Consider the following 72,089-nt stretch of genomic DNA (forward strand, 5'->3'; position numbering starts at 1 on the left):
GCTGTACTGCTGTGTCAACACACCACTTCTCTGTGCCTCTGTAAATTGATATAACTTCTCTTGCCTCTGTAAATTGATATAACAACAGCAACAACAAAACTGACTGCCAGGTCAGTATGTGATTTACAAATATGTCCAGAGACCATTCAGTATCAGTATCAGCCAGCAGATAAAGCACAGGGCTTAGAGTCAGAGAGCCTGGGGTCTTATTCCAGCTCTACCACTTTTATCAGTTGTGTGATCTTAGGCAAGTGACTTAAACCTTCTGTGTCTCAATTTCCCTATCTGTGAAAAATGGGTCTAAAGTTAGTACTTACTGCAGAGATTGATGGGGAGATTAAATGATGTGCAAAATGCCTGGAACAGTGCATGGTCCATGGCACACCCTGGATTCACATTGGCTTTTATGTTACGTTAGTTCCAGACTCTGCTAAAGCAGGCACTTCTAAAACCAGCCAGTTCTGCTGCTGCTGCTCATGGCCAGACTTCAGGATCCTTAGGAACAACCTCTGCTACTTAGCAGTCCTCCACGTCCACCACTCCATGGAAGTAGCTGTCATCAGAGCTGCCAATGACTTCCCTGTGACCATCTCCAAGAGGTTCTTAGCACTCTAATCCTTTCTGAGTCATCTGCCACTTTGGATATCACTCCTTGGCATCTTTTTCTCACTTTGACTCTTAAAGAAATATCCTGTACCTACTGAACTTCTTTCCCTATGTTTTTATTTTATGTGTTTGCTCTCTGCCTCCCACATCCCCAACTCCCTACTCCACACTGGAACTGTCAGTACTTGGCACATCGTAGATGCTCAGTAAATGTTTGTGAACTGACTTGAACTGTGTTGTTGAAGTAGTTCCTCAACTCTGTCCCTTTGTATCATTTTCTTGATATTTGAGCTCTTGCTGCTCTGCCTGGAATCTCTGCTATGATGAAGCAAACCTTCAACATCTTCTCACTTATAGTTCATCTTTTTCTCCTTTTGAGCCTTGAAATTCATTTTATTTTATTTTATATATTTTTTGAGGCAGGATCCCACTCTGTTGCCCAGGCTGGAGTGCAGTGGTGCAGTCATGGCTCCCTGCAGCTTCGACCTCCCAGGCTCAGGTGATCCTCCTGCCTCGGCCTCCCCGAGTAGCTGGGACTACAGGTGTGCACCAACACACCTAGCTGATTTTATGTATGTTTTGTAGAGACAGGAATTTGTCATGTTGCCCAGGCTGGTCTTGAACTCCTGGGCTCAAGCGATCCACCCACCTCAGCCTTCCAAAGTTTTGGGATTATAGGCACGAGCCACCACATCCAGCCTGAAATGCTTTGTAATTAAATTAACCTGTTCCAAGTTTCCAATTTGGGGAGGGAGGTATATTTTTAAGGTCTAAATTTCACTTTATTCAGGAAACAGGAATTAGGCCCCACCGCACATCAAAACTACATACTATTATCCTAAAAATAACTCCTCTTGAGGCATATAAGATGCATGTTAACAAGGGAATCATATTCTCTGAGTGGCAGAACCCAACATTTTAATATGCATTTTATGGGTGTGGCGGCACATGCCTGTAGTCCCAGCTACTCAGGAGGCCGAGGTAGGAGGATCACTTGAGCCCAAGAGTTCAAGGCTGCAGTGAACTGTGATGGCACCTCTGCACTCTAGCCTGGGCAACAGAACAAGATGCTGTCTCTTAAAAAATAAAAAATAAAATTGATTTCTTTTTTTTTTCTTTTTTGAGATGGAGTCTCGCTCTTTTGCCCAGGCTGGAGTGCAATGCTACAATCTTGGTTCACTGCAACCTCCACCTCCCGAGTTCAAGCAATTCTCCTGCCTCAGCCTCCTGAGTAGCTGGGATTACAGGCATGTGTCACCACACCTGGCTAATTTTTGTATTTTTAGTAGAGACAAGGTTTCACCATGTTGGTCAGGCTGGTCTTGAACTCCTGACCTTGTGATCCACCCACCTCAGCCTCCCAAAGTGCTGGGATTACAGGCGTGAGCCATCGCGCCCGGCCAACAATGGATTTCTTAAAGACAGTGAAATATGATAACTGTTGGTTTGATCTTGCACTGAAGCCGAATAAAGGTTTGACCTATGAGAATCAAGGACAATTAAAATATTAGCTTATAGCATAAAAAGAGAAGCAGACTTCCCCTTACATGCACACACATACACACACCCTCTGAAGTCAACTATACATAATTTTTAAGACATTACACATTGGATTGTTCCCACTATCACGCGATCTTGTAATGATCAGGACTGTCTTCTCTGTTACGTGTAGTAGGGACCAAGATACTTTTAGGGCCTCATGAAAATGTTTGATTTCAATTTATTTCAAAATCAGGGCCGGGTGCAGTGGCACACACCTGTAATCCCAGCACTTTGGGAGGCCAAGGTGGGAGGATTGCCTGAGTCCAGGAGTTCAAGACCAGTTTGTGCAACATGGCAAAACTTCGTCTCTACAAAAAAAAAAAAAAAAAAATTCGCATAGTGGTTGTTATTATCCTCTGTTTTTTACAGATGAGGAAAGTGAGGCTCAGAGAGGCTAAGTGACTTCTCCAGTTTTACATAGTTTTGAAGTGGCTTAATGAGAATTTGAATATAGGTCTGACATAATTCAAATATTGTGCTCTTGACCACTTAATTAACTCTACTTTCTGATTGATTCACATATGTTGAAATCTACTAATTCTCCTCCTAGTGTCATTATGTTTGTTTTTTCTCTCCTTTATATTTTTAAGGCCTGCCGGTCTATCCTTTCAAGGCTCTACACTTATGCTGGACCCACGAAGCTGTCCTAGAACATCATAGTAAATGTCCACCAGATATTAATTATTTGAGTGAGAATGGTTGTGAGCATTGGGTACTCCCCCAGCCAGTACCCTTCTCTTGCAGTAGTATATTTTGTAGATTAAATAAAACTCAAGATAAAAAAACAAATTAGTAAATAATCAATGGAAACCGAAATTTGGAACATAAAAGTAGTATTTCAAAATGAACACATTATATGTAAAAGCTCACAACCAGGAATTTCTTCAGTTGGGTTTCCAGCAATGTTATGTCACTAATACTGTGTTTCTCTCTATATGGCCAAACCTGTAAAGCCTTAATATCTGATTATGGAACACTTCTAGACTATTAAAGAGCTTTCTAGAATATTAATAAAATGAAATAATAAATAAAAATTAAATTGACTAATCATAGCAATTTCATTTTGAGAATGTTTTGTAGGCTGAAAGCAAATCCTTGAGATATTTGTGCAGACGCGTCATTGCAAAACAGAACCTGCAGTAGAACTATGTCATCTTTTGGTTCTAAGCGTGCCCCTCATTGCTGGCAGATGGCAAATATTTATTTGCTTGCTAACTCTTTAGTGGAACTGGTCTTCTGTTTCCACTGTTGCCTCCTGTGACACAAACTGCCACCTATCTCCCAAGGTTCTTTCTTTGTAACAGAACCCTAGTTTTTGGCTGGACTCATTTCCCCAGTGGTAGAGGCTGCTGGCTGGTCATGTCATGAGCCAGGTCTTCTTGTGCACAACCAGATGCCATTTCTCAGCCTCCCTTGCAGTTATATGCAGCTGTGTGTTTGAGTTCTGGCCATTAGTGAGTGGAAGTGATGTGTCCCTTCTACTCACACATCTGTAGTCCTGGCCTACGGAAACCCACGATGGTTCTCTATACTCTTTATCTTTCCACAGCTTAATGCAGATAAGTAACAAGATCTTGGAAGACAAGTGTTGAAGATGAAAGAGGCACAAGGTAGAAGAAACCTGGGTCCTTAGATCCTTGCTTGGAGGAAAACCACCTGCCAATCCAGAATATCATTTTGGATTTCATGTGAGTGAGAAGTAATCCTGTATCATGTTTGAGCCATTAAGCGTATTTTGGTTGCTTGTTCTGATAGCTGTAAGTATCTTACTGACGTAGACATCATAAGTGAAAGACCGTGTTTCCTCACCTCCCCTGCTAAGTGTAACCATGTAACTAAATTCTGGCCAATGAGATGTAAGCAGAAGTGTTTTGTGTGACTTTGAAACAGGATGCTTCAAGGAAGCTGATTTGGATGGGATAGGAAAACTTCTGTCATCTTTTGTTCCTTCTCTTTTATACTTCAGAACTCTTTTATAGTTCAGACAAAATGTCAGGAATTGCTCTGGCCATCTTGCACTTCTGGGAATGGAAACCATTTTCTAAGACAATGGGGTAGGGTGATAGAGAAGACTAGGTTTTTTGATGGATGTGGAGCTGTTGGGCCCATCTGGGACCCTTAACCCCGTCCACAATGCTTTTATATTACAGGAATCTCTTGTTTAAGCTTCTATTTTATTTCTCATAGAGACACACATTCTTCCTATAGGAGCAAAAGTGACCATTTTAAGATTTGAATCAAGTTATGCCACTTCTTGGCTATGAATCCCTTCGTGACTTCCAGTTTACCTTAGAATTGAATTTATATTTCTACCATGGTTTATGAAGCCCTGCTTGATTTGTCTCCTGCCTACCCCACTGACCCCACCCCAATTACACTGGCCTGCCTTCTGTTCTGCCGTATTGACTGATCATTCACCTCCATGAGGCCCTACTGAAGATGTTACCTTTTCAGAGAGGTTCTCTGACCTCCCACCTACAATGGACTCTCCCAGCTTTCGTCTATCTCACCACCCTGTTTATTTCCTACATGGCTCTGATCACAGTCTTTAATCATTTGGTTGATGTATTTATTCATTGGTTCGTCACTATCTCCCCAACTAAAATGTAAGCTCCGTGAGGCAAAGATGGTCTCCCGTACAACACAGTGCCTGCTGCATAGGAAGCACTCGTTATATTATGAAAAATACAGCAAACGTGTATGTACATTTGAATATGTATAAACACTAGACGTATGTGCATGTGTACACATATACAGTTGACCTGTGACTAACGCAGGGGTCGGGGCGCTGACCCTCCATGCAGTCGAAAATACGACTTTTAATGCAACTTGGTTTTTGAATTTATAGTGTGTGGATTTCTTTTTAAAAACCTAGCCCTGATTATAATGAGAGAAAAAGTGGAATTAAATTTAGCCGTTATTAAGAATCCAACAAATCAAATATAAGTCACAGCAAATACTAAAATTTTGAGGTGAAAAAGAAAATTAGAACTGGAGATAGACATTATAGTGCTGTCCCAGAAAATGGCAGTATCTAGCCCATGAGAGAGTTTCTTTCATATTTTTTTCATTGCATATACTAAACATAGTGATTGCTTTTTATCTTTTTAAAAAAATCTAGGCTGGGCGTGGTGGCTCACGCCTGTAATCCCAGCACTTTGGGAGGCCAAGGTGGGCAGATCACGAGGTCAGGAGATCGAGACCACCCTGGCTAACACAGCGAAACCCCATCTCTACTTAAAATACAAGTAGAGGTGGCGGGCACCTGTAGTCCCAGCTGCTGAGGAGGCTGAGGCAGGAGAACAGCGTGAACCCGGGAGGTGGAGCTTGCATTGAGCCGAGATCACGCCACTGCACTCCAGCCTGGGCAGTAGAGCAAGACTCTGTCTCAAAAAAAAGAAAAAAAGAAAAAAAAGAAAAAAAATCTAAATCATTATTTGCTCTCTGTTCAAACATCACTCAGCCAAGTAGAATTTCCTGCTGAAGAAAATTATTACATAAAAATTTTAAAATTACCCCACCACTTTTTTTGTTTGTTTTTTAATCTCTGTCAGTTTGTTACCTTTATTCCTGAAAGAAGGACTCAAGACTCGTGTAATTCTCTAAAACAGGTGTTAACAGAAAATGTTCCTAGACAATGTGGGTTTGCAAGAGAAACAAAGAATTTATTGTTGACTTGATTACTACCTCAAAGTAATCAGAAATTCCATGAAAGACACTGCAAGTTGACCTCTTTTAAAATTACTTTAAAAAGCGGAGGTTGATTTGTATTTCTTAATCAGCATCTCAGAACAATGTACATTCTTTTTGTATAGTGTCATGGGCATCTGGGGCTTTGGCTTGATCAACATCCACTTCCTCCTGTGATACCAAGAGCCTAGTTTTCTTTGAAAGAACCACCCCTCCCTGACTCTCAGTCTCTGTTTTCTGGTGGGGTTGACTCTTACCCCTAACCCCAGGGGTGGGGCATGCGGTCCAAGTCTGGCCAATGAGAATTTTAACCATGCTGGTGGTTCAAGAATGAGTATGTGTTACATGCTGAGCTTATCAGAACCAACACTGTCAGCCCCAGGGGTTATGCTAGAAGTATTGGAAAGGATAAATTCTCTTTTGGGGTGGTTAAACCTATAGAAAATTAGCCTGGAGCTTCTGGTGAACATCTTGTCAAAAAATAGTGATTGCCTGCTTGAGAATGAAATCAAGAGAGAAGAAGGCAAAGCTAAAGCCTGGAGAATATTCCTGAAGATATTTTTCAAGGATCTGGAACAACCCTGGAACTTTTTTTTTCTTTCTTTTAGAGACAGGTTCTTGTTCTGTTGCCTAAACTAGAGTGCAGTGGTGCAATCATGGCTCACTGCAGCCTCAACTCCTAGGCTCAAACGATTCTCCTGCCTCAGCCTCCCAAGTAGCTGGGACTACAGGCATGCGCCACTGTGCCCAGCGATTTTTTTTTTTTTTTTTTTTGTAGAGATGAGGTCATGTTATGTTGCCCAGGCTGGTCTTGAACTCCTGGCCTCAAGTGATCTTCCCACTTTGGTCTCCCAAAGTAACTGAATTACATGCATGAGCCACTGTGTTTAGCCTGAGCATTTTCAGGTACATAAACAAATATATTGCCCTTATTTGAATTTCATTTCTCTCACTTAGTTTCAAATAAGAATCTTGACTATACACTGAATTTGTTACTAAATGAATTAGGATATAAAGATTTTTTTAAATTAGTTCACTACAAAATTTTCTGTAATTGGAAGAAAGATGGCCATTCCTCCCCAAAGGAACTCTTACAACTTGTATTCATTTATCAGAAAATGCAGTTTCCTTTTGCCTATACACAATCTAAAGATTTTTTAGTATACTTGTTTAGTTGCCTAAATATTCTTTATATGTTTGTCTTGTCCTTGCAGTTCATATGAGGTATTATGTTACCAGTGAGCAGGGTCTATGATGAATGTGTCTTTAGAACACCCAATGAAGTGCCACTTGCCACAAGAAGCTAAATCACAATCTGATGGCAAGGAAAGGCAACCATTCTTCCTGCAGTTTTGTGCATAAACCTTCCTGCCTCTCTGCTGGGGACCACCTATGGGGAAAGGTAAACTTCTCTCTCATGGCTCTCCTTTCCCAGGAAAACTTTAGCTCCTGTTGAGACCAACACTTCCCTGGAGAATGTGGAGTGAAGGGGTTAGGCCCATCACAATTTTCCATTCATGATGTTGAAGGCATTCAAAGCAAGGCATCACATAGAATCAATAGAAACAGAAACAGCCCCACATGTGAAGAAGGAGCCGTGCTGGAATGAACAAGGGCTGCGGTATGGGTGAGTTACACGGTACAGAGCACAGGGGCTGACTGCTTTGTGCTCTTCCAGGTGGGATCATTACTTGCCAGCCTTCCAGCTGATGCCAGTGGCAACAGCACGACAGGCTGAACTGGATTCTTTATGACTATGTACTCATTAGGGGGAAAAAGCACTTCCAATGCAAATGATTGAAATGGAAACAAGATGTGCACTCTGCTGCCTAAATGAAAGCTTTACCAGGTAGGCCATTCAAACTCAATTAAGAGTAGCAAAACAGGATCTATCAGGACAGTGGCTGCAACCTCTGTCACAGAGAATGGACAGTGAGCGGTCCAAATGGATTGGGGAGCATGAATGGCACCTGACTTACAGCAGGAGCTCAGCACTTTTGCTCTCTCTGCCGCTTCACTGGAACAAGGAGAAAAAGACATTAGGATGAAGGATAATGTGTGATACACACATAAAGATGAAAGCGAGAGGGACACATGCAATGTCACTTATTGGAAGGACCACTTTAGGCTGCTCTGTCCTCTCTCCCCTGAAAACATGTTCCACATTGTTTTAACCATCTGTGGCCCACTCTGAAGCTCAAGGAACCCTGGCCTTTCTGCTTAATTGTGAGCACAGCCATATGAAACTGCAATCTGGCAGCTGAAGGGGAAAGTATTTTTACTGTCTCTGCTGAGAAAGGGTTTGGATGAATCGAATCCCCTGTTATGCGTGGAATTGTACCCTCTAGAAAGCTCTGTTGAAGACCCAAACCACGGTACCTGTGAATGTGACCTTATTTGAAAATATGGTCTTGTAGATGTAATCAAGCAAAGATGAGGTGATACTGAATTAGGGTGGGCCTCCACCAACATGACTGGTGTCCTTATGAGAAGCAAGGAAGAGACATAAGGAGAACATGGTGTGACAATTGAGACAGAGGTTGGAGTGATGCATCTACAAGCCAAAAAATGTCAAGGGCCGTGAGCCGCACCAGAAGCAAAGAGAAGGGCATGGGACTGACCCTCCCCTAGACCCATCAGAAAGAGTCTGACCCTGGCGACACCTTGATTTTGTACTTCTAGACTCCAGAATTATGAGAATAAATTTATGTTGCTTTAAGCCACTCAGTTTGTGGTAATTCGTTATGACAGTTCTAAGAAACTAATCCACCCTGCTAAAGAGTAAATGTCTGATGCAAAACTCACTACATGGATGAAAAGGCTGAGATATTCCAAAGAGTCATAATGAACTGTGCCGTCATCTACAAAGGAAGTGCAGCACTGCAACAGCTCAAGATAGATCCTGGAGATGTAGCAGGACAGATGTGCCCACCAGACTAGGAGCACTTTCAGGACAGCGTCATGCCTTGTTCTCCTCCACATCCCTCCCTCTGTGCCTGAAAACCAGAAATGCTCAATTAAATGTTGAAAATAAATTCATAGGAAAACTATCTCAGATAAGTCATTAACGTTATTATTATTTTTTTTTTTTGAGATGGAGTCTTGCTCTGTCACCCAGGCTGGAGTGTGGTGGCACGATCTTGGCTCATTGCAACCTCCGCCTCCCAGGTTCAAGCGATTCTCCTGCCTCAGCCCCCTGAGTAGCTGGGATTATAGGCATGCACCACCACGTCTGGCTAATTTTTGTATTTTTAGTGGAGACGGAGCTTCATCATGTTGGTCAGGCTGTTCTCGAACTCCTGACCTCGTGATCCACCCACCTCGGCTTCCCAAATTGCTGGGATTACAGGCGTGAGCCACCCGGCTGCAATTAACCTTATTTTATGATGTCATATAAGTCCTTGCTATCACCTTCCATGAAGATGTAACTGACAAAGACATCTGATTTGATGCTTTCATTGGAGAAACCCACCCTTGGCCATTGAAGGGCACAACTTTGGGTTTCTTTGAGATTTAATCTGGTCCTTGGATTCCCAAATGGCAGATGTGACCAGTAACAGCTTTTTACAAATCTTCAAATCCCACTGACACTGGGATTCTGCCCCTCAGATGTGGCTGTGGTTTTTTCACTGGCAGGGCAGGATATATTACTCTCCATTTAACGTCGGCCCACCCAAAGTGTTAGTTAGCCTGCTGTTTCATACATGAATCCATCTTAAATGCCTCCGAGTCTCCAGGTGAAGGGTGCTGCCATCAGCAGCAGCCAATAAATGAAATAATAACAAATATAAAATCAGCCATATTGGTCTCCTGGAGGTAAATAGAGCACAGGGGCGTTTCATTTACTGAAAGGCAAGAATTGCGATACCTGTAAATGTTGAATGTGAATGTGTTTTATAAAGTGTAAAGGGCTGTAAAGAAGTCAGTTATTATGTTTATTATTGCTCCTGCCCTGTACACTTGATCAAATGACAAACCCAAAGACTCACCTCTCTGGGCTCCGGTTTCCTTACTCAGATGAGGGAATTATGTTTAATATCCCAAGGTCCCAGCTAAATCTTTTTTTTTCTTTGACTCTATGAATCTATCAGCAGGAAATTCCATCCAAATTCCTGAAATGTGGGAATATATTTGATGATGCTGTTTACATATAATATTAAATTATTTTGCATAAATTTTTCAGAATATGTTTTGTATAACATAGAGGACGAAGGGGAAAAAAGTTAAGTAAGATGGGAAAGTAGGCCATAAGAAAGGATATGGAGAAAATCCACCTATTATAATAATTAAAATTCAGCTTACCTGGAAAGGGGAGGAGAGTATTTATGATTAACATGAATATAGTCTGTGCTCATTGCAAAGTAAATTTTCAGAAAAAAAGGGCAAAATCTGATTATTTTAATCGTTAGATTAAATGCAATTAGAAATCCTGCCTACCTTTTAAAGTAAACAGCAAACTTAGTATTTTACTACATAAAAGAAACAATTGAAATAATCCTAACTTCAGGTTATCGTTGCATATAACAGAACACTATATTTGAAAATGATCCTCATTGAGTTTTTTGGATTCAACAACTTTTTCTGTGGCTAAAAATGTCCCTTGAGTTTCTGAAATCTGCTAGAATGCTGGGAAGAGCTGTGCAGAAATACCTCCAAAGGGTCAGGAAGTAATTTAGGATTTTTAATTCAATGGAATCAATCTTTCTTGTGTATGTTTACTTACTTTTTTGGACAATAGGCCAATGATTGTAGAGTTTCTTCTAGCCTTGAAACCAACTCTCTGCAGAGCAATTCCTGATTCCACAAAGGGTGCATCAGGATGCACGGGATCCCCGGATCGCAGGCCCCACATGTGAATGAAGCAACACAAACCATCGATAAGAGACCTCTCTAGGGTGAGTTCTCTTGAGATGCAGGGCACGATCAACAGGACGAACAACCCTAAAGACGACAAATGGGTATACTGGCCTGGGCTGGACGAAAGGAGGCAATAGGGCTAAAAACACAGAACCAAACGTGCCATTTCTCTCCGTAACTTCCTTTTGATCTCAAATACCGTGTGTTCTCACTTTTAAGTGGGAACTAAACAATGGGTACACTTGGGCATGAAGATGGAAATCATAGACACTGTGGATTCCAAAGCGGGGGAGAATGGGAGAGGGGCAAGGGTTCAAAAATTACCTGTTAGGTACTATGTTCACTATCTTTTTTTTTTTTTTCTTTTTTGAGATGGAGTCTCGCTTTGTCACCCAGCCTGGAGTGCAATGGCGTGATCCCGGCTCACTGCAACCTCCATCCACCAGGTTCAAGTGATTCTCCTGCCTCAGCCTCCTCAGTAGCTGGGACTACAGGCATGCGCCACCACCCCTGGCTACTTTTTGTATTTTTAGTAGAGACAGGGTTTCGCCATGTTGAGCAGGCCGATCTCAAACTCCTGACCTCAAGTGATCAGCCCACCTCGGCCTCCCAAAGTGCTGGGATTACACATGACAGCCACCGCACCTGGCCTATGTTCACTGTCTGGGTAGCAGGTACACTGGAAGCCCAATCCCACTGTTATGCAATATGCCCATGCCTATGTACATGTACCACCTGAAAACATGCATGTGTACCCCCTGAATCTAAAATAAAATAAAATAGACATGCAGAAAAGAATAATTTAAAAATATTTTGAGAAATGTATAACAAGAGCCATAAAAGTGTTTATATTCCCTTGTCCTAGTAATTCTGCTTGTGTATATTTATCTTAACAAAATAATCAGAAATATGTAGAATGATTTATGGATAAGCATGTTCACTGAAGCACTCCTTAGACTATAGGAAAATTTGGGAAAAACCCCAATATACAAAAATGAGGAAACACTTAAATTAATCATAGTCCATTCGGATGATGGAATGCTGTGTAGATATGTAAAAATCATATTTTCAGAGATGGCTGTTGATCAATGAAAATGCCCAATCTATAACATTCCGTGAAAAAGACAGATATACAGCCATATATTCCATATAATTATAATTTTAAATATGTATGAATGTGTGTGTATATATAATATATGTGAAAAAATTGGAAAGAAATACACTAAAATGTTAACTCATCTCTAAGTGGCAGGATTATGAGATTACAGGTGATTGTTTCTGGTTCTTTATATGTTTCAGTTTTTTGTTTTTTGTTTTTTGTTTTTGAGATAGAGTCTCACTCTGTTGCCCAGGCTGGAGTGCAGTGGCACGATCTCAGCTCACTGCAACCTCCACCTCCCAGGTTTGAGCGATTCTCCTGCCTCAACCTCCTGAGTAGCTGGGACTACAGGTGTGCACCACACCACTGTGCCCAGCTAATTTTTGTATTTTTAGTGGAGACAGGGTTTCATCATGTTGGCCAGGATGGTCTCGATCTCTTGACCTCATGATCCGCCCTCCTTGGCCTCCCAAACTGTTGGGATTACAGGCATGAGCCACTGCGCCTGGCCTATTTTTTAGTATTTTAAGATTTTTCTACAATGACTCTGTATTGCTTTTAATGTCAAAAATCTCAATAATGTTGAAGGTTATGGTATTTGTATGCTTTTTTTTAAAAATGACGAATGTTCTCCCTAAATCAGAAATGTGGACACACCGTGTTTTGGATTTAGTGTAGGGAGGTGGAGTATTATGATTAAATACTGTGTTTTCAAGCATTAATGACTCAAAGAGCAGGTACTTACAGAGCACCTATTATTTCCATCAACCAGTGTTATTGAGCACTCACTCAATAAGTGTTGGCCTCTGACTTTATGCCTAAGAGTCAGGAGACCACAAAAAAGCAACAGTGCCAGGTCTGCAAGGTGAAGGCAAGAAGCTCATGTTCTAGGTACTTGTGACTGTCCTGCAATGCTAAAGAATGAACCATTCCCAAAGATTGGCAAACTCGCCCAAGCTTACTCCCAAGGAGTCTAACCTTTGCCCAAGTATCTAGGACTCAGGTGCACCGGCTTAGCCTGGTCTCACTGAAGTGTGGAGGCAAAGCATTTGCAGCTTCATCATCTTCCATTTTGTCTCATAAGGAAATTGTATTAGTCCAAGAGGCTTGGTGTGTTATATGGTTGTACAGCTTAGTGCTTTCTTAGCATTCTGTTTAAGTGCTGACAACTTGATATTTTCATCAATGGTTGCTATATTTCTCCATATGTTAGGTTGACAGGCTAATAATTTCAAAAGTCAATTTCTCCCTCTCTCTCTCTTCTCCCAGTTTACATATTTCTATTTTCCAATTCCTTTATCTGCATTTTGTAAATATCTCAAAATAGTGGAAGGCAAGGCCTCTAGGATCACTTGGCCCAATCCTCGTATAATTGGATCCTTAGGGCTTGCTATATCTTTAAAGAAATTGAGGTCACCTTTTGTTACCAAGAATTAAGCACCTGTTGCGTGACTGATGGAGATCTGTATACAGAGCACATTGCCCAGGGCAGGTGTGATTTGGTTACAGACAGCCTCTCGATGTATGATAAAAGTTTGGATCAGGTTGTAAACATTTTGCTCACTGTAGCAGAGAGCTCTCCGTGAACGGAGAACTGTCTAAACAGGGTGGCTGGCCACAGAAACTGCCCAGGGATGCACCTCCTTTCCACATTAGCCCATGGCCTTTTCAGCCCTGAAATCTGAGTTGCATGTGAGTCACTTAGACAGGCTATCCGTCAATTATTAAGCAACATCAGTGGGCCCAGCAATTCCATTCTGCGTAGTGCAAAGGTCCTCCACACATTCCAGGTCTATACCATCAAAGTGGCTATTTTTCTCAACCTATCCCTGCCCTTTAAGAAAATGGGGGTCATCGCTTCTCGGCCTTTTGGCTAAGATCAAGTGTAGAAAATGGGGGTCATTTATTTCCGGGGATCACTATTTACACCCCATTGGCAGATAGTAGAGCCCAGTGGTTAATAAACAACCTTGTTTTAAATCCCATCTCCGTTGTTTGCAAGCTCTGTGTCTTTCAGAAACTTTACTTAAATTTCTTGAGCATCAGTTTCCTTACAAGGGTGTGGTCAAGTGATAATTAAGTATTTGTACTTTAACCCTGTACCTGGCTGACAGCAAGCCCTCAGAGAAGAATTAACTTAGAGTTTTTATACATTCCCTCCAGTACAATGTTCCTAACATACAAGGGGCGTATGTGTGTATTATGAGTGGAAAGAAGGAAGGAAGGATGCAATTGATAAGGCTTGCATTCAGCATTGCTATAGTCAAGCTCTCCTTAGGAAGATCTGGATGTGCCAACATTTCTTATATATCATATGTAGAGGTGACTTAGGTTTTTCTTTCAGTACTTCGTCACTTGAAAGAGCATTTGGTGATAATGAGCAGGTTTTGAAGTCTGTGAACTAAACTAAAAGTAAAAATAAAAGGGACGGTGAAATTTTGTTTGTGCCTTAAGGGAACTCCCTTTTACCCTCCCACTATGTTGATGTTGTAATGTTTGTTCTAACATATCATCTAACAATTCCCTCCATTTTTTTCTCCTTATTTCTTCTCCTTTCAAGTAACAGTATCTTCAACAATCGTTCAGCTGTTCAGAAACTTAAAAATCATGAGACGATTCTTAAAGGATAGGAACTAACATTGATCACACAACGTGTAATCCCACATCTATATACTGGCAAATGGTGGCACAAACACCATAAAATCTCAGCTTGCTTTGTAGCCATTCTGGATTGCTGAGTTCTAGGCAAGTAAGAGCTGGTCCTTCAAAGCACCAAAAGAAAGAAAGAAAGAAAGGAAGGAAAGAAGGGAGGTGGGCAGAGATGGAGGGAAGAAGGAAGGGGAGGGAGGGAGAGAGAGAGAGAAAGAAAAAGAAAGAAAGAAAGAAGGAAAGAAAGAAAGAAAGAAAGGAGGGAGGGAGAGAGGGAGGGAAAGAAAGAAAGAAAGAAAGAAAGAAAGAAAGAAAGAAAGAAAGAAAGGAAGGAGGGAGGGAGAGAGGGAGGGAAAGAAAGTAAGAGAAAGAAAGAAAAAGGAAGGAAGGAAGGCAGAAAGAAAGAAAGAAAGAAAGAAGAAATGGAGGGAGGAAGGGAGGAAGGAAGGGAAGAAAGAAGGAAAAAAAGAAAAGATTTTGGCAGAAAACTTTCTAAAATGTAATTCAACCGCCCCTGTTTTCTTAAAGAGTGGAGGAACTTTATTTAACTTTTTTTTCTTTTTTTGATCTTAACATCATCACAAAAAGAACTGATTTCACTGCTATCGGATGGAAAAATAATGGGTTTAGGCCATGGTGGTGGGGGGAGAGAGAGAGAAGTGAGAGAGAAAGACACACACACACACACACAGAGAGAGAGAGACAGAGAGAGAAACGTTTGCCTGCACACCTGAGGTCCCAAATTACTGTGCCTTTTGGAATTCTTGTGCCTGTCTGTTTTTTACATTTTTTTTCTGTTGCTCTCTTCTTTGGGCCATCAGCAGTTACTTCTTGTTAGTGTGCAAGACTATGCAAAGCCTTCTCCCTAATGCTGATTTTCTATTTCTAAATTGCTATGGGCATAGAGAAACTCACACTGGTTAGGGATATGTGTGCAATAAACATAAATGCTTTTCAAGTCAGGAACTGAGGGCTGGTTCTTCTCTGAGAAAAGCATAAGAAAAGCGTTTCTCAAGTGTTGTTTTATTTAAAAAAAATCATTGTTTCTAAGCTATTTTCTAGATATGTGAGGTTAGCAATGGCTCAGTTCTATGTAAATAAAAATATATATTAAGTATTGTCAACCTACCTGCCCCACCCCTGGCAGAGATTGGTTACTCAAATGCTTACATTCAGATGATATATATCTTTCTTGCCCTGAAGTTTTGAAAATTTTAATAGCTCCATGGACTGAACTGACATGAGAGAAAAATATTTCAAGTCTCTTTTAGTAATTTTTATGCTCATAAAAATGTTCCCAGTGTATCAAAGGCAAGTTTGATCTCAGAGAAGTAATATCCTCCAAAATCTATCTCAGGTGCTATCTCCCTATTGATGACACTTTCCTCTTTTCCCAATTGGTTTAGAAAAATCATTTTCCAAGTGGGCAAAGGACATGAATAGACACATCTCAAAAGAATACATGCAAGTGGCCAACAAACATATGAGAAAATACTCAATATCACTAATCATCAGAGAAATGCCGGTTAAAACCACAATGAGATACCATCTCACACCAGTGAGAATGGCTATTAAAAAGTCAATAGGCTGGGCATGGTGGCTCAAGCCTGTAATCCCAGCACTTCGGGAGGCTGAGGTGGGCAGATCATGAGGTCAGGAGTTCAAGACCAGCCTGACCAATATGATGAAACCCCGTCTCTACTAAAAATACAAAAATTAGCCAGGCACGGTGGCATGTGCCTGTAGTCCCAACCACTCGGGAGTCTGAGGCAGAAGAATCACTTGAACCTGGGAGGCAAAGGTTGCAGTGAGCTGAGATCACACCACTGCACTCCAGCCTGGGAAACAGAGCGAGACTCCATCTCAAAAAAAAAAAAAAAAATCAATAAATTACAGCTGCTGGCAAGGATGTGGAGAAAAAGGAATGCTTATACACTGTTATTGGGAATGTAAATTAGTTCAACCCCTATGGAAAACAGCAGGGAGATTTCTCAAAGAACTAAAAATAGAACTACCATTTGACCCAGCAACCCCACTACTGGGTAACTACCCAAAGGAACAGAAATCATTATGTCAAAAAGACACCTGCACTCAGATGTTTATTGTTGCACTAGTCACAATAGCAAAGAGGATGGAATCAACCTAAGTGCCCATTCCTGGTGGGCTGGATAAAGAAAATGTGGTACCATGGGGGGCCACCGGACCAGAGCAGGTTGCAGCCAGGCTGGCCTTCCTGAAAGGTACACACACTGGTCCCTGGACCCTGGGACGCCCCTGCTCCCCTGTTTATGTTTGCCGTCACACACTGAACAATCATGCGGTACACTTCACAGTCAGCAAGTTTATCTTGAGTTAAAGTTTGACCAGTAGAAACCAAGTTGTGTTTACACCCGTTCTACAGCAAGTCATGTGCAAATAGCACCTGTGAACATTTTTCAGCACACATTCTGTACCCCGTCCATGGTTCTCATGGCAATGAATGTTGCGGGGAAAGCCAGCAACTGTCAAAGCTTAGGCAAATGTTAAAATCCTCTCCGGAAATAATTCACAATTACTGCCATCAGGGTGCACGGGTCACGACCATCTTCATCATTAGAGCACATTCCCTCTTCCCGAAAATGCAAACTCAACCCAATAACCCTTCTACTAAACAGACTGGAAACTCTGAATGCTGTGACAAGTATTTTCTCACTGTATTAAGAATACTCTACACTTATTTTTTTTAAATTGTTAGAATTTAAAAGGATTTTATAGACTGGATTTCACAATACTTTCCAACTACTGTATTTCATGTTTATGCATTGGTCACAATGTGTTAAGCACTATTTTAAGTGCTTTCAAATATTGTTAATTCATTTGTTCCTCCTAAAAACTTTGTGAGATAAGTACTATTACCCCATTTTACAGATCTGCAAACTGAGGCACAAAGAGATTCAGTAATTTGTCCAAGGTTACATACATTGCTAGTAAGTGGTAGAGCCAGTGAGTTGAACCCAGGCCCAGACAAAAGCAAGTATATACCCATTTTCCATGCTGCCTTACTATGTAAATGAAGCATTGGTAATACTGTCTCTTTTTTTCCAAATAAATTGAAGAGAAGCTGATTTTTTAAATATTTACTATATTAGTTTGCTAGGGCTACTATCACAAAGTAACCTAGACTGAGTGGCTTAAACAATCGAAATTTATTTTCTCACAATTCTGGCGGCTAGATGTCTGAGATCAAGGTGCCATCACGGTTGGTTTCCCTTGAGGCCTTTCTCTTTGCCTTTTAGATGGCCGTCTTCACCAGTTCACCTTACACGGTTTTCACCCTGAGTGCATCTGTATCCTAATTTCTTCTTCTTAAAACGCACCAGTCATATAGGATTAGGGCTCACAGTAATGACCTCATTTGAACTTAATTACCTCTTTAAGACCCCGTCTCCAAATAGAGTCCCATTCTGAGGTTAGTGGGGTTAGGGGTTCAACATATGAATTTAGGGGGACACAATTCACTATAACATCTACTACATGGTCATAATGTGCTAGCTATTATATGAAATGTCAAAACGTTGAGCTGCAAGTTCTTTAAGAAGGCACAGTATTCATCGTGGACATTTATTTGAATGACAGAGTTGACACGGCTCTTGTTTCTTTCCTAGAAGGTTGACTTGACCATGCTTTCCAATTGAAGTGGGTACTATGACCGAGGCACAGTGCTTGCCATTGTTTTACCTTGACTTCCTCACTTCGTACACCAAGGGTGATAAACTATTCATCTCCCTCTATCGTCTATGTTTCATCTCTCTCTCTCTTTATCATCTGTCTTTCATCCATGTAGCTATCTATGTATCTACTGATCTATCTATCTATATGTCAATCAGTCATCTCAATGGACCACAAATTAAGGAATGAAGTAGTCATCTTGTTAGCATGTGTGTCTTGGGCATGTCTTTAAAAAGACTCCATTTTAGCTTTCTCATTATAAAATGTGTCTCTTCAGCCAACTGTAGAAAGTATGACTTAGTATAAAGGGAAGGTGCTGTATGGCAGGAAATCTAAGTTAAGCCATCTTTTATGACTAGAAGTAAATCCCTGGGTACAGGGAAAAATCAGAGATGTGGAAATAATAGGCGTGTGTATATGTAAGTATGAGATATTCATCTCACAGCGCCTGTCATGTAGGAGGTGATTTAAAAATATTAAAGGAAGGAAAACAGTATCCTGTCCCAGTTTTTTCCAACAAATGGCATAAACAGATACCTGCAGTGATTTAGGTCCCTACCATGATTAAGCACATGTAACACTATAATTTTACTTCTCATATAAAAGCAAATATCATCCTACGTCTCCTATTTCTAATTCTAATTCCCCAAGGAGAGCATGTCCTTCTTAACTGTGTTCATCACTTCTGCAATTACTGTGAATGTGGAAGTGCTATTTAAATAAATTTTAGAGCATTATACGAGTGTTAGCATGAATGTTAGCCACTCCTTACCCTTCTTTTGGTTTTGAATCCCAGGAAACTAAAAACAAAATAGGACACTAGTGAAATGAAGTTGCCAGGATAATGCTGCATAAACTATGGCAATCCTTTGTTAACCCTAGTGTTGTAATAATGAGGTTCAGCATTTGTTTTTTAAAATTTCAAAATCTGTGATCTTTTAGCAGATGTTGGGCTCAGTTCAATATCCTTCACAGTGATGACTTTCTTTTCCTGTAGGTAATGCATGCCATGATTGAGGAACTGCCTGTGTTCTACCCTTCAATGAATGGATAGAAATGTAGATCCAGAAAAAAAATGTGCCCTTAAGTTCCTCAATAATTTGGGAAATTGCCAAGTGGTTACTGTAGTAGATTATGATATTGTTTGTAATTATTTGTCCTTTCTCCTTTAAAAGGATTACACATCTCTGCCTTAGACTCCTTATAGGTAAGTGTACTTCCCTGTCCCTATCAGGCTTGCTCATGTGATTTTCACTGGCCAATGACATGTGAGTAGACAAGGTATATGCCACTTAGGAGCAGAAGCTTTAAATGTGATCATGTGGTTCCACTTGGTCTGTTGCTCTTCTGCCCTCTTCCAAGAGAAAAGCATTTTCCAGATAGGAGCTGCTCCTTCAGCTGCATCCTGGGATGAGAAAACACGTGGGACAGAGCTATAGCAGACTCATAGCCCACATGTGTCATGAGCAAGAAATACATTGATGAGGTAACTACTGAGATTCTGGGGGATTGTTTGTTATGCAGTGAAGCTGACTAATACAGTTACACAAGATTTTGCTGAGATTTGCACAAATAAAACAAAGGAGGATGTGAGTGCAAGAAGATGTTACACTTCACAGTAAGGGCTAGTTTCTAAACGCGAAAGAACACACAGCTTATGTAACATGACATTTGTTGGAGAATATGCCCTAGAAAATCATGCTATCACAGATATATACTAAATATCTGAAGGAGATTAAGGAGAAAACATTAGTTCTTTAATATCGACAGAGCTTGTTTCAGAATTGGTGTCTTCCTGAATATTTGGTTTGTGTATATATTTTTACATATATATATGTGTAATTACTCAAACATAGTATCATTTTAAATTTTTATTCTCTAAACCCCATTTTTAATGAGTTCTTGTTCTTGCCAACTAAGGTTCTGTTAATATTTTTCAGAAGTGTACGATAGGTTACAGATTATAGCTCTGCATGCCAGTGGGTTTAGTGATAAGTGTTTGTTGAATGTAAATACTACAAGGAGAAAACTGGAGCACCATGATAAAACTTGAGCTAGAATAGTACCTGGTATAGAGTAGATGCTAAAAAATACTTATTGATTGACTGAGTAAATTATAATACTGTAGAGTTTAGGTAAGATAAGGGGTAACTTTGTCCTGAGGTTTGTTTGCTGTTTATTTAATTATGAATTCTCTCCCTTCTCATTCCATAAAGACTCTGGGTCAACTCACTCTGGAGGATGTGCTTCATAGAAGTCATTTTCTTATTCTTTGTTTTCCTACACAGAAAGTGGGAATCGTAAGAGTGAGAAGAAAATATTTAAAATGTTTGGAGAACTCTTGCGCTTTATAACTGTATTCCCTTGCCCCTTTCCCCCACTTGTTGAGTATTTGTGGCTTATTGCTGTTGTCTCTGTGATTGATTCAATGTCCACTCTGATGGCTCCTGTTCTGCTCTCTACCTTATGCTGTGCTGGGCATGCCTATGAGTGGAAGACCCCAATTCACAGTCTTGAAAGCTGTGTTGGAGGACAATGAATGGAGAGAATGCAGTCTTGGAAATTTGGAAATAGGTGGGATCCAAAGAGTACCCCAATATAGCATTCGCTTGTTGTTCATAAAGTAGTTGTTGAATGCATGAATATATACTTTTTGAGACTGCAGAGATGCTTGTATGAAGAGCAGCTGAACACCTGGTGAGGATAGCGATTATTTGCATGTGTCCAGCTGTGTGCCTGTGCCAGAGCTAAGTCTCCTAGGAAACCAGAGTATCACCACATTGTGAACCTGATCTCATGACAGTGGCAAGCAGTTTAGTTTCCTGCCTCCACCAGAGTGAGGGCATACTTGGTGTTAGTAAATTTCATAAATATAACATTTTAGGTATTAGATTTTAATTAAATTAATTATGTGTTTCTTAAATTAAATACTTAACAATAATAAACTTCCTTATTTACCCTCAAATATTGAGGTAGTAAGAGAAGAGTAATCATTTAGGTTTATGCCTTTCTGGGTATCAGTATTTAAGAGCACCCAGGAATAGCTGAAGTTGTCTTTTCTCTGTCTGAACCCCCTCCAGTAACTTGCATGCCCCGTAAAGGCAGAAATTACATATGCCTGGTTCACTGCTGGGTCCCCAGTTACTACCTGGGTTCCCTTCTTGTTATAGGCACTAATACAGACTCGATGACTGCTCGATGAGCTGTACTGAGAGGCCCCAAAGCCATGACAGGCCCAGCCCACATCACTGCTTGGCAGGAGCCACTCCTAAGTCAGTGTTGCCCTGGGGAATCTGAGAAAACACCTAGGTGGATAAATTAGTACATTTCTGGCCAAAAGGCCCCTCTGAAATTTCACTATAAATTAGTTGCAGAAAAAGAGCACTTAAGGTGACTCACGCCTGTAATCCCAATACCTTGGGAGGCCGAGCCAGGTGGATCTCTTGAGGTCAGGAGTTCAAGACCAGCCTGGCCAACATGGCAAAACCCTGTCTCTACTAAAAATACAAAAATTAGCCAGGCGTGGTGGCGTGCGCCTGTAGTCCCAGCTACTCGGGAGGCTGAGACAGGAGAATCACTTGAGCCAAGGAGGTGGAGGTTGCAGTGAGCAGAGATCACACCACTGCACTCTAGCCTGGGTGACAGAGCAAGACTCTGTCTCAAAAAAAAAAAAAACATTTGATATTTAATGTTAAACATGCACAGATATCTATAATATTAATAAGACCTTCCATCTGTTGAGTGATAGTATGTTTTAAACACTGACATTAATTCATTTAATGCTCACAACCACTCTATGAGGTCTTGTGGTAGGCTGCCTCTGCGGTGGCCCCTGTTGATCCTCACCTCTTGGCATTCACTTCCTTGTATAATCTCTTCGCTCTTTGAGTGTGGACTGGATTCATATATTTGCCTTGAATGAATAGAGTATGTTGAAGTAATAGGATGTCCCCTTCAAGATCAGATTGTAAAACGTCTGTGGTTTCTGTCTTTGGTGCTCCAGCTGCCATGCCATGAGCCACTCTGTAGAGAGGTCTATGTGACAAAGCACTGAGGGAGACCCCCAGCCAACAGCCAGTGAGGAAGTGGAACCCTCAGTCCAACAGACTCCATTGGATGGAATCCTGTTGGCAACTATGTGCATGGACTTGGAAGAGGATCCTGCCCCAGTCACACCTTCAGATGGGACTGCAGCCTCAGACAGTAGTTGGACTGCAACCTCATGAGATACTTTGAGCCAGAAGCTCCTGGCTGAGTCATGCCTGGCTTCATAACCCACAGAAGTTGTAGCTCATACATGTTTATTGGTTCAAGCTAGTAAGTTTTGGGGTAATTTATCATACAGTAATAGATAACTAATATAGGTAGGTACTGGTATTATTTGCATTTTACAGAAGAGGAAACTGAGGTTTAGAGAGGATGGAAATGATGGAGCTTCAAATATGAAGCTCCAGCTTCATATTTGAAGGTCCAGGATGTGAACCTTCAAATGTGACTCCAAGGACTGCACAATTGATAACTGGAATCAGTTTTGGATAATGTTAAGCACATTACTGTTGTTCAGTCCAGGTTGGTACTGTGCAGAAACTACGTGCTTTCAGACTCTAAAAAAGCTAATATGAGCAGAAAAAAGGATGGTTTCCTCCCAAGCCAGTTAAAGATTTTAAAAGATACACAAGAAAAAAGTTATAGATCATGCAGGCAAGAACAGAGCATCAACATTCCATTTCTAACAAAGATGATCTTAATATTAGAGTTCTCCAGAGAGACAAAACCAATAGGAGATAGATGGATGAATAGATTAGATAGATAGATAGATAGATGATAGATAGATAGATAGATAGATAGATAGATAGATAGATAGATAGATAGATAAAGGGAGGATTATTAGGGGAATTGGCTCATATGATTATGGAGGCAGAGAAGTCCCATGACAAGCCGCCCACAAACTGCATGCCTGTAGCGTGGCTCAGTCCAAAAGCCTCCGAACCAGAGAAGCCAATGGTGCAATTCTCAGTCTGAGGCCAAAGGCCCGAGAACCCAGGGTGTCCTGGAGTCTAAAGGCTGAAAAGCCTGGAGTTCTGATATCCAAGGGCAACAGAAGCAGGGTGTCCCAGGTCCAGGAGAAAGAAAGAATTCTCCTTTCCTCTGCCTTGTTCTATGTGGGCCCCCAGCTGATTGGATGGTGCCTGACTACATTGAGGGCAGATCTTTCCCACTCGGTCCACTGACTCGCATGCCAGTCTCCTCTGGAAACACCCTCACAGACACACCCAGATTTGAGGCTTTACCAGCTCTCTAGGTATTCCTTAATCCAGTTAAGACCTAAAATTAACTATCACAGCTTCCCTGCCTTCCAGTCCATCACTCAAAAATAACCATTCTCAGCAGTTCCTTCTGTTCTCTATTGCCTCAAAATTATGCAAAACACAGCAAATGTGGATGTACATTTGCATATATAAAAATATTGTGTGTGTGTGTGTGTGTGTGTACGCATATACATATACAATTGACTGTAGAGCAACATGAGGGTTAGGGGCACCGATCTCCCAACACAGTTGAAAATCTGCATATAACTCTTGAGTCCCCTAAAACATAACTACCAAAAGCCTATTGTTGATCAGAAGCCTTACCAATAACACAGTCAAGCAACACCTATTTTATATGTTATATGTATTAGATACTGTATTCTTAGAAAAAAGTAAGCTAGAGAAAAGAAAATGTTATTAAGAAAATCATAAGGAAGAGAAAATATACTTACTATGTGTCAAGTGGAAGTGGATCATCCTAAAGGTCCTCATCCTCATTGTGTTCATGCTGAGTAGGCTGAGCAATGGGGAGGAAGAGGAGGGACTGGTCTTGCTGTCTCAGGGGTAGCAGAGGTAGAAGAAAATCTGTGTATAGTGGACCTGCACAGTTCAAGCCCATGTTGTTCAAGGGCCAATTGTGTACACAACACCACACATACACACACGAGTGTGCACAAAAATTTGGGATCATGGTTATTTCTATTATTTATTGCTACATAACAAATCACCCCCAAACATAGTGGTCTAAAACAGTAGCAAGTGTTTCCCAGCTAATTTTTTGTATTTTTAGTAGAGACGGGGTTTTACCGTGTTAGCCAGGATGGTCTCCATCTCCTGACCTCGTGATCCGCCCGCCTCTGCCCCCCAAAGTGCTGGGATGTGTTTTGGTATAATTTTGTCAAGGTAGTAGTAGTCGAAATTCAAGCAGCGGAATTCCTGGATCAAAGGGAACATACATTGAAAATTACAATTGCTATTGTTAAATTGCTCTCAGATGAATCTATTAATATTAGCAACATGACCACCAGTTAACAGTCCCCATAACAATATTTGTGAGTTCCTTTCTCCACATATCTGCACAGGCACTAATTATTTTAAAAACTTAATAATTTTTGCCAGTTAGGTGAACAATGGTATCCTGTTATGATTTGGATATGCATTCTTAATTTCAAGTAAATGTGCTTATCACACATTTGTGTGACTTTTCTTATAAGCTGCCCATTCATATTCTTTGCCCAATTTTTAATTTATTGATTCGTGCCAGGTTTTCTTTATTGGTTTGTACCAGCTTTTTATAATTTAAGCAAATTAACCCTGTGTTTCTCATATATGTTGCAAGTATTTGCCCTGATTGTCACATTTTTAAAGGTAATTTTGTCATACAAAAGTATGTATACTTTTATGGTATTAAATTTATAATTTTTTAAATCTGTGGCTTCTACACTAGAAAGGACTTCGCTATACAGAGATGATCAATAAACACACCCATGATTTTTTAAATCTTATGGTTTCAAATTTTACCTTTAAATTTTTTATCCCCATGGAATTTATTGGGGGAAAGAGTATGGTAAGAACGAGCTTAATTTATTTTTTTAAGTGGCTAGCCACTGGTTCCAACACCGTTTGTTGAATAGCTCTTCTTTTCACCTCTTATAAGCAGCCCTTACTACTTTCACCTGATCCACACTCATCAAGTGTCTAATGCTTACCCCTTTGGGTAGATGATGACAATGACCTAGAATTAGGGCAAAAGCTACTGTTCCTATAAAGAGAAGGCCCTTCATATAACTTCTTACTACAAGCATATACATGCCCTACCTTAGAGGCTAAGCTGATCTGTCCACTCACCCCCATCCCCAGCCTCTCTGAGATAATTCTCCTCATGCATATTTGGCAATTCTTGCCCACTTGATTTTTTTTTTTTTTTTTTTTTTTTGAGACAGAGTCTCGCTCTGTTGCCCAGGCTGGAGTACAATTGCGATGGCACGATCTCGACTCACTGCAACCTCTGGCTCCCGGGTTCAAGCAATTCTCCTGCCTCAGCCTCCCAAGTTGCTGGGATTACAGGTGCCCGCCACCACGCCCATCTAATTTTTTTGTATTTTTAGTAGAGACAGAGTTTTGCCATCTTAGCCAGGCTGGTCTCAAACTCCTGACCTTAGGTGATCTGCCTGCCTCGGCCTCTCAAAGTGCTAGAATTACAGGCATGAGCCACAGCACCCGGCCAGCACTTGATCATTTTTTGGGTCAGTGCTCTAGGCACAATCACTCTGTAAGTCACTTTCACAAAGCGCTCCTCAAGATTATTCATGTTCTCCTCAATAGATGCAGAAAAAGCATTTGACAATGTTCAACATTCTTTCTTGATTAAAAAGTCTCAACACTTTAGGTATAGAAGGAAATTTCCTCAACATAATAAAGGCTGTTTATGAAAATCCCAGAGATAGCAACATAAGCTATGGGAAAAATGGAAAGCTTTTCCTCTAAGATCCAGTACAAGGCAAGGATGCCCATTCTTGCCACTTTTATTCAACATAGTATTGAAAGTACTAGCCAGAGCAGTCAGATAAGAAAAAAATACGAAGGGCATCTAAGTCAGAAAAGAAGTAAAATTATCCCTGTTTATCAGTGACATGATCCTATATGTAGGAAACCCTAACAACTTCACACACACACACACAAACCTGTTTAAACTAATAAATGAATTCAGTAAAGTTGGAGAATACAAAATCAACATACAAAAATCGGTACATTTCTTCACAACAACAATGACTTATCCAAAAAATAAAAAATAAAACAATTTCACTAATAACATTAAAAAGAATAATATAATTAGGAATAAATTTAACCAAGTAGCTGAAAGACCTGTACACTGAAAATTATAAAACATTGATAAAAGAAATTTAAGATGACACAAATAATGGAAAGAGATCCCATATTCATGGACTGAGAGAATTAATATTGTTAAAATGTTCATAGTACACAAAGCAGTATAAAGATTCAAAGCCATCCTTGTCAATATTCCAACGACATTTTTTACAGAACTAGAGAAATCAGTTCTAAAATCTGTATGGAATCACAGAAGACCCCAATAGCCAAAGTTATTAAGAAAGAAAAACAAAGTTGAAGGCATCATACTTGGTGGTTTTTAAATTTTACTACAAATCTATAGTAATCAAAACAGTATGGTATTGACATAAAAACAGACACATAAACCAATGGAACAGAATAGACAGTCCAGAAATAAACCCAAACATATACAGTCAACTAATTTTTGACAAGAGCACCAAGAAGGTCCAATGAAGAAATCAGTCTCTTTAGTAGATGGTGTTGGGAATGCAAGATATCCACATGAAAATGAATGAAATTAGACCCTATCTTACAACAGACACAAAAATCAACTTAAAATAGATTAAAGATCTAAGTTAAGACCTGAAACCATGAAACTCCTAGAAGAAAACAGGGGAAAGCTCCTTGGCATTAGCCTTGGCAATGATTTTTTTGAATATTACATCAAAACCTCAGGCAACAAAAGCAAAAATAAATAAGCGGGACTATATCAAATTAAAAATTTTCCACACAGCAAGGAAAACAATCAACAAAATGAAAAGAATAGAGCCTGTGGATTGTGAGAAAATATTTGTGTACCATATATTAGTAATTGCGGGTTTTGCCATTACTTTTAATGGCATTTATGGCAGTTTCTGCCATTATTTTTAATGGCAAAAGCCACAATTCCTTTTGCACCAACATGATATTTGATACAGGGTTAATATACAAAATATATAAGCAACTCACACAACTCAAAAGCAACAACAAGAACAAATAACCCAGTTAAAACATGGTTTATGTGTCTGTTTTTATGTCAATACCATACTGTTTTGATTACTATAGATTTGTAGTAAAATTTAAAAACCACCAAGTATGATGCCTTCAACTTTGTTTTTCTTTCTTAATAACTTTGGCTATTGGGGTCTTCTGTGATTCCATACAGATTTTAGAACTGATTTCTCTAGTTCTGTAAAAAATGTCATTGGAATATTGACAAGGATGGCTTTGAATCTTTATACTGCTTTGTGTACTGAACAGACATTTCTCCAAAGAAGACATAAAAATGGCCAACAGGTGTACGAAAAGGTGCTCAGCATCGCTAATTATCAGAGTAATGAAATCAAAACCGCAATGTGATATCAACTGACATCCATCAAGATGACTATTACCAAAAAGAAGAGATAAAAATATTCGGAGAGGGTGTGGAGAAAAGGGAACCCTTATACATTGTTAGTAGGAATATAAATCCTGACAGTCGTTATGGAAAAAATTGCAGGGGTTTCTCAAAAAAAAAAAACTAAAAATAGAGCTACCTATCATATGACTCAGCAATCTCTCTACTGGATATATGCCCAAAGGAAATTAAATCAGTACCTTACAGAGATACCTGCTTTCCCATGTTCATTGCAGTATTATTCACAATAGCCAAGATATTGAAGCAACCTAAGTGTCCATCAACTGACGAATGGATAAAGAAATTGTTCATCACAGGGATTTGGTAAAAGCAGCTTCCCTGTGTTAGCACAACTTATTGAGGGATTGTAAAGGTCAGCCAAAGGAAAGGATACAATCATGATCTAACTCAGACCGCAGACCAGTATGGCTTAAACATTTTCCTTAATCAGTATGCTTTTATGCACATGCACACACACACACACACACACATGCACATATATATATATATATATATACACACACACACACACACACACACACACACATATAGTGGAATATTATACAGCCTTTAAAAAGGAGATACTGCCATTTTTGGCAACATGGATGAACCTGGAGGACATTTTGTTAAGTGAAATAAGTCAGCCACAGAAAGAAAAATACTGTGATTCATCTTATATGTGGAATCTAAAAGAGAAGTTAAATAAGTAGAAAAGAGACAGTAGAATGGCTGTTACCGGGGATGGGAGAGGGAGAAATGGGGAGAGGTCAAAGGGTGCAAATGTAGGATAAATAAATCTAAAGGTATGGTGTACAGCATAGTTAATAATATTATATTATATACTGGAAATTTGTGAAGAGAGTAGATTTTAGGTGTTCTTATCATACACACAAAAAAAATAACTATGCAAGATGATGAATCTGTTAATTTGCTTGACTGTAGTAACAATTTCACTCTGTATATGTATGTCAAAACATCATGTTGTATGCCTTAAATATAGACAATTTTGTTAAAAAGGGAAAAACTACCAAAGAATAAAATGGAATTTTTAAAACACCATTTGTCTCTGTAGAGTTGAATCACTGTAGGAGTTGATATTGACGTGACCCTTCTCTTTGTGAAGGCACATGGCACTTCGCACTGTGTCATGAATCCTTTTGGTTTGGTGGGGTGGTTACCCCCAACCTCTGTTTATGTGATAAAAGCTAGGATTATGCTGAAGGTCCCTTTACCTCACGGTTGTTTTTGTTTTTTTCCATTGCCTAATCTAGGCTGCTTGGAAAAAGTTATGTTGGTGCTGGGATTCAGCCCTTGCCTGGACAGAGGTGGCCACTAGAGTCATTAGCATGGACATTGGCACCAGTGACTACATAGGTCCCAGGATCATAGCCAGCGACCTGGGGTGCCTCCAGAGACCACTTGAGAGGTGCAGAGACTGTGGGCCAGCCCCTCATTCTTGTCTGAGACAGTGATGCCCTCCCCACTCAGTAATTATGCACAGCTAGCAGAGGTGGGAGCTGGGTTCTCCCACACCCTGCAGCAAATCGGAAATCCCAGGGTGAGGACAGGAGGATGGAGTTGCTGTGCCAGCTCAGCACCCACTCCTCCTGTGTGCCCAGGTAGGCTGCTCCTGTGTGCCCAGGTGGGCTGCTGAGATCCCCCAGCACTCTGGGCGGGGCAAGAACTCAGATTTCCACCTGAGGTTGGAGAAGCTTCAGAGTTCAACCCCTGGCCAGCAGACTCCTGGGAGAGAGGGCAGTGCTTGCAGATAAAATCTCAGCCAATGGGGCTGTGCCGGTGGCCCCAAGGCCTCTGGCTCCACAGATAAGAATCAGAAGCACAGCCACCTCAATTAGAAAACAATTTGAGTTATCATGCTAATTAAAGGGGTCTGCAGGCACAAGACCTGCCTAGATCTAGATCCCTAACGTTAACAAAAATCAGATGGTTGAGAATAAGAATTTCACATAAATAGAAATATGAAAGTACGATGTGCAACTGAGAAGTTGCCATGATTTTTTCTTTTCAGGCTGTGGATAATTTCCATCATCAGATACATTATTTCTGATGGGGGAGGGGTGGGGGGTGTGAATAGGGCCGCTGACTTTTTTGTTCATTTAAAATCACTATAATTTGCTGAAGAAGGTTGAATGACTCCTACATTTTTTTTAAGGCAGCTCTGAAATGAATGGCTTCATTTAATCACAAAAGAAGGAACACCAGCAAGACCACCCAGGCCCCAGCTCCAGTTTTTCCTAAAGAATTTGGCCGCATCTCCCTCTTTGAAGGCAGAGTTTCATCTTGTAATTATAAGATTCCTTTGTTTCTTTAATGATCCTAAAGCACTGGTGTCATCTGAGGGAAATGACCTTTTAGGTAACAACAGCAATCATCACTGGAGGCTTTCAGTGTAAGAGGACCACACTGAAGTCACAGGCTATGAAGCTGTCCTATAAGAGGCAGGTGAGGCTCCCCGGGCAGGTAACAGGTGGGGAAGAGGCATCCAGACACATATTGTTCTGTGGTTCACAAAAGGTGCGACCACCGCTGTCTACAAGAGGCCGATAAAAACTATTTTCCAAAAAGAGAACCATGATTGTTTGGATCTTGAAAAGTTTAAGGGTCCTCCTCCCCTTCCCAGGCGGCCATGAGCATCTGAGGCCGGCGCCTGTGGCAAGACGTAGCAATGAGCCACCAGGTCCCTAAGGTACTATGTTGCATTTCTCAATCTGACTTTGTTTAGTTTGGGGAAAACATTATTTTTTTGGTCCTGAAAAAAAAAATCACTGTGGTTTCACTCTTACTCCCGCCCTCTGTAATCGCCACTTGCAAGAGTTTCACCATTTTCCCAGAAAACCAAAAAAATGAGGATGCTGGGCAGACATTCTTTGTTTCTTTTCTTCCATCTCCCTCTGCCCCAGGCTGTCTCGTCTGCCCACTGTCCCTACACCTCCTTCCTTCACGCTGGGCTCGCCTCCTTCTCCTTACTAGATTTCCTTTTCAGAATCCAGCTCAACCCTCACCTTGGTAAATAAGGCCTCAGTAGACTTAGAGGTAGCTCGAGTCCTTCCGCCCATAGGGTGCCAGCACACCCTTGGCCCCATCACAGGCTCAGGCTCGGCCAGCTGCGGGCAGTTCACTGCTTCCTCTCTGCAGCACCCCCTGGTCATCCTGCTTGATGTTTTCCTTCTCCCTGTGGGCACTTGTAGCTTATCAACTCACTCATCAACCAACAGCTCCTGAGCTCCCACTAAGGATCGATTGCACTGTGCAATATTATTTTGCACCTGCCCTTTGGAAGCCTTCTACCGTCATTTCACATGCATAGGCACGCAGGCTTCTCTCCTCCACCACATGTTGTCAACTGACCTATTCCTGTCCTTTCTACTCCCTTTACCAGGGTGGTGTCAGGAGTGAGTAGCACATTAGTCAAAGCCCCTGGATTCTCTTAAACGGTTCTGCTACTGACTCACTATGTGAGTGTAGACAAGTCACTTCCCTTTCTCAGCCCTAACTTCTCCAGCCATAACATGCTCTCTGTAGTCTGGAAAGAACACAGCTAGAATGAATGGGATGTCCTCTATACACAGGGCAACTCCATAACTCATTGTCCAGCTTTCAATTTTGAGAACAACAGGGGGTGTTTTCATGTGTGTAACAGGACAGGCTTAAACAGGTTTGTCCCTGGCAAACCCAGGGTGTATGGGGCATGCCAGTTTCTGGGATCTCAGGTAAAAATGGGGATAGGAGCAGGCATTCCTCAGCTTATCACCTCCTAGTTCACAGAGATAGAACATCAGTAGCTTGCTGCAGTCTGAGCTATTAGGTTTGCTCTAGGGAAGGAGGCAAGAAATTCAGCCTATCTTTCATACATTTCCGACCTGTGTGCAAAAACAATCAGACATAACTCTCCAACATCCACAGGGTGATCTGACACATGGTGGGTAAAGATGAGCAAAACTGTTAGAGCGACAAAGAAGGCTCTTATCTGTGCATTATAAGTCCCAGCCTCAAACATGCCATGCCATGCCATGCCATGCCCCTCTGAAATTTAAACCACCCTGATACCAAGCACTTGCCAATTTCAGGTGTCTAAAATAACGCCTGGCCAAGTCAATTAAGTCGGGCCCAGAAGAAGAGCTAACAGGACCCCAGCGTGGCTCTAAGGGGTCTTAGTAACTTCTGAAAATTCAGAAGTGGAAGTGTTTGCATATAAGAGCTACATCTGGGCCCGCAGCTCTCAGGGCCCTTGAGTTAATTCCTTCTGGGGAGGAATATCCAGGCAGGAATAGAGAACCAGGATGTAGCATGCAACTACGATGAGGAATCAGCAGAAACAGAGCCACCCATGCTTGGCTCAGAAACCAATACCAGGCGCTAGGCAGGAATTCGCCCCTGGGAAGCTGTTGCTTAATCCTCTAGTTCCTCAGGCTCCTGGCCTCCTTGACAAAGGCCAAGCCAAACAGGGATCCCAGGTGAGGCCAGGCTGCCCAGCCAGTGCCAGCTCATTCAGGATTAGACTAGGGCTGGGAGGAGCCCAGGCAAACCTTCAGGATGTCAGGCGCTGAACAGAATCCCAGAGGTAGGCAAGTTTCTGCAGCTCCAATAATCCAGTGGAAAAGTGCTAATTTCCCAAAGGCCTTTTATCAAAAGGCCCAAGTAGTCTTTGGCCTGAGTCTAGCTAGAACCACTGGGATCTGGGATGAAACTGAGCAATTGCAGGTGTTGCTGGGGAGTGAAGAGAGGTTTGGCTACAACTGGGTCCCAGTTGACCGGGTCACAAGGATCAGCCAGTTCCTAGGTGCAGAGTTGGGATCCGCGGCCTTTGCCCCTAAGCAGCCCCACTGATACCTCCAAGGAACTGTTTTAGTATAAAAGGGAGGGGGAAGGGAAAAGTTTATTCCATTATCAAAGGTGGAGGGTAGGGAGAAGAAGAACAGGAGACGGTTGTCTGAGTGTATTTATTTTCTTCTAAAATGTAAACTGAACTGGAAATGCCTACAGAAACACGCAAGCACTTTGATCATCAGCCCACTGGGTGGGCAACATGTCTAATCTCTGCTCTGCCCTGCACACTGCAGGCACTTGACAGCTGTATAACAACATCTCCACCGTGGTGGTGGCCACATTAATTGGCTTTGTGACATTCATCAGGGCTTCCTTCTTATTAAAAATGCATGGGCTGCAGCTATTTGGAAGGACACCAGATATATTCACTCTAGGTAGAAAACATTTCTCCTTTCTCCAGGAACTCAAATGGAGCACCCCAGATCTTGAGGAATACAGAGAAGCGAGTGGGCAGACAGTCCGTGGTGGCAGAGGTGGGACACAGAGCCAAGCTGTCCCCAGGTTAGGTGTCTCAGATGAAGGAAGTACCCCAGACTGAATTTCCTCCTGGAGTGATTCTGCCGTTATTGACTGTGATGGTAAAGAACTGACTGTGTCTTTTCCATTTATTTACTCCCATATATTCTCCACTTTAATGCAGGGAGGTAAGATTAGGGAGTTGGCCCATTTCGTCCCTTTAATTTCTTGTCACTCAGCCCCAAATGCAGAAGCTCAGTGGACAAGCTGCTCCCAGGGAATGATAAACAGCTTGAACATTCCAAGGGGGTAAGAGTTGATGGTGACAGGTGAGAGAGGCCAGTGGGGGAGGAAAGAACCGGTCCTGAGGAGGCTCCTCCTCAATTCTGTTCAGTTTTTAAAACTGGAGTTTTTTCCTCTTAGTTCCTTCCCTTGGCGTTGAGGCTGTCCCAGTAGACACAGGGAGGTTGGGGCAGGGCTGGAGCACTGCGGATGCTGTGATGAGTGAGAATGAGTCACCCTCTCAGGCCTCTTTCTACTTAAGCAGAGGTAAAGGCCCAGCTTTGTAGTAGCCGGAATATGAGGATCCCTCGCACTGATCTGCATACAATGGGCCGCCGGCAGGCCCAGAGACCCTCAAGTCTCATCCCCAGTTGTCTACCGAGTCGTGCATGGCCAGCTTCCCTGAATTCACTCCAAAGTCCCAGCCAAGCCCCCTCTATGTGTTACAGGTAGTTAGGCATGAAAGGGGCAGGAGAGAGCTCTCTCCACCACCTACTAGAAATTTCGGGTGATGATTCGGCAATGATCGCATCACCTCTCTAAAAATGACAATTCCACCGCACCAGAAGAGACCATTTCCTGATGGTCCGCACCTGTTAACATCAAACTGTCAACTGAATGCAGGCCTCAGGGAGAAGCAACTTCCTGGGCATGCGTGTTAAGAGACAAAAAATGATGACGTTTGATGACCACTCCGCCAGAAAAGGGAAGAAAGCCTGAGGGGCCTGCGTGGACCTCCCTAAACACACTGCGCATGCTCCATTCCAAAGGATAAGGCGAGCACTGCGCATGCGGGAAACCCACTTTGTAAGGGAAGAATCCTGGGAAAGAGGCAAGCCTATGAAGTCCCAGGATCAAGGTTAAAGACCCTCTTTTTTACTGTCTTCTTGTGCTCTCTTTTCTCTCTTGGACCTTCAGGCGCCTGCTTGGGTCTCTTTCAAGCGAATTTTCCTTTCTTTGCTGTTCTAAAGCCTTTTAACTAAACTTCCACTCCTGCTCTGAAACTTGCTCGGTCTCTTTTTCTGCCTGACGCCCCTCAGTCGAATTCTGTCTTCTGAGGAGGCAAGGACTGAAGTTGCTGTGGACCCATAGGGATTCGCCGTTGGTAACTCGGGTCTCTTCCACTGCTGACATATGTAGCAAGTCCCGTCTTCGGGTTGGCAGGCACCACGGCTGACACCACATGCGCAGAGAGAGGGGAAAGACCAAGAAGTGACTCATGACATCGCCCTCGTCTCTGGAAGACAAGATGTTGGTCTCATCAGGTGCCCTGCAGTGTTCAGTGTTGGCTGCAGCCAGAGCCCCTGCAATGCAGACCAGAATGAGGGAAAGCCGCTGGAAGAGGCCTACAGCATTTTTTATTAGTAAATCCAGAGAACGTGTTATATAAAGTGTAAGACAATCACGATTGCATGCATTTATTCATTCACTCATTCAGTAAGGAATTTTCCATTTCTTTATAAATCAGTAAAAGGTACAGGCTGGGTGGCCTTGGACAGTATCCGATTAATGAAAGACAAATTTGAATAAAAATGTGTAAGGTCTCAAATACCAGGTTACTTACTGCTTTTCTGTATTCAGAGGGGAGCCATTGAGAGTTTATAATGAGAAGGAAAACAAACATGATTTTCTGGTTCCTAATACTTTCCCATGGACAGTAACAGTTTGCCTACAGATTCGGCAAACCATGGAGTTCTGTAAGATGCCTGGATTGTTCTGAGCACCCGGACACTGGCTGCAAGGTGCGGGGCCCTTCATCCACCGGGGTCTGTCCTGGTCCCTAGGCGAGCTGTGGCAGGGTCTCTCTGGCGGTCCACACAGTGGCCTGTGGCAGGCGATCAGGAAGGAGAGGCAGAGCAGCTGGGGGAGGACTGGGATGACCGAACCTCTCCTGCTTAGGTTCAGGGGCCCTCCCTTGCAGGTGCGGCCTGTGTGACATGGATCCGCAGCCTGGTAACCAAAACTGGCACACCCAGCACAGTCACCTCCGCGGCAGCGCGTGACCTACATCAGCCAGTCAGCAGCTCTTACTGAGGAGCTCCTAGGTCCAAGTGCATGTGCAGCATGACGGGGAGGGGGGCTTACCTACATTGAATTAGCAAAGTGAGATATACACACATGAGAAGTTCCAGAAGCAGCGAAGGATCACGGATGGTTGCGGAAGCTGAGTGGGGTGGAAGGGGGGACTTGGAGAGGAGGTGGCACTGGAGCTGGGAGTTGAGGGAGAACCAGAGTGAAATTAGGAAACCCGAAGATGAGAGGGTGTTTTGGGCACGGTGAGAAAAAAGGAATGGGAGAACACGTGTGAGGTATGCTCCAGAGAAGTGAACACTCAGTATGGCAGAGCCCATTTTGGGGGCGGGTGGCGTTCATTTGCCATTAAGGTGGCAAAGCTAGGTTTAAACCAGCCTTTCGATGTTTCAGAAAGTCAGGCTGAAGGTTTGGACGGTCTTCAGAGAAGAATCATGGAAAGTTTTTGGCAAAGAAACCAGATTCAGTGAGACGGTGTTGATGGAGAATTCAGCCTGTGCCAGGGATTGTGTTAGGGACTGGGGGTTCGACCGTGTTAAGACACGGTCTCTGTCTTCAGAGAGTATCTAACCGGGGGAATATGACACATAAGAAACAGATATTTTTGGTTTAACATGATAAGGGCTGTGGTAAAAATATTCAGAGCAAGTTGTTGTTGCAGCTTAGGAGAAGGGCAGGACACCTGGTTGTGTGGAACACAGGGAGGGAAGAGGAGGGAGGCAAGTGTGAAAGTCAGTGTACACAATGGGAGGGTTCGTACTTTCTGAGGGCGAAAGGCAGGGAAGAGATGTGGACCAGACTTGGACTCCAGCCTGGGGAGTGGCAGGGAGGATGCCGGAGCGATTCAGGAGGTGGATGAACCAGGTGAGGGTGGGAGAGAGTGGGAAGTGGTCGTTAATTGAGGTGGATGAGTCCAGCAGCCCTCTGATGAGTGGACAGGATGGACAGGGCAGGAAGGTACTAGAAGATAAAGACACCCATCAGGAATGAAGGAACCTGGTACAAAGTGAGAAAAGCTGGAATGGAGAAGGAACAAGACAAATAGGCTCTAGGAATGGTTCGGCTGCCTTGCTGAGAGTGGCCTGTGAAAGGGGGGATCTTACTGCAGTGAGGTTTCTGTTCTAAATAAGTCTGCTCCTTCTTTCTGTTACATCAAAAGAAGAAGAAAATTCCTCAAAACCTCCCGAAGACCACTACTGCTAACACTTTGGAAGTATTTCCTTCAGATCATTTTTTCCTGCATCGATTTGTGTTTGGTTTTAACATGGTTCTAATCACACTGTGGATCCTGCTGCTTTTAACATCCTAGTGTGTATATTTCTCGGCATGTTAAATTTATCCTGGCTATGACAGATGTTCATGCTTTCATGTAGATTTACGTGAAGATGCTCACTTCGCCACTTTTTGTTTCTTGCTCCACAGTAAACTTTGAAAGTGTTGCTCCGTTCCCTTCCTTCCCTCCCATACCCCCCTCACTCACTCACTCACCTCACTCACCTCGCTCACTCACCTCACTCACTCACCTCACTCACTTCACTCACCTCACTCACTCACCTCACTCACCTCACTCACCTCACTCACTCACCTCACTCACCTCACTCACTCACCTCACTCACCTCAGTCACAAGCCTCACTCACCTCACTCACCTCACTCACCTCAGTCACTCACCTCGCTCACCTCACTCACTCACCTCACTCACCTCGCTCACCTCGCTCACCTCGCTCACTTTGCTCGCTCACTCACCTCACCTCACTCACCTCACTCACAAGCCTCACTCACCTCGCTTGCTTACTCACTCACCTCACTCACCTCACTCACCTTACTCACTCGCCTCACTCGCTATCTCGCTCACTCACTTGCCCCTGACCTTCTTCTGTCTTTCCTTCCTTCTTTTTTTTTTTTTTTTTTTGGAGATGGAGTTTTGCTCTTGTCACCCAGGCTGAAGAGCAGTGGCGCAGTCTCAGCTCACTACAACCTCCGCTTCCCAGGTTCAAGCGATTCTCCTGCCTCAGCCTCCTGCGTAGCTGGGATTAAAGGTGCCCACCACTGTGCCTGGCTAATTTTTGTATTTTTAGTAGAGATGGGGTTTCACCATGTTGGCAGGCTGGTCTCGAACTCCTGACCTCAAGTGATCTGCCCGCCTCAGCCTCCCAAAGTGCTACAGGCATGAGCCACCGCGCCCGGCCTCTTTCCTTCTTTGTTATACTTCCTAGTTCGCTTCTTACTGCCTCCCTTCATTTCCAGGGTCATGAATAGACATTTTCTTTCGAATCAGCAAGTTTCTTTTTAAGACATACACCAGAGAGTATCTCTAAGGCCTAAACTCTCAGAGGTTTCAAGGCACCTGCTGGGCAGAGGAAGGATTTCTGGTGATGGAGGCCTCACTCCAAGGGGCGGGGGACTGGCGGCTGATGACTCCAAGGCAGGGACACTTGTCAAGATGAAGAGGAGAGAAAGGTGAGACTGGGCCTAGGCAGATAAAGGTGTTTCCTGGATTTGTCAAGGCCACAGAGGCTCAGAAAGAGGGGACTTTCACATTCCATTTAGAGAGGGGGCAAAAATGTATGGTGTATCAACTAAGCCACTGGCCCACATCTGGGAGGAGTTTTAATATTAAAGAGCAGGGCTGGGCATGGTGGCTCACACCTGTAATCCCAGCACTTTGGGAGGCCGAGGAGGGCAGATCACAAGGTCAGCAGATCGAGACTATCTTGGCCAACATGGTGAAACCCTGTCTCTACTAAAAATACAAAAATTAGCCAGGCGTGGTGGCGGGTGCCTGTAATCACAGCTACTTGGGAGGCTGAGGCAGGAGAATCACTTGAACCCAGGAGATGGAGGTTACAGTGAGCCGAGATCGCACCACTGCATTCCAGCCTGGCGACATAGCAAGATTCTGTCTCAATAAAATAAAATAAAATAAAACAATATTAAAGAGCAGGAGTTCCCAACCCTGCTCTAAAATACCTATAGGTCCATGGCCTGTTAGGAACAAAGCCACATAGCAGGAGGTGAACGGCAGGCAAGCAAGCAAAGTTTCATCTGTATTTACAGCCGCTCCCCATCACTCCCATTACTGCCTGAGCTCTGCGTCCTGTCAGAACTGCTGCAGCATTAGATTCTCATAGGAGCTTAAACCCTATTGTGAACTGCACATGCGAGGGATCTAGGTTGCTCCTTATGAGAATCTAATGCCTGATGATCTGTCACTGTCTCCCATCACCCCCAGATGGGACCATCTAGTTGCAGGAAAACAAGCTGAGTGAGGACTCCCACTGATTCTATACTATGGTGAGTTGTATAATTATTTCCTTATATATTACAATGTAATAATAATAGAAATAAAGTGCACAATAAATGTAATGCACTTGAATCATCCCGAAACCATTCCAGCCCCAACCGTGGAAAAATTGTTTTCCACTAAACCAGTCTCTGGTGCCAAAAAGGTGGGGACCACTGTTAAAGAGTGTTTCCAGTGAGGCTTCATAAGAACCAGTTTGTTCTTCCATTGCTTCCTACCTAATAGGTACACACAGCCTGTCTGTATCTCTCTACCCTGCAACCCTGTGTCTCTCTCTCCTCCGCAACCCTGCGTCTCTCTCTGTGTGTCTCTCTCTCTCACACACACACATACTTTCTCTTTCTTTATCTCTGTTTCTCTCTCTGTTTCTCTCTCTCCTTAGCTCTCTTTCTCTCTCCTTTAACCCAGTGAAATTTCCAAAGGAGGCTTTGTTCAGTACACATGATAAGAAGTTTCCTTTGTCCCATATGCCTGCCATTGTCCCCAGCCCTTATATGTGTATTTCTAACAACACTTCCAGGAGGAAGATACCATCATTATGCACAGAAAGGATACCTCGCTTGTCCACAGTCACACAACCAGTCAGTGTCAGAGGCTGGATTTGAACTCAGGTCACCTGCCTCCAAAGTCCATTCTTTTAACCACTTGCCATACTATGATCTCGCTGTATTATATTCTTTCAACTTCATAGTTTTCAAAGAGAAGATAGAATCACAGTGGGATTTTATTGCAGAGACAAACATTATGTTCAAAGTTCTTTTGACCTGAATGTAGATGATGTACCAAAGACTCACAATTTCTTGCAGTTCAGTCTTTGAGTGATCGCTTTATCCAGCCAGGCAAGGAGTAACCCAGGAAAACGTTTTGTCTTTTCCTAAGCTGTTTGGAGAACAGCTAGGCCTTTGCCTTAACAGTGTAGCCTGGCCTTAGCGATGCTGAAGATTTGTGTTCATCTGACCTCCATGAACGAGGACCTCAGAGTGAGGACAATGTGTTCCACTGGCTTGATCTAATGAGAATATCGTTGCCTGTGCCCTGTGTGTTGGGGCAGTCCACCCCCTCATCCCCCAGTGTCCCCATTCCTATCTCTGTACTGACTAGCAGAGTAAGGAATCTATAGAGTACAGAACTCTATCTGGAAGACAAAATCACCAGGGTTGATTTCTAAAGCTCCCTTTTGTGCAGCTTGCTTCTGTGAGGTTCTTGAAAGACTTTCACTCTGCAGCAGCCAGGACTGGAGTCCACTCACCCCCACTAGCCACATGCTTCCTGCCCCAAATGTCAAGGTTTTCATTTGACCATGGTATAATGAGCTGTATAAAATTAAAAACAGCTAAATACCACCTTATTTACAGTAATTTTCTATTTTCTGTACTCATCACCGAAACCTCTCCTTAACAACGCCAACCTCCAGATCATACCAATCACCACTGAGAAGCCCAATCACTACAACCACGAACCACAACATAAATCAACGTGAGGACCTGAGAGCTCACTCGCTCCCACTCTGTCCCTAGCCCAGCCTGGTTTTTCCATCACATGCTTCTTAGGCAGCAGGGAGCTGAGGCAGGGGGAACATTTAGTTCCCTTTTCAAAGACTGGGGACACTTAAAAATATCTCCAAGTAAGCAACCAGCATTCAGAGGATGCTTATTTACACTTTGTAGGAGCCTGGTGTTGGGACTCTGGCTCCTGGATGGCCTCAAACCTGCCCTTGGGCTTGGCCGAGGCTGGTCTGGGAGTACCATTTGCAAATGGCTTTTCTTCACTGTTGCACCTCCATCTGGGTAAACAACCTAGCAACAGCCCTGGCTCTTCCTAAGGCTGTCTGTTATGGACTGAACTGTGTCCCCCTCAGATTTACTTGTTAACGTACTGACCCCAGTACACCTCAGAATGTGACTGTATATAGAAATAGTTAGGTAAGGTCATATGGATTGGCTCTAGTTCAATGTGACTGGTATCCTTCTGAGAAGAGGAAGAGACACCAGAGCTCAATCTCTTTCCATGCACACAATGGCCATATGAGCACACAGTGAGAAGATGCCATCCGCAAGCCAAGAAGAGAGGCCTTGGGAGAAACCAAACCTGCTGACACCTTGATCTTGGACTTCCAGCCTCAAGAACTGTGAGAAAATAAATTTCTGCTGTTTATTCCACCCAATTTGTGGCATTTTGTTATGGCAGCCCAAGCCAACTAAGATACCATCCATGTAATTTCTTCTTGTATGGCAAGGTCTTAACATGAGACATGAATGAATCAATGGCTATTTCTATGCAGAAATTTAAAAGCATTCTTGAGTTCTCATGGGGAGATTTAAATTCTCCATATATGAACCCCTCTAGCCTGTACTTTCTTATAGGAAAATTCTCTGTGAGATTGGAATATTCCAGAAGTTAACCAAAAGGATCTTAATTTACACTCTATCTTCTGTTCCTCACATTCCTAGTACTGTTAATTACTCTCCTTCCTCACCCTCTGCTCCATCCCTTTGGCAAACCCATGCATTTAGTAGATGTTTATTGAGTGCTTCTCTAGGCCAGCTTAGGCTTTAGGCACTGGAGGTACGGGAATGAAGAAAACAGATAAGGCACGTGCTGTCACGTGGCTTCCATCCCAGCAGAGGAAAACAAAAATAAAAATAAATAAATAAATAAATAAGGACTCTGTCAGATAGTTAAAAGCTATTCAGGAATTTTAAATACAGCAATGCAAGAATGACTGAGAGCCTGCTTTGGTTAGGCAGACAGGAACTCTGTCCTTTCCAACTAAAAACCATCCTACTCCCTCTTCTCTTCTTTCCGTCACCATAACTACCCCTTGGGTGCAAGCTCCTGGGCTGGGCTCCTGCAAAAGCTTTCTAATTGACCTCTCTGCCACCTCTTTTGCACAACTGCAGTTCATTTTCCACATAGCAGCTAGGGAAACACATAAAAAACAAAGCTGGTTTTCATTATTCACAACAGCTGCATTCTATAAAGTTGCTTCAAACCCTGAATTCCGGAATACTGAAGCATTGTTCCTAGGGGAAACACAGGGTTAGGTTCCTATGAGCCTCTGATCACCCATCAATACATAACTTTGTTTTATGTGTATTTCTGTGTAAAGACACCTTATTTAATATGTATTGTTGACTCATTAACATTGATTCATGGCTATCAGCACAATAACTCATGCCTGAACAAAACTTATCCAACACACATATTTTCTACATAAGGCACTTTCTGGCCTTCCCGTGCTTATGAACACTAGAGAGCACTTCAGCACTAGTCTGCAGTGGGGTCAGGAAAAACGGACATTTTAAGCAACAAAATCACCAACAAAGAGCCAAGAAAAATGTAAAATAAGATGGCACCAAATAGACCACAAAAAGGTCACTTGTTTATAGTATGAGAGCTGAAACAAGAAGAGAGCGTGTCACTTTGTTTGACCTCAGCTAGCAACCCGCAGGTCAAGTGACACATTTTTTGCTTTGCTCATGTCTGTGAATGACTGCAAACTTGTCACCCAGTATTGATCTTGGGGTAATATACAGGTATTCCTATGGTTTAAATGTATCCCTTCCAAAATTCAGGTGTTGCCAATGTGACAGTATTGAGACATGAGGGCTCTAAGAGGTGATTAGGACATGCAGGCTCCTCCCTCTTGAATGGGATTAAGGCCCTTATAAAATAAGCTTCACACAGTGTTAGCTCACTTGCCCTTCAGCCTTCTGCCATGTGAAGACACAGCACTCCTTCCCTCTGGAGGACACAGCAACAAGGCACCATCTCTGAAACAGAAAGAAGCCTTTGCCAGACAACCAAACCCATTGGTGCTTTTATCTTGGACTTCCCAGCCTCCAGAACTGTGAGAAAATAGCTTTCTGTTCTTTATAAGCTAGCTACTCAGTCTCAGCCATTTTGTTTTAGTAGCACAAATGGACTATTTTTGGTATTATCTCAGGAATATTTCTCTGTATTCCATCGGTGAGCTACACATGCTTCATGGGAATTGATACGCATAGGAATAATAGACTCATGGTAGCAAACATTCAGTATCTGCTTTTCTTTAAGTTAGGAACTGTTTCATTACATTGAAATCTCCAGCCACTAGCACAATACCCATTGTAGATATCTAAGTTATGTTTGATGAATGAATGAAGAGTCATAAATTTTGAATATCAAATTAGACATAATAAGAACAGTTTATGAACTGTAAAGCTTTTGAAAGTGCCCAGATAGTCTCTTCAGGATGACCACAAAATTATTTATCAACCTCTTAATCCATAATTAAATGTGCTATACCTCTATTTTTTGAAAAATTACTTCTTCAATATTTTTTGTTTTTTTATTACTGTGACTATGAAAAGATTACTCAACTCTATTGATTGCCAGTATAGAATATTTCAGCTACATGATGATTTAATAAGGGTTTTATAGACTGGGAACTCAATTCTCATCTATTTATGATATTGTGTCCATGAGAAAAATGGATTCCAAGGTCTAAAACATAGACTTTATCTAATGCTTTCTGAAAATACAATTCATTTAATAATATAGACACTTAACTGGATTTTGTTTATTCTCAAATACATGGCATAACCTCAAATCTCAAAAAAGGCCATGGGGTGTCAGACTTCAGTATGATTTTCTGTCATATTTAAGTCAAATGGGTTTTTTTCTTCCAAATTGCTTACCCCTACAACCATTCTTTTATACTTGTTGAATATAGATTTAATTATTGTCATATGCAGTGAGTCTCTGCTTTTTATCAAGTTTCCCTTTCCTGGAAAGTTTATGACACAGTGAATTGACTCAAAGTAGATTATATTTCACCTTAGGAACAACAGTAGAATTGAAGAGTTTTGTTCTTGATTTAACATCAAATAAATTTTAGATATGGCCATAATATGTCACAAAGGCAAAAACACAACAGTTTTAAATCTCTATAGTCAATTACAAGAGTAAAATTAATGTCCAAGCCACTTAAAATGGGGTTAAGTCGATTATATGTTTTATAATAAAAAGGGCTCTGTGTCTATGTGTGTGTGTGTGTCTATAAAATATAAATTTTCCTTGTTTTTCCACCTCTTCCTTGATGGTCCATTCTATACATTGGCACCAGATTAATCTTAACAGGTGAGACTCTAAGTTCACAAACCTTCCCTAGCTCACCTTCACTCACAGGGCCAAGTCGGAACCCTTAGCATAAAAGTTCCCCTCACAAGAGCCTCAGCTCCCTCCACACTTCTCCAACTCCTTCTAAATCCTAGCCTGCTGCTTAGCAAACTAGTTAACAGCTCCTGGCCCTTCACATGCACCGCCTCTCTTTCCCTGCCTTGATTCCTTGGTTCTCCTATCTGCTCAACCCCTGACCACCTCTCCACCACAGCAAATCCTGCTCCTCCTTCAAGACTCTGCCCAAGTCCTCTTAGGCCTCGCACACCGTCCCTCTAGGCAAAAGGACTCCCCCTGTCCAACCCTAGAACACAGATTCAGCAGGGCGTCATGGCTTGTGCTACCCAGGCTGGCTGGCTGAATCCACCTGCCACCGTCCTTCGGAAGAAAGGGAGAGAAAACAAATTTACTGAGGACCTCCTATGTGTCAGGTACCCAGCCGAGCATTTTTATAAATGTTTTCTCACTCCTTACCAGGTAGGTATTGGCATTTTCATTCTGACAGCTGAGAACACAGAGGATAAATAACTTGTTGAAGTAACTCAGCTGAGAAGTGATAGGACCGGAATATAAGACTGGAAAGGACACGGGAAGGATATAAAACGAAAAATCAGGAGATCTCTAATTTAATTAACCTTTCTGAATCTCATTTTTTTTTTCTCATTAATGGAAATGGCTAACAACACCTACCTCACAGAAATGTGCAAATGAACTGAGGACATTATTTTGAAAGGCTTTATCAGCTGTGGAGGTTTCTTTTCTTTTGGTGCCTAGCACACTCCAATGCTTAATAAATATTTGTTACTAGATTGATTTCTACATCTTCTCTTAAAAGCTGCACTATCTGTTAGTCTCCCATGCCACGTCAAAGTAGATTAAGAGCACGTCTCCCTGCTCTTAGCTGGTTACGATAATATTCATGTACCCAACTTTGAAAAAGAAATCATGCCATGATTTGCTGAGAACCATTTCCCGGTCCAGCATGATGAGAGAGTCAACACTTACTGCACACATTTACAAATATTGCTTAATGTGCTCAGGAGAGAGAATTCCTCCCAGTATTTTTGTAACCTGTGTTCGGTGGTGCTAATGAATTCTAATGTGTAACATCAGTTTGCTTCTCCCCCTTGAAAGATAGCAACTGTCAATAATCATCACCGTGTCTCCCACTTGCAGAGCTCACTTAAACGGTCTCAAAACCCTTGATAGGGAGTGATATCCGCCTTTTCCCTCTGGACCAAGCTACCTAAGGAAAGCAGTATTGGTCTCATGCTAAGTCATTTGTTTTTGCTAAGAGTTCTATTGTTCCTTCACACAATGGTGATAACTGAGTTTTGGCTTCTAACTTCTCTTTCCATGCCTTCTGCGTATTTGCACACTATATTTGGCATATTTCATGGTCTGTGCTTCTGTTCTTTATTTCGATTTTCAGTTTCCTCCCTCGCTCCTCCTTTTCATGATTACCCAGCTGAGCTCCTTGCAAACATGTCTTCTCTATTTATTCTCATCACAATATCATTTTGACCCTCAGCTTTCCTATTTCATCTTTCAGAAATTTCCCCAAACAGTCCTCCCTTGCCCTGGTGTAATTAGAGTGCCTATCTCTGAACCTCTAGAGTTACAACTTGCCCTGATCCACAGTTTCTTTCTTGCTTGTAAATTTCCTTTCCTCTAAGTAGTAAAATTAGTAACTCTTTGCATTTCTTAATTGTAGTTTCAACAGCTTGGATTCTTTTTGTAGGAAACTTGCTTACTCTTTGGAGCTCCTTTTCCACCACAACTAGGCCGTACAAAACCAAAGTTATTTTTAAGATGGAGTGGTCCTCAAAAATAGGCACCAACCAGTGCTTTTGTACATAAAGTCAATAACTTCTAGATATAGATTTTCTTTCTCTACCGTACGCCCCTGCTCTATACAATTACCCACTGATCAAAACAGAAACCTTAGCCAAACAAACGCATCCTATGGTGTGCAATGCTTTTCCTTTCTTATCCAATACACAAGGCTTTTTCACTCTGCCTAGTTCAACTCTTCATAAATATTAATCGGTCCCATTGATTCATCTTTCCATTTTACAGCCATTAATAGACACCTCTCTGGATGGACATCAGATAGTTTATTCACTTTAAGCAGGCTGATCGATTCTCTTTTCTGAAGAACGCTTGCTTTAGAGAAGTCAGGGAAACCAATTTCTCTTCCTGCTTTCTTTTACCAGTCTTCTGAAGAAGAGCCAAAGGTGAGAGGCGCTGTAACCCATGAGGCTTTTTTTTCCTTCCTTTCTGTCCTCACTCACAGCACCTCTTTCTTTGCCCCAAAGCGCTCCTGCCACATCTGTGCCCCAACACCACTTGTTACTTAGCATCCATGCCGGCTGGCTGCCATGGCCACACTTACAGGTGGTGTGGGTGGGCACTGTTCTCGGTCCACGCATCCTCCCCAAGAGCCCTGTTGAGTGGAGATGTGACAGGGCCAGGGGTTACTTAAAGATTGTTCACGGGCTGCTAACAGGCTGGGGAAACAGTGGGTCCGAGTCAGAGCTGCTCTTGCAGTGGGTGATGGCTGGTCTTCTTTGGTTAAGCTGACCCAGCACTGCTCAGCCAAGTCTCTCAGGGTCAAGTGTTCATTCTTCCAGGCAGTGGCCCAAACAAAAATTCCTGGAAGGCCACCTTCCTTTGTTAACTTTATTAACAGATAAGTCTCTAGTACGAAAGAGTCCTGGGGCCACCTGAGGCATAGGGACAGTTTCTGTGCTGCTTGAGAATAATCCCTTTGGGAGATCGTTTGCTTAGTGGCCAGAGCCTTGTGTGAGCCTGAGAGGTAATTAGGTTATAGGTGCCGAGCAGATCCACTTGTACCAGCTGTTCTGGAAGAGAAAGCAGATGTGCGAATGGAAGAAAGAGATGCATTCAAGGTTACAGAACGAAGGTCAGCGGGAAAGATGAGAATTCAGGATTCTCACCGATAGTTAGAGGTTTGTTTGTTTTTAATTCCCAGAAGAATCATGAATAATGGATAGTAATAATAATAGTTGACCCATGTACACTCTTTTATATACTAGACACTGTTCTAGTGGTTTAAATGTATTCACTTATTTGATCTTCATACCACCCATAAAAGTCCCCATTTAACAGATGAGGGAAAAGGACACGCACAAGTTCAGTAAGGTGGCCAGGGTCACACAGGGAGAAGGATACAGGACCAGGACTCAAACCCTGGCAGTCGGGACCCATAGCCATAACTGTGTGTGTGTGTGCACACATGTGTGTGAGAGAAAGAGAGAGACAGTGGGGTATGTTTCAAAGACAGACATGGAGGTGGTGATGAGCATATGGTTCCTAGGAGTCCCCTCCAAAGACTATTTCCAGACTAAATAATGGCTCCAAAAGCTAACATTTACTGAGCGCCTATTAAATCTTCACGAATTCTTACCACAATTTAGCAAGAATTTTCAGTTTTGAGGTGAGAAAACAGAGATTCAGAGAAGCGAAGTGAATTGGCCAAGATTACCCAGATAGTAAGGCAGATGGCGGACCAAGACTTGAGTCCAGAGGCCAAGCTCTTTGTGGCCCACTTTGTCTGGAGAGGGCCTCCTCACCTTGTCAAGTGCATGAGTCAATCAGACTATGAAGTAGCTCACAGAACTCTTTCATAAATTTGTTTGCATTTTCATTACACATATTATCCAAAAGAATCTTGTATCCTGTCCTCTGGCTGATACATTTCTGATCTCACTCTATGGATCACTGGAAGAACAGAATGGACTCCTCCTTGCTGATCATTTTTATGTGGAATATCAAACCAATATTGTGGATTCACTGACATGCATATACTTCAGAACTAAAGAGATAGCACACTGATAGTCCCTGAATGCTTGCCCCAAGGAAGGAGCTGCCCCAAAATACAAGCCAAGTAGACGCTATACGGGTCTTTCCACTCCACAATTTAACTTAGGATCTGATTGCTTTTGCATTTTCCCTTTTGAAGAGTTTTGTAACTAGCCAGAAGGTAAGAATGTCACCTGCGTCCTAATCTGGACATGAGCTAGGATCTAAACTTAACGGGCAAACTCACGCGTGGCTTCGGGCAGCATCATTTTGCATGGGGTTTTGTCTGAAGGGGGATGAAGATGCAGGTAGCTGAGGGGGCCACTGACATGGGGAGGCCAGTGTGATGTCTGTTAGAAACTGGTCTATAGCCCAGCATGGTCCCCAGGCCAGAGGATCTGCAGGCAAGACTGTAGGTGCTGATTTATGAGGGGCTCTGGGAGAAGAGGCCAGGAGCAGTTCTGCTTTGGAGGAGTTGCACAGGGTGGAAGAGAGGTCTATTACCCCAAATCAGGGAGGACCTAGATGTTCTCACTGAGGAGTGGGGGCCAACTGTAGCCATCAGCTGGGTGGGGACCGGGCAGTTGAGCAGAACAAAGGAAGGACTGTTTGTGAGTACCTGTGAGACACCCTTCAGGGTCTACAGGAAATCTTGGAGAGGGGTCCCTCCTGTACTGGGAGCGCTGCAGAGATCAGAGCCTGTGAAATCTGGATCGTTGCTATTAGTGTGACTCATTAGTATCCATAGATCCCCAGCCCTGGGGAAATATGGTTTATAACAGCAATACCCATAAGAGTGGGGAGTGGGGTGGTCCGTGAATACAGGTGTGATGGGCTCTCTACTACCAGGCAGCCTGTGAAAAGGAGGTAGGGTCGTATTTGTGCTTGGGGTATAAGCATGTGATAAGTGAATAGATAAATAGTTCTCTTAAAAAGATCTCTCAGGTAGAGCCTTGAGTTTCAGGGTCACAGATATGATCCAAGTTGCAGGATCTCTGAGTATGGAATTCTGAGACTCTTGGACTTAGAAACAAAAGCACATAAACAGAAAGCTCTGGAAGCAGTGGAAGAACCTGGAAAAGCCCATCTGTCCAGAGGCTGTCAACAGTGGGCACAGAGAAGGGCACGTTCACCTTGGCAGGTGCACAGCATGAACTGAGCCCAGGGAGTTTCCGGAGGTGGGGGGTGCCTGGATATCCAGGCGTGTTCACAGGCAACCACATACAGACCCATTTCGAGGGCAGGTGGGGCTCAGTCTCCAGGATTTCCAACTTACCTGACACTATCCCCCAATTCCAAGCAGGTGTTTGAGCCAGACCCCCATGCAAGCAGGGACAGGACCCCCGCTGTGCCTTCACTAGTTTTGGGAGACCACCAGCAGTGCTGGGTGCAGTCCACATATCTGCTGAGTCTTTCATCTTCATATTGTGTCTCGGTACTTTTAATTAAAGGATCCCAGAAAGCCGACTCCTAAAGGAGGCTGGTGTTGAGCCAGGCCCTTATATAACACACCTACTTGCTATAAACAAGAGCACCAGAGAAAAGTTTCCAACTGGATTGAAAGTGTTCCCCCTTTTGTCTGCAGTTTGGACAACTTCAAGGCTGTAAAGATGAGACTACCCCACATGTATTATTGTCCCTACATGTTCTCTCCCTTCTAACTCAACCTTCAACTCCCTATCGTGGAAGGAAATATAGTTGTTGTGTGTGTGCATGTGTGTGTGTGCCTGCGTGCATGCATGTATGTGTGAATGTGTGCGTGTGCGTGTGTGTTTCTCAGCATAATCCGCTTTAGCAGGCTGCTAGATCTGACCAGTAGCAGCAGCTGTGGCAGCTGCAGCAGCGGCTGATTGCTCTGGAAGGGCATGGATAAGCCTGTTTGATGGGACCAAGAAGGCAGGCATTTAAAACCTTCATGTCTTTCTACTGCTCTTTCCAAGCCCTCATTAGCTTCACTAGAGGGAAAACTTATCTTGGAGGGTTCAGTCGCTGTCTTGCTCTGGGCACACAGCACAATCAGGAGGGATTTCCATTCAAAATAAAGGAGGTGGAGTTGGATTTTTAAAAAGAGAGAAAGAGAGAAGAGCATACTCTCTCATCTGCTGAAACTCACTGAGCCAGGTGACCTCCTGAAAAGGCAGGAAGACATTGGTTTTCTTTCCTACTCCCTCTTGGCCCTCTGACTCTGAGACCCACAGGCGGTCCCAGTCAGTAAACGGGGTTTCTGGTCATGTATGAGTGCGCTTTGTTTTCTGAGGGAGTCTGAATACTACCCATCTAACCTTCGATACCATCTTTTTCCCTGACGTGGAAAGATTACAGTTCCCAGATAGATGGCTGGAAATTGCTTCGGGGAGAGGGTAGAGTGGCGACTGGTGGGAATAAACGATTCTAGATGGGAAGCCCCAGAGGAAGCCACTGACCGCAGTGCATGCTGGGGGTTGTAGTTCTCTTGTACTCCACGGGTCAACAGCTCAGAGAAGCAGGCAGAGGAACCAGCTCAGTAAAACCCGAGCTATGTGAGATGAATGCTTGCCGGATCCCGGGATTTAGGCTAAAGTGGGCCAGCCGAGCCTGCCTGCTGAAGACACAAGAAAGGTATTCAGTCTCCTTATCCACATTTATATTTTGCCACTTGATCTGTTAAGAAATGAGTTAAATGTTTTAAAGTTTCCCATCCCTTTTTTTTTCCTGTCAATTAATCCCTTACACGTTGAACAAGTTTTCCTTTATATATGACCTGGCTACATTATTCAGGGCTTAATATGTATGATGGAAGATCATATCCTTTGTCAACAAAATATTACCTTCTGTGACCCATGAATTCTTCCAGTCTTGAATTTTAATTTGACTGACAATTATTTCGTGATTTTTTTTTTTCTGTGTTTTCTGGGTCAGTCTTTTAATTTTTGTGAGTTAGTATGCCTCTTGTAGACAGCATAAAGTTGAATTTTCTAGGAAAACATAAATTAACTCAATAAGTAGATTCCCTGATAAATCAATAAGTATAGAAGATATTAAATAAGTTGTCAAAGGCTGCATTCAATAAAGTCAAGCGGCTCAGATGGGTGTGTAGTTTGTTTATGGGTGAGTTTTTTCAAACCTTCAACAAAAAATTAATTCCCATTCTAAACAAATTATTACAGAACACAGCAATATACGTAAATCTTTCCAAATCTACTTATAAATTCCAAATTAACTTATAAACATGTAATCTTGTTGTTAACAAGCCTGATGAACCTAGGACAAAGGAGGCAACTGACACCAATATAGCTTACAAGTATAAAGAAAAAGCTTTAAAATGTTTCAGCAAATCAAATCCAGCAATATATTAGAAGAAGAATATATCATACCAAGGATATTTGATTCCTGAAATGCAAGGATGGATCAATGTGAGAAAACTAATAATACGATTTATCACACAGAAAGGTTTGAGAAAAGAAAAATGATCATCGCAATAAATACTAAAAAGGCATTTGGTAAAATTCAGCATTCATTCCCAATAAGACCTATTAATTAACAAATACCCACCATCATAGTTAACAATGAAATAATAAAGATGTTCTCATTAAAATCAGGAAACAGTTGAGGATGTTAATTACCACAAATATTGGTAAACACTTTCCTAGAAATTCCCGTTATAAGACATACAGAAAAACAGTAAAAACATCAAAAAAGATAAAATTATTACTTGTAAGTTATATGATTAGTCTGTCCAAAGAAACTTGAGTATAACCTAATCACTTTATATGCATCCTATGAAGTAAGTATTGTATCGCCCCCATTGTACAAATGAGGACACCAAGGCCCAATATCATACACCTAGTAATAGAAGTGGCATTTGAATCTGGGTAATCTGACTCCAAAACCCTTTCTCCTAACCACCTGTGTTACACTGTCTTTCCTTGTTTCACTCTATAAAGTTTAGCTATCATTATTATAGCAATGTAAGAAATACTATACACCGCTAATAACCAACTAACAATACATTGAAAAGAATATTTAAATTTAAAACAACAAAACAATATAAAATTCATACAAATAAACCTAACAAGAAAAGTGCACCTGAAGAAAAGTTAAAAATTTAATGAGGGGCATAAAAGAATATTCAAACAAATAAAAAGATGTATAATTTCCTGGATAGGAGGACAAATAATGGGAAGATGTAAACTTTTTTGAGATAATTTACACATTTAATGCAATTCCAATTCAAAATCTGAAGAGATTTTATTTTTTTGGAATTCAGTGAAATGATACATATATTTAATTTCAAGAAAAAATGAGAACAACCAAAATTGTTTGGAAAAGCAGAATAAGGAGAAATGACTCACGTTGAAAAAAAGCAAAATGCTTTATAGAGCTATAATAATTTAAATTGTACAATTCTATACCTAGCCATATCAATGAAATAAAATATAAAGTCCAGAAATAGATACAAATATATATAGTATACAATAGAGACATTACCTCAAAAAAAAGGAAGGGAAGATAAGTCATTTAATAAAAAGTATTCTAAAAATAAATGCAAAGAAGGTATCACAAAATAAACAAATGATAGATTTGCCTCTGCACATGTTTTAAATATACATCAAAAAATATCAACAAGTTAAGAAAAAAGATAAACTGGGAACATACTTCTACAACATATTCCAAAGATATCCTTAAAATATAAAGAATTGGCCGGGCGCGGTGGCTCACGCCTGTAATCCCAGCACTTTGGGAGGCCGAGGCGGGCGGATCACAAGGTCAGGAGATGGAGACCATCCTGGGGAACACAGTGAAACCCCGTCTCTACTAAAAATACAAAAAAATTAGCCAGGCGTGGTGGCGGGCGCCTGTAGTCCCAGCTACACAGGAGGCTGAGGCAGAAGAATGGCGTGAACCTGGGAGGCAAAGCTTGCAGTGAGCCGAGATTGTGCAAACAAATGTCTAAAAAAAAAATATATATATATATATATATAAAATTGTTAAAATTAAAAAAAATAGAAAAAAAAGAAAAAATTAAAATATTTTATATGTAAAATGACAACTATATACATATATTTTAATCACTGGGTATTTTATCAGCAAGAACCAGCTTAAAAATATGCTGGAAAATTTACTCTCAATAGCAACTAAAACCATAAATTACCAAGTTACAATACTATAAAAATACATTCTTTAAATTTTCTAACACATGCACAGATTTGATTAAATGAAGATCTATATCACGATTCTGAATGGGAATGTTGAACATTGTAAAGATGTAAATTCTACAGATTATTGCAAGAAATGCGTCTTAACATTGTGGATGCATCTTACAAGCATAAGGCCAGCAAAAGAATCCAGTAACCAAAGTTTCCACTTTTTGCAAGTTGCCCTTTATGTAAAGTTTAAGAGCAAGCAAAATGAATCTATGGCGATTGGCGCCATGAGATTGTGACCTCTGGAGCAGAATCAATGTCCAAGATAGGGACACAGGGTAGATGCTGGGTGGGGTCACCTTCGTTGCTTCCCTTGGGTGGTGGATACCTGGGTGTGCTCAGCAAATCCAAGGAGATGTTTGCTCACGATTTGGGCACTTTTCTGTATAAATGTTACATTTCAATAAAAGCTTACTTTAAAAAAAGGAAAAAGCATAAACTTAGGTTCTTACGCCATACTTTATAATTATAAAACTTCTAGCGAAAGGTAAGTGTTAAACATAAACATTAAGTAATAAAATATGAGAGTATGTGCTCTGTGAGAGCAAGCTCTTTTTTAAAATGGTTTTGCTCACTGTTTTATTCCCAGCCCGTGGAATAAAACCTGGTTCCAACAGTGCTTAATATTTATCGAGTGGATGAATTAGAAGAAAATGCCAGTGAAAAGTTAACTGGCATTGGGTTGAGAAAGGGCATTCTAAATATAAACATAATGGGAAATAAAGCATATATTAAAACACTGGCATACTTAGCTGCCAAACATTTAAAACTTCTGTAAGTAAAATATATAAAGAGCATAAACAAAATTAAGGTCAAAAAACAAACTGGCAAAATATTTTTAATAAATATGACACTGAAAATTAATATTTTAACAGGTTAAGCACTTAATAGTTAATAAGGAAAACACTAACATTCCTGGGGAAAATGGGTAAAAGCAAATGGACAATTTGCAAAAGAAATACAAATGGCCAACAAACACGTGAAAAGATGTTTGAGATGATTAATAACCAAAGAAATGCAAATTAAAACAGCAAAATGCCAAAGTTTTTGGTTTGCCTATCACATTTTTCCTTCACTTACTCAACAAATATATTTTTGAGTGGCTATTACATCAGGCATGCCTGGGGATTCCATAGAAAAAGAAATCAGCTATGCCCCCACCCCTCAGGGAGCTTACATTCTGGAGAGGAACATAACAGACAATAAACAAATTATTGGATACATATTTAGTATGTCAGGTGGTGATAATTACTATGGGGTTGGAAGGGGAGTGTAAGTTCATGGATTGTAACAAATATACCACTCTGGAGTGTGGGATGTTGACAGTGGGGGAGGCTGTGCGTGTGTGGGGGCATATGGGAATTCTATACTTTCCCCTCAGTTTTACCATAAACCTAAAACTGTTCTAAAAACAGCTATTAAGGAAAGAAGCAAGAAAGAAAAAGGAAGACAGCGAGAGAGAGAGAAAAGAAAGAGAAAGAAAGAGAGGGAGAGGAAGGAAAGATGGAAGGAGAAAGAAAAAGAAGAAAGGAAAAAGGAAAGGAAGGAAGACAGGAGGGAAGGAAGGAGAAAAAAGAAGGAAAGATAGGAAGAAAGAAAAAAGGGAGGAAAGAGAAAGAAAGACAAAAGAGAGAAAAAGAAAGGGAAGGAGGGAGGGAAGGAAGGAAGAAGAAAAAGGAAAGACAGAAAGAAGGAAAGAAAGGAAAGACAGAAAAAAAAAGAAAGAGGAAACAGGCAAGCAGAGTAAGGGAGATAGGGATGGGGAGCTGGCGGCTGGGAGATTGGGATGGGGGGCTGGCGGCTGGGAGATAGGGATGCGGGGCTGGCGACTGGGAGATAGGGATGCGGGGCTGGTGATTGGGAGATAGGGATGCGGGGCTGGCGGTGGTGGTTGCTACTTTTTATGGAGGGTTTTTGAAGGCGTCTCTCATAAGATGGCATTTGAGCAGAGACCTGAGGAAGTGAAAGATGGAGGGCTGAAGATTCCAGGTAGAGGAACAAGCAAAGACCCTGAGCAGGATCAGGTTTGATGTCTTCAAGGAATATCCAGGATGGGATGAGGCTGCAGGCGAGTGAGCAAGGTGTAGACAGGTAGAAGGTGAGGTTGGAGGAGTGGATGGACAGGGAGGAATCGTCCCACAGGGCCTTGTACGCACTGCAAAAACTTTAGTCTTCTGCTCTAAGAAATAAAGTCCGTTAATTAAAAACAAACGAACAGAAACAACTTTGGCTTTTACTGTGAATGAGAATCCACTTAAGGGTTTTGAGCAGAGGTGAGACATGATCTAACTTACATCGCAAGATGGTCTCTCTGGACGCTGTGTTGGGAACAGACTGTAGGGGCAAGCGTGGGCACTTGGAGGGCAGGGAGGGGGCCACCACTGTAGTCATCCAGGCAGAGAGGTGGTGACAAAGACGAGGTGTCAATCGTGGAGGTGCTAAGAAGTGGTCAGTTCATCTATATATACAAAGGAGAGCCAAATAGATTTATAGAGCATAGCAGGGAAGAATCAAAAGTGACTCCAAGGTCTGGGGCAGGGGCAGAGGGTAGAACCAATGGATTGTTGGGGATCATCCTACTGGAGACAAAGAATGGTTGGAGTACTCGGGAGTGAGTTAAAAAGAGAAGAGGTAGTGGCTGGAGAATGGGAGGCTTGACGTTGAGATTATGGAGGAGATGCAACTACTGGGAATGATAACACCAAGGGTGGAACCCTGTGAGTAGGTAGCTGTGTGGGGTGGAGTCAGTGGTGGGGTGGAGAGCAACAGCATTGGAGAACAGGGCAAGGAGCTGGGAGTCCAGAGAGGGAACAAGTGAAGACTCTATGTGGGTATTGATGTCACCAAGAATTATGACATGAGTTGTGTTAAAGACAGGGAACATGAGCCACACACTGAAATCCTTAATAAATGAAGAGAGGTGTCACAGGGAGAAGTAGATGATTGAAGCCAGGAGGGGTAGCCCATGTTCTGCAACAGGAGTTTCAAAGTTAGGGGCATTTAGAGAGGGTGGAGGGAGAATGGTTTGGAAGCATCGATGGGGAAGAGGAAGCATACATCCACCACTCCAGATCAAGTCATTCAAGATATGTGGAGAAAAATGAGCTATGATGTTAAAACGCTGCAGGGAACATGGTGTCATCAGGGGAGAGCCAAGTTCTAATTAGAGCAAGAAGTTGACAGGAGCGACCAAGTAGGAGGTTGAGGATATAGGGGATTTAGCTGATGACTGACTGGAAGTCTTCAAAAGTGGGGAGGAGTAGACGGTGCATCCAGGTCGGATGAGTTGTGTGGGAATGTGTCTGGGTGAGGTGAGATAACCTGGGAATTTGTGGTGAAGGGTGAGATGGGAGTGGTTCTGTGGGTCAGTAAGGCAGATTGCAGTGATGGATCGTTGGCCAGAGGTTTGGGGTGCTGGGAAGGGGGAGTTATCAGGGTCTTTCCAGAAGCACTCAGATCTCTGCCATTTCTCCTTGTTCCTGCCCATGGACATGTGGAAGAAACACATGGAGAAACACACAAAGCACTGCCCTACATCAACCCTGTGGGAGAGGGGTGGACGCCGGGGACGGGCGACCTTACCTGGAGCCTACAGAGCTCTGGGGCTCCTCTTCTCCAGCGGAGGAGGCAAGGGTTAAACCAAGAAACTCGAGCAACGGTGGGAAGGGTTCAGGAAATCCAGCCCTCCCATCCACAACTCGTGGGAGTGTAACTTGGGAGTTTGTTTTTGGAAAATAAAATTAAAATATTTAATGAGAACCTTAAAATTGTGCTGATCCTTTGTTTCCGTAATTTCTCTCCTAGGAAAGTATGGTAAAGACATAATCAAAGATTCAGACAAAGATGTAACTACAGGATGCACATGATGGTTTTGTTAATACACCAAAATGAAAAAAATTAAATAATGATGGACTCGCCCAATAAATTGTGACCATCTATACTTTGGAATAACATGAAGATTGTTAAAAACTATGTTTACAAGAATGGCAATAACAGAGAAACACTTGCTATATGATTTTCACAAAAACAAGATGTAGAAATACTATATATAATAAAATTCAAATTTTTAAGAGAAATTAAAATGTATAGAAAACATTGGAAAAGGATACACTTAATAATCTTTATTTCAGCATGGTAGAATTGTGGGTGATTTTTGTTCCCTTTATATTTTTTAATACTTTGTACTTTTTTAATGACAAATGTATATACTACCATTTAATGATAAAAATATATTTTTAAAATACTGGATAAGAATTATTCAAATAAATGCCTTATTTAAAAGTTAAATTGCAGACCAAGTGCAGTGGCTCATGCCTGTAATCCCGACACTCTGAGAGGCCAAGGTAGGAGGATTGTTTGAAGCCAGGAGTTTGAGACCACCTTGGGCAACAGAGCGAGACCCTATCTTAGCTGGGCATGGTAGTATGAGCCTCCGGTCCTGGCTACTCAGGAGGTTGAGGCAGGGGGACTGACTGAGCCCAGGAGGTCAAGGCTGCAGTGAGCTATGATTGTGCCACTTGCACCCCAGCCTGGGCAACAGAACAAGACTGTCTCTACAAATACATAAGTAAACAAATAAATTACAATAAAAATTAAATTGCAAATGAAAAGTTACACTCTCTCTATCTCATGCTATTGTATACTAGAAATTATAATTTTCCTCCAATTTATTACTTTGATTATTCTACAAAATCAAGACTAAACTGGAATTTAAATCAGAAAGGCTAAGAAGCAAAGAATAATGATGGTGAACTTCAAGATAAACATCCCACACTATTTTCAAGGCAGAGGCTAGTGTTCCCTCCTGCATCTGTTTTGGGAAGAGTGCCCAAAGCCTTCGGAGGAGACAACCTTTTGTGCTGTGTCCCTACTCCCCCTCATTCTTACCCTGAATAGCATTCTTTCCAAAAAAGAATAAAGAATATTCAAGGAAAACTATTAAAATGCTTGGCAAAACTACACAGACAGACACAGAGGCCAATTAAGTATAAATATTTCATACCAGAACTGTCTTTTTGACCCAGCCACTAATATCTACCCAGCCACAGATCTAAATGTTTGTATGAAAACGACAGAGCAGAGGAGGGCTGGTCAGCCAGCTGCAGAGGGGCGCCCCTTTGGAGCGTTCACATCTGCCTGAAGAATATGTGTAGTACATTTTCCTAGAAGCATGGAGGGGCATGCGGGTTTGACCGTCTTCCTAAAACCTGGAGAAGGTCACTGTTTTCCTTCAGGGATTATTCTGTCTCACCACTTTTGGTTTTTGTTTTTTGGTTTCCCTTGATCTAAAACAAAAGTGTCTACTTTCTTCTTTGGATTTTGCAGCTGTGGGTGCCTTTCTTCTCAGTTAATTTTTTTGTTTGTTTTCATCTTTTGAGACTTAGCTAGTTTAGGTTTTGAAAATGAACACACTGACAGCCATTGTGAGAAGATAGCCCTGCTTTTGGAGGACAAATGCTGTGGGGTGGCGTAACCTTGAGGCTCAAGTCCTGGCACTGGCATTTAGTGTGTGAGTCATGCTGTATTGCTTCACCTCCTGGGCTTCAGTCTCTCCATCTGTGAATGTAGAATGACAATACCTGCTGTGCCGTAAGGTCACTGTGAAGATTAAATGAGATAATGCTTTGTAACCTGTTGGCCTCTGTGCAGTTTAAGATGATGTTTTTCGTTACTTGGCCAAGTGCTGTACACTCACTGCTCTGTAGGCAAAATTGAAACAAAAAGCTTTGTAATGCTCCCGCCCATTGAAAACATTACTATGTTAGCCTCTATATACACAAATTATTATGACAACACATGGAAGGTAGGAAATACACTTTGAATTATGTTGTTTCTAAGAGTGAGGATAAGGATTGCTTTCATTCATTTATACTTTTTGGGCACCAATAATATGTATTTGTAAGATGATATTTGATAAAGAGATGGCTACTTTATAGATTGTATCTTGTGTATTAAGAAACAATTAAATCTATTTTAAACGCACAGCTAAAAACCTCCATTTCCCAAAATAGTGTGGATTAGATTACCTAAAATCTTTCCTACTACAAAACAGCTAAAATGTTAAAAACCTGTAATATTCTTTTAAATTCATTATTTGAATTCTAAGAAAGTAAGAAATATCCCTAGGGTAAAAAATGAAGATGGATCTGAACGCCAAAATGTAAGCACAAGCCAATGTTGCAACAGCCTGGGTGGGGAAAGGGGAGTGAGAAAGTATGAGGTTGCCAATCTTATTAGGCAAGAGGATCTGCCTCTCTCAATCTCGCTCTATCTCTCTTTTTAAAAAATTAAATTAAAAAATTTCAAGCACTCACATAGAATACTATATGACACCTCCAAATACCTGTCACCTAGATTCATTACCAAAATCTTGCAACATTTTATCTGTTTTGTTTGTATTTTTATCTTTGCTGAAGTTTTTACACTGAATCCTAGACATCATGCTATTTCACTCCACATATTCTTATAGGCATATCTATTTAAACAGCACAGGAAAAGAGGTATGAGTATAAAATCAAAGAATTCAAACAGAGACCTTATAATGTTAAACTTGAATTGGAAATATTAGCATGAACTCTCTCTTAAGAGAGAGTTTTATCTCTTAAGAGAAAAGGCAAGGCAAAAATGAAAACTCAGTAGCAAGAGGTCTTTGATGACTTCCTTTTTTCTGACACTGAAAGATGCCCCGGGATCATCTTGGACATTTCTTGCCCCAAATCTGTAATTATTCATTTTTCCAAGGAGGCCTGGTCTTCTTAGTAAGAAATGACACTTAATGACCAACCCAAGACTGACACAGATCCTAGAATATGCAAACAAGGACCTTGAAGCAATTATCATAACTGTATTCAATATGTTCAAAAAGTTAAGAAAGGCATGGAACATATTTTTCTAAAATTAGACTTCTAGAGATGAAAACTACAATGTGTGAGATGAGAAATACACTGAATGGGATGAGGGGATTAACAGTAGCTTTGACATTTTTTAAAAAGATTAATGAACTTGAAGACATAAGCAATAAAAAGCATTCAAAATAAAAAAGATAGAAGAAATAATTTTAAAACACAAAAAAGCATCAGTGAGCCGTGGCACAACTTCAAGTTTTTAATATAATAGGTGATCCTAAAGGAGGGGGGAAATAGAAAAATATCTGATGAATAATGGTCAAAACTTCCCCCCAATTTGATGAAAACTGTAAAACTACAATCCAAAAAGTTCAATGAATCTCAAGCACAAAAATTATGAAGAAAACTACACCAAGATACATCATAATAAAAATACTCAAAGCCAGTGATAAGAGAACATTTTCAAAGCAGTACATTTATCTGTAGAGGAACACATGTAAAGGTGATAGCAGACTTCTCACAGGAAACAATGTAAGTGAAAAGACAACGGTGCAACATCTAAAAGAAAGCACTAGAGCACTGAGTGGAAGAAAAACTCTGTAAACCTAGTATTCTATACCTAGTAAAATATCTTTCAAAAATAAGGTAAAAATAAAAACTACTTTCAAACATATGAAAGCTGAAAGAATTAATCACCAGCAGACATGCACTATTAAACATTTAAGGAAGAAATACCAATTTTACAAAACTCTTAGAAAATTGAAGAGGAAGAAATGTTTTTCAACTTTTCTTATCTTTTTTTTTTTTTGAGACAGTGTCACTCTGTCATCCAGGCTGGAGTCCAGCAGCAAGATCTCGGCTCACTGCAACCTCTGCCTCCCAGGTTTAAATGATTCTCCTGCCTCAGACTCCCCAATAGCTGGGATTACAGGCATGTGCCACCACACCCGGCTAATTTTTGTATTTTTATTAGAGACAGGGTTTCACCATGTTGGCCAGGCTGGTCTCAAACTCCTGACCTCAAGTGATCTGCCCGCATTGACCTCCCAAAGTGCTGGGATTACAAGTGTGAGCCAATATATATTTTCATATATTTTGTTTTTCAACTTCTTACGAGACAAGCATTACTGATACCAAAACCAGGAAAAGATGAAAAAGAAAATCTACATATTAATATCCTTCATGAGCAAAGATGCAAAATTTCTAACCAAATTTTAGCAAATCAAATCTAACAGTAGGTAAAAAAGATAATACATGAGTTTCATTTGGAGTTTATTCCAGGAAAAGAGGGTTGGTTTCATATTGGAAAATTTATGTCATTTATCATATTAATTAAAAATGAAAACCATATTATCATCTTGATACAAATGGGAAAAAATACAATAAAATCAAACATCTGTTCCTGATTATTCCAACATCTCAACAAACTATAAATAGAGGAAAATGTTCCCAATCTGACAAAAATTGTCTAAGAAAAATCTACAACTAACATCATACTTAACAGGAAAAAGTCAGGAATGTTTGCTCTTACCACTTCTATTAAACATTTTACTAGAAATCCTTGCCAGTGCAACCAGGAGAGAAGAAGAAATAAAAGGAATCCAGATTTTAAGGAAAGAAGTAAAACTGTCTTTATTCTTCATGACATGATTATCTATGTGGAAAATAGGATGGATTCTACAAAAAGGCTACTGCAATGATATAAGATCAATATACAATAATCAATTATACTTCCATACACTATCAACAAACAGAAATTTAAATTTCAGAAAATACCACTTACAGTTGCATCAACAATATGAAGTCCTTGTCTGACAAAAGATGTGCAAGCTCTAAACACTGAAAACTATAAAACATCGTGAGAGAATTTTTTAAAGACCTGAATAATGGAGAGTTGTATTATGCTCATGGGTCACAAGATTCAATATTGTGATGTCGGTTTTCCTCAAATTGATCTATAGATTCAATATCCTTCCAATCAAAACCTGAGGGGGTTCTTTTGTGGAAATTGACAGGTTCATTCTAGGCTCTATACGGAAATGCAAAGAACCTAGAATAGCCAAAACAACTTTGAGTGAGAAAAACAAAATGGTAAGACTAATGCTACCTAATTTCAAGACTTATTATAAAGCTGCAATAATCAATACAGTGTATTTGTGACATAAAGATAGATGAAAGGTCCTGAAATAGACACACACATACTTAGACTACTGATTGTCAACTAAGATTGATCCACTTTAACTTTTCATATATTTTAAAAATTGCACACATTTTTTGCAAGGCAATTTGGTAGTGAAAGGATAGTGTTTTCAACAAATGGTGCTGGAACAATTGGATATATATATATATATATATGCAAATAAAAGGAGATTTGATTCCTATTTTATGCTATATAAAAAATTAAAGTGGATCATATACCTAAATGTAAAACCTAAAACTATAAATATTCTAGAAGAAAATATAGGAAAAGAAATCTCTGTAACTTTGGTTTAGGCAAAGATTTCTTAGACACAGCACCAAAAACACAATTTATAAAAGAAAAATAAATTGATAAACTGAACTTCATCAAAATTAGAAATTCTCTGCTCTTCATAAGAGACTGTTAAGGAAGTAAAAAGGTAAGCCTCAGATTGGAAGAAAATATTTGCAAAGCATATACTGGATAAAGAACTCTCAAAACTCAGTAATTTTTAAAAACCCACACAATGTAAAAATAGACAAAAGATTGGGACACTTTTCCAAAGAAGACATACAGATGGGAAATAAGCACATGAAAAAATGTCTGGTAAGATCGGTTATTAGGGAAATGCAAATTACATTGGCCCTCCTTTATCTAGGGGGGATGATGTTCTGAGACCTCCAATGGGTGCCTGAAACAGCAGCTAGTACCAAACCCTATGTATACTGTGATTTCCCTATACATACACACCTATGATAAAGTTTAACTTATAAATTAGGCACAGTAAGAGATTACCAACAACTAATAATAAAATATTATTATAATAAAAATAATTACAATAATATACTATAATAAAAGTTACGTGAATGTGGTCTTTCTTTCTCAACATATCTTTTTGTACTGTACTCACCTATTTTTTGGCCCATGGTTGACTGGGGGTAACTGAAACTGCAGAAAGTGAATCAGCATGCTGGGCGCAGTGGCTCACGCCTGTAATCCCAGCACTTTGGGAGGCCAAGGCGGGCGGATCACCTGAGGTTAGGAGTTCAAGACCAGCCTGCCTAAGAGCCTGTCTACTAAAAATACAAAAACTGGCAGGGTGTGGTGGCACGTGTCTGTAAGCCCAGCTACTTAGGAGGCTGAGGTAGAAGAATTGCTTGAACCCAGGAGGACAGGTTGCGGTGAGCCGGGATCACGCCATTGCACTCCAGACTGGGCGACAAGAACGAGACTCCTTCTCAAAACAAACAAACAACAAAAAAGTGAAACAGCAGAGAAAGGGAGACTACTGTAAAGCCACGATTAAGTACATGTACACTGTGTCACAGTTCTTTTTGTGCTGCCATAACAAAATACAGAAGACTGGGTAATTTATCAAAGAACAGAAATGTATTTCTCATAGTTTCTGGAGGGTGCAAAGTTCAAGATCAAGATGCTGGCAGGTTCCTTTGTCTATTGAGGACTGCCCTCTGCTTCCCAGATGGCGCCCAGTTGTGGCGTCCTCTGGAGGGGAGGAACACTGTGTCCTCACATGGTGAAAGGTGAAAGGGCAAGGGAGCCAAAAGCTGCACAAAATCTCTTAATCCTATTCATGAGTGAGGAGCCCTCAGGACCTAACCACCTCTTAAAGGTCCTATCTCTTGATACTATCACATTGGCCATTAAATGTCAACACCTGAATTTTGGAGGGGACACATTCAAACCATAATATACTCCTATTAAAATGGATAAAAATATAAGGTCTGACCATACTAAATATTGGAGAGAATGGGGAAGAATTGAAATTCTCATGCTCAGGAGAAATGTGCAATAGCATTTCTATGGAAAACACATTTGCAGTTTTTTTGAAAAGTTAAGTATATACCCTACTATCTGATGTAGCCTTTCCACTAGTAGGTATTTATCCAATAGAAATTAAATCTATGTCTGAACAAAGATTTATATAAAAATGTTCTTAGCAGCTTTATTTGTAGTAACCCCAAACTGGAAACCCAAATGTTCATCAATGGCTAAACAATTGTGACATAGTCATACAATAGCATACCACTTGACAATTAAAAGTATTGATACAGACAACATGTTGAATCTCAAAATAATTATGCTGAGTAAAAGCAGTCAGACACAAAGAGTACATACTAAATAATGCCATTTGTATAAATTGCTCGAAAATTCCAACCTCCCCAGAGGTCGCTTGGGGATATAGTATGGAGGAGGAGCAGGAGGTTACAAAAGGCACAAGGACATTTTAGATTACAATAGATATGTTTGCTACATTGATTCTGCTTTTGTGACTGTATAGTATGCCCAAACTTTACAAAGTGTGCCATTTAAACATATGCAGTTTATTGAATATAAGCTGTTTAAAAGATCCTAAAGAGTGAGAGAAAAGAGAATAATGTGGCAATTAATTCAACCTCATCAAATATATAAAAATTTATGGGCCGGGTGCAGTGGCTCATGCCTGTAATCCCAGCACTTTGGGAGGCTGAGGTGGGCAGGTCACGAGGTCAAGAGATAAAGACCATCCTGGCCAATATGGTGAAACCCCATCTCTACTAAAAATACAAAAATTAGCTGGGCGTGGTGGTGTGCACCTGTAGTCCCAGCTACTTGGGAAGCTGAGGCAGGAGAATTGCTCGAACCCAGGAGGCGGAGGTTGCAGTGAGCAGAGATCACACCACTGCACTCCAGCCTGGATGACAGAAAAACAAAAAAGTATATAATGATGAGAAAAACATATTGGTCTCCACTAGAAATAATTATTGGTAACTTTTATCACTATTCTGAAAATTGACAAGGAAGAAGGAATATCAAGTCTTCATAGTGATTTTGTTTGTTTTGAAAGTTACATTTTGAAGAATCCCAGCTAATGTATACAGGAGGAACCACAGAATTAGAAAATCATTTTGCAAACCTTGATAAATCCAGGCAGTGATTATCCAAAGATACTGAAACCACTAGGTAAAAAGTAGATGGTGACTTCTTTTATAATGATGGAATAACGTCAGACACCACCTGGACCCCCGACCAATCTCAGAATTACTAAAAGTGAGACAACCACACACAATGTGCCTCCCTCCTAAATGTGGTGCACTAGGAAGTAGACAGAATGACCTATGAAGTATTCTTTCAAAAAAACTGAACCTAAATCTGTATTTCATCATTTGATTTAGGGACATAGAGGAATCAGTTAAGCAACTAAATCTTAGGACACTCGTCTGAACTCACAAGACACTGATGCTACTATATTAATTTATATTGCTTAGACCTGCTCAGATGTCTTTAAATAAATGGAATATTCACGTATTTTCTTTTGGGGAAACCTTCTTTGTGCCTTTTCTGGCAACTGAGTGTCTATAAAAGTCTCAGGCTTCAGAATGTTATTCAGTGAGTATTAAACCAGGGAACAGAGAGTGGGTGTTCATGAGAGTATTCGACCTTGGATGCAACAGAGGTTTGTGAATTAATTTTACTTCTCTCCAGGGAACTCCATTTGAACGTTGGACTATCCAGAAGAGCCGTGCCCTTAAATTATGTTTCGTATTTGTATATACCCTTAAAATATGTGTATGTCTATGTATTCTTAACTTACATAAATGTTAGAGATTTATTTAGTATATGTATTTTTATTGACAACAAGTAAAACAATGTATTGAAGGCCTACCAAGCACTTTTGTAGCTACTAGAGACATGATCATCTTGTGCATGTGTTTTGAATTTATATAAATGACACTCTGCTATATATCTCAATCCATGTCTTACTGCCATCAGCCAACAGTATCTTACTCAGATCTCTCCATGCTGAGTGCACATCTGTTTTATTATTCTGACTACTGCATACTATTCATCAAACGCTCATGTCAACCCTCCTTGTGGTAGAAGCTTATATTGCCTCCAACTTATCACTACCACCAATAATACTGCAATAAACATATCCTTGGGCCTAGTCTGTTATAATCAGAGTTTGTCCAAGTTATATGCCCAGGTGTGGGATTGCTAAATACTGCCAGATTGCTCTCTGGAGTGTCTACACTCATTTAGACTTCTAGAAACGTTTCATGGAAGGCTATTTCCTCAATCCTCAACAACAACTGACACTATTCAATTTAGTATTTTTCCCCCAATCTGACAGACACAAGATGCTGTCTCATGGTGGTCTTAATTGCTATTTCTTTGGTGATAAGTATTACCTTATATTTGGATTGCATCTTCATAGCCACTGCCCACTTTTCTGTTCTATCACCTATATTTTTTTCTTTTTTTTTTATTTTTTTGAGACAGAGTCTCACTCTGTTACCCAGGCTGAAGTGCAGTGGCGTGATCTCAGCTCACTGCAGCCTCCATCTCCCAGGTTCAAGCGATTCTCCTGCCTCAGCCTCCCACGTAGCTGGGGTTACAGGCACCCACCACACCTGGCTAATTTTTGTATTTTTAGTAGAGACGGGGTCTCACCATGTTGGCCAGGCTGGTCTCAAACTCCTGACCTCAAATGATCCACCTGCCTCAGTCTCCCCAAGTGCTGGGATTACAGGCGTGAGCCGCCATGCCCAGCTTATTTTTTTCTTTTAAATATATCAGGTCTCCCCCAAGTTAATACAATCAATGCAATTCCAGTTCGAAGCCTAGCAAGAGTCTGCTTTGTATGTTGGAGATGTTCCATGCATCACAATTCCCCACCTCAGAGGGGAAGCTCCTGGAGCTCAGGGCTGCTATTGCTCTTGAAGCTCCCACAGCACTCTCCCCAGAGCCTCACTCAGAGCAGGCCTCAGTGAATGGTTATTGATGGGATCTGTGTGAGTCAAGAGGCGGCAGGAAGAGGATGCTGCTGGTCAGCTGGTCCCTTTGAAAATGCAGAATCCAGGCACTGTGGCAGGGCTGGATGGCCAAGAATAGGAACCTATAACACCTGAAGCATTGTTGATGGGAACACTTTAGAAAATGTTCTTTCCTGAGGTACCAGGACAAATGCCCTTTGAAATCCTATTTCTAAAAATAAAAATGAAAGGAACAGAAACAACAACAAAAAAACCTATACATTTTTTAGCTAGAAATATTCCACCTAAGAGCTTCTTTTTTCCATAGTTCTGAGAGCTCATGCCAAGTGCAGTCCTGAAGCTTCCATGAACTGTAGCCAGTGACTGCCTTAGACAATCTTACATTGAGTCCTGTTCTAGATGCCAAGGATGATAATATCATTCCCTGGAAACAGCAGGCCGCATGGAGAGCATTGGGAAGAGGCTGTCCTTGCTCAGCACCTGTCACCCAGATTGCGTGCTAACTTTTCTGGAGCTCCATCTTTATTCTACATGTTGATTAGATGCACTCAGCATAATAATTGCAGAAGGCTTCAAAGTTTCTGTAGCTAAGTGCTGCTCAGAGACAGTGACTCTGTCAGTGCTGAATGAAGACACTGGATCTTGCTTAGCTAGCATGCCATGCTGAAATGTCTTGGACCTGGTTCCTTTTAGCAGAAGGCTGATTAAACCCACATAGCGCTGCGATCATAGGAATGACTGTAAATGGCATTTATCTGCTTGAGGGTATGTCTTGTTTTCTCAGATAGACTGCAAGCTGCCTGAGGACATAAACCACAGATTGTTCCTCCATTTTTCTAGAAGAGAGCTATGCTCATAATTCAGCACTTAATAATTATTTTTTACAGTTACTAATGAGTGCATTAATTAGAATGAATAATCAAGGCTTGATGTTCAATGATCCCAGAATACATCAGTATGCCTGCTAGGCCAAGCGCCTGTATATAATACCAGAATTTAGGTATATAATGTATATAATACCTACATAAACTCTGGTTTAGGTATTATAAACTCATTGAACATCAAGCCTTGATTATTCATTCTAATTAATTCACTCACTAACAATTGTATATTTGTAATTATATACATTATACTGATGTATTTTGGGATGATTGAACCAATAAGGAGCAATAAGATTTTGTTGATATAAAGAGAAAGGCAAGTGGAGGAAGAGAAAAGGAGTTAAAACTGCAAAGGTATGAATGACCCCAAATTAGTATGGACTGGTTGGGTGCACGTCCTGCTCGGTTACTCAGGACTCTTGGTTGTCCTTAGTATTGAAGAATTTGGTCAACATTTCTGCCAAGCCCAATTTCTCTTTCTAGGTCAACTTGCTCTAGGTACAGCCCTGGATTATCAGGCCCTGAAGGCTAGGGTTTATTAGTCTGGGGATGGATAAGAGATCCAACCAGCTAGCCAGGTGCGGTGGCTCACGCCTGTAATCCCAGCAGTTTGGGAGGCCGAGGCAGGCAGATCACGAGGTCAAGAGATCGAGACCATCCTGGCCACATGGTGAAACCCCATCTCTACTAAAAATACAAAAATTAGCTGTGCATGGTGGCATGCGCCTGTAGTCCCAGCTATTTGGGAGGCTGAGACAGGAGAATCACTTGAACCTGGGAGGCAGAGGTTGCAGTGAGCCAAGATCGCGCCACTGCACTCCAACCTGGTGACAGAGTGAGACTCTGTCTCAAAAAAAAAAAAAAAAAAGAGAGATCCAACCAGCCAATTTATCAACTAGCTAGCAATCACAGTCCTCTCCTGGGTTTTGAGTGAAGAGACACAAGGAGAGGGAATAAGCAGCCCTGAGGATAAGAGCTGAGTCACATGAATAGTAGCACGCTAGTAGAAAGACTGGTGAACTCTTGTGGCTTTAACTCCTGTTCCCCCTCACTCCTGATGTTCAGCTTTTCTTGAGTTTCTGCAAAACCACTTTAAATCTTAAAAATGCATACCTTTACATGTTTCCCTTATTCTTTTAAAAATTCCAGGCTACTTTGAACAAGCTTCTGATCTTTGCCACCAAATGAGCTCTATGTCTAAAGAACTCCTCTCAATGACAATTTCATAGCTTGGGCTTTGATGGGTAACCTGCAGCCCCACTGGCCACTCCAGCAGATGGTGACCCTGTGGGTGGTAGAGAGGCTTGAAGGATCTAGTGCATCTCAGCTGAAAGTGGCCTGTCTCAAACAGACGTGAGAAGGCCCAGTGTTGAAGGGATTCAGGATCAGGGCAACCTGCTGTCCTCCAGTGGTGCAGCCGCTTGGCTTCTGCTGATTTCACTGACCGAAGTGATCATACACAGTGGTCTCTGCCCCTGTGATAGCAATCAATCCAGCCAACCAGATGCACCTGCAGCAGGGCCGTAGATTTCCAAACTAGAATAGACTTCAGAACTCCCTTAGTTCATGGATCAGCTCTACAGTTTCTCTTACAAATGATCATCTCATCCCTTCTTAAATGTGACAGGGCAGCCAATATCAAGATATCCTCACAGAAAGAATGTGGCCCCTAATTTTAATCCAAAGTCTTCCTCCCTCTAAATTCTACCCTTTGATGCTAGTCCTGGACCCTTCAGATATACACAAACATAAAACTCATTAAAGAATTTAGTCAGTCTACACATTTGGACAAAAGACTCACATCTCCTTTAAAGCTTCCTTTTTCCAGGCGAAATATGCCTAGACCCTCCAGTCATTCCTTCTGCAGCATGATTTTGAATCTCTTCATCATCACAGTCACTTTTTATCAGGCTGGGCTCTGAGTTGACTCTGGGTTTTTCTTCAAACGTGTCAGCCATGTGCCCTTGGATGGCATCTGATCAGGGGGAGTAGAGCAGGCCTCTCACCTCCTTTTCCCCTATGACTGCATTCGCCTCTGGGGCAATTCCTCTCTTTTAACTGCAGTTGTGTTTGAGCCCACCTTTCCAGTCAGTGGCAGAAGGCTGGCCTGGAGTGACAGCCAGGTTCTGACCTGCCTGTGCCATCCTGGGGCACCAGAGTGGCCAGTAGTGCCTTAGCCACCCTTAGAGAGAGTCAGCCCTTGTCAGCTCCACAAGGGATGGTCCCACTCTTACCACAGGCAAGGGCCAGAGCCGGGCCCTGATCTCAGCTGGACCAAGGAGACCCCTGCCCTGGTCAGTTAGCTGTGAGGGGCCTCACTGGAAGGCCATTGAGACATGGAAGCTGACCTTGCCTTTTGGGATGGTCATGAGAGAGCAGCGAAGCCTCCTGTTAGTCTGTTCTCACACTGCTCTAAAGAAATACCCGAGACTGGGTAATTTATAAAGGAAAGAGGTTTCATTGACTCACAGTTCAGCATGGCTGGGAAGGCCTCAGGAAACTGACAATCATGGCAGAAGGTGAAGGGGAAGCAGACACCTTCTTCACAGGGCAGCAGGACAGAGTGAGTTGCAAAAGGGGAAGAGCCCTTTATAAAACCATCAGATCTCGTGAGAACTCACTCACTATCACGAGAATAGCACACTGCCCCCACGATCCAATCACCTCCCACCAGTTTCCGCCCTTGACACGTGGGGATTGTGGGATTACAATTCAAGTTGAGATTTGGGTGGGGAAACAGAGCCAAACTGTATCACCTCATATCTACTGCAGATAGGAAGAAGGCTCCCGGAAGCAAAGAAAAGAATCTGCAAGGCCCCACAGAGATAGAAACAGAGAAATTAACCAACGACTTTTCACTTCCCAGAAGTCCCCACTAACCCTCTTTCAACTGGTCTCCATGAGGTTTCTCTGAAGTAAATCCCCTTTTAAATTTAAGACTCTTTGTATGAATGTTGGTTCTGAACAAATAGTCCTTTGACTAAGCCCCTAAGCAAGTCTTTGAACCTTAGTTTTCCTTCCGGATACATTGAATTGGAGTACGGTGGGCTCCTCTCACTCTGCGATTCTATGTCACATCATCCCATTCTACACTTCTGTACTTGGGAGGGCTTTAAGAATAAAAGCCTAAGGGTATAACTTTATACAGAACCCCTGGTAAATTTCATCTTGTGTTTTGGTTAATCTTCCAAAACATCTCACATTTTTGAATATGTTTGGGCTTTGATTAGCAAAAACTAAATGAAAGAACAATTGAGAGTAGTGGCTTCACACATCTTCTCAGAAACCTATCAAAGCGTTGTCTCTCACATCAGATGAATTGTCCAGGAATTCTATTTATAGATGGCTTAGCAATTCATTCATTCCTCAGTTTCACCAGAGGTTAGTTATAGACTGAGGGGGTGCTTTTCTAACTTCAGCAGAAATACACGTGAGTGGTAGGTACAAAGGTTTTGGTTTACTGTGATCTGTGAAGACAGTTGGCCTGAGAACCAGAAACTCACATCTTGAAGGACCATGGAAGTGGACTCTGGTATGAACCTGTTACGAAAGGTCAGATACACCACACAAAGAACTGGTGAAACTCAGATTAGTCAATTTGCCATTTGTTAGCAACACAGGCATAAAGAGTTGGTGGGAAAGGATGTAGGAATTTTGGCTAAAAGAAGCTTTTGGCTTATCTTCAGATTCCAATTATGCAAGGCTATCCCCGTTCCTCATTACCACAGATAAATTAAACATCAGCTTAGAGTTCAACTTGGCAACTTGGAGAAAATAAAGAATATATCTTTGAGGCAAAATGTGGGCTGTATCTATTTGTAGTTCATATGTGCTCCAAAAAGACAGGCAAGCAGAAAGCAAGACTGCCTCTCCCAACTACAGCATTAAATAGAAAAGGCAATGGGAATGTGGGGTATTTCTTGGACACACCATGCTCTGTGGGAAACAGACACTTCTGAAGATACTGTTCAGAGGCTTAAGGAAAAGACAAAAAGCAGAAAAAGAAGGAGGAGGCACATGCATTCAGGTCACCTGCAGTTACCATCCACAGACAGCTTTTTGCAGTTGGTTCATCCTGGGTAACTGTCATCTCATGTGAATGAACTATTGACGTCCATGTCCTTGTGTGTGGTCTTTGACATTAACCAGAACGACTTCAAATCCCATGTCTGGAATATAGACACCTCTCAGCCCGTTAAGCCCCACACTCCTCCGCCCCATTCTATTAGCTTTCATTTGATTTCATTTTCTTCCTTTCCCAGTCACTCTATTCTTTTGCTTCAACTGCTCAGCAAGTCCCATCCCTGGCTGAATCCATCAGTCGGCCTCAGTTTCTTCATTCAGAAACATAGCTCTATAAGTAGAGCTACCCCATGGGGTTGGCATGATGCTGAAATGAGATATGCATGTTAAGGGCATGGCTCCGGGCCTGCAAGCAGCACCCACTCAGTAAATGGCAGTTCTTTACACCCTATGATCTCTCCCTCTCTACCGTATCTTCCCTCTGCTTACAAACAGGTTCTTTCTCCTACTTTTGAAAAATCCTTTAAAGCTACAGTACATCCCTCCTTCTCTTCATCACCAAACATCATGAAAGACTCACGTGCTCACTGCCTCCTCTTCCTCAGTGTCCACAT

At 41.6% G+C, this 72,089-nt stretch overlaps 2 long non-coding RNA genes across 2 annotated transcripts; both read left to right on the top strand.

Moving 5' to 3' along the window:
* The first annotated feature begins 3,221 nt into the window (after positions 1-3,221).
* LOC116457391 (uncharacterized) lies at positions 3,222-8,886 on the top strand. The gene is made up of 2 exons (XR_004245021.2): positions 3,222-3,836; positions 7,053-8,886. It is a non-coding gene; the product is annotated as an uncharacterized LOC116457391 (long non-coding RNA).
* A 10,865-nt stretch (positions 8,887-19,751) lies between these two features.
* Positions 19,752-34,677, top strand: LOC116457769 (uncharacterized). Its single transcript, XR_004245103.1, has 4 exons — positions 19,752-19,957; positions 28,957-29,195; positions 29,863-29,988; positions 33,896-34,677. It is a non-coding gene; the product is annotated as an uncharacterized LOC116457769 (long non-coding RNA).
* The last annotated feature ends 37,412 nt before the right edge of the window (positions 34,678-72,089 follow it).

The sequence above is a fragment of the Hylobates moloch genome, unplaced genomic scaffold (assembly GCF_009828535.3).
Source record: "Hylobates moloch isolate HMO894 unplaced genomic scaffold, HMol_V3 SCAFFOLD_18, whole genome shotgun sequence".
NCBI classification, from domain to species: Eukaryota; Metazoa; Chordata; class Mammalia; order Primates; family Hylobatidae; genus Hylobates; species Hylobates moloch.